Source organism: Micromys minutus, assembly GCF_963924665.1.
Source record: "Micromys minutus genome assembly, chromosome: 12".
In the NCBI taxonomy this organism is placed as follows: Eukaryota; Metazoa; Chordata; class Mammalia; order Rodentia; family Muridae; genus Micromys; species Micromys minutus.
The window spans coordinates 47,507,607-47,579,531 of NC_137981.1; the positions used below are offsets into that span (position 1 = coordinate 47,507,607).

Here is a 71,925-nt window from a genome sequence, read left to right on the forward strand (position 1 = left end):
ACCAGGCCTCACCCAGCACTCCAGGACACTTCCAAGGCTACACCTCTGACAGGACCCACAATAGGTGTCCCGTCTTTTATTTCCTCTGACTCACCCTAATGATGGACCCCCAAGAAACCTGTACACATCTGAGACTCTGGTTCTTAAAAAGAAAACTTCTTTTCCTTCTAACAAAATTTTCTCTTCATACTCCACCAGGACCACGAACACTGGCTGCCTAGGGCACAGAGAGCACCAGCCCCTATAGTCAGGCCTCTGGTGTTGTAATTTAGGAAATGACTTTGTCATCCCTCTGGCCAAGCTTTCTCGGCCTTGTCAGAGGTTCCTTATCTATGAGAGGGAGGTCATATGTGTCTTGCCAGATTTTCTCTCTCTCATTCCTCTCCACCACACTCTGCCACAGAGGGCATCCATGATGGCCCTTTGTGTTCACACAACCCCTGTTCAACCTCGGACTCCTACCAACAGCCCCCCTTTGCTTATCCTCCCTCTGCTCCACCTCCTTCGCTCTCTCTAACTGTCCCCATCCCTACCCAGGTGAACTGTCTCGGTCACCCACCCACTGGGAAACTTCATACAGGAAATGCAGAAAATAAATAAAAGCTTCCCCTCTTCCCAGGAAAAACATCTTTCTGCTTTACAAGATGGCTAACTTTGTCCTACTCAGAGTACCCCCTTCCCTGTGAGTAACCTGATCCAAGGACAAACCTGACTGACTAGGGTCGCTAAGCCAGGATCTGCCACCTTCATTAGAGAGTTCCAAAAGGCTACTGTGGCTTTGATAACCTTCTGACCGATGGCTACATGCCTATGCGAAAGAGGAAAAGTCTCCCAAATCTGTTTTTTCAGGCACACCAGGAAAATTAGGCTCACACTCCTAACCCACACAGCCTGCTCAGGTTTTGTTGCTATGCTTTTGAATAGAACGATGGCCAGTCCTATCAGATCCCTGGTGTGAGGAATGGGTGGGAAAAGGTTTGCAGAAGCCATGTCACTATATTCTAACTCTCTAGCCTGCTAACTACTGAGTGATGAGATACCGTGCGAGGTATCCTCTGAAAACCCTGCACTGTTTCAGTGTAGAGCAGAGGAGAGCACAGTACACTCAGCAGAGGCCAGGGCTCAAGCCCACCTGCCTGTACATTTTATAAGCTAAGTAGTGTCTTCGGATAGTAGACAAGGGCTTCAAAAACCAGACCAGAGACTCCAGGTTCCTTTATTAAACATGGCTTCTAAGATCTTTAATAGCTAGGAAGGGATCTGAGTCTTTAATAATGAGGACAGGATTGAGGAACAGAAAAGTCAACCCTGTGGAAGAAAGGGGGAAAGGGCAAGTGACATGAGGGGCGGTGGCAACTGCTTCCGCCTTGGTCATCTCCCCAGTCACTCCCCAGTCACCATCCAGTTCAGCCTAAGAAAACCAGCCCAGCGCTGAGTAAAAAGGGACTCTTTTCTGCTCACATTGTGATCAACTAGGACACTTGTCCTGGCTAATTTTATGTTAACTTGACCACAAGCTCGAGTTAGCTGAAAGGAGGGAACCTCAATTGAGAAGATGCCTCCACTAAATCTGGCTCTAAGGTATTTCTTAATTAGTGATAACTGGGGGAGGGCCCAGCCCATTGTGATGGTGCTGTCCCTGGGCTGGTGGACCCCAGGAAGAAAGTCCTCAGAAAACTGAAACTAAAACTGAAAGCAGGAAGACTGCTCAGATTCCCTGGCTTTACCCAGTTCTCCCCTTCACTTTGGCTGGCTGCTTCTTCCTCTCTGTCTCCCCCACATCCCACACCCCACTCCACACACACCTTCTCCTCTTTCTTTTCTTTCCATTTCCCTTTTTTTTTTTTTTTTTTTTTTTGAGGAGCTTTGGCCTGACATGCTGACATTAGTCGAAGTTTTGCCTTATCAGATTGCATTTCTTTACCAGAACTACAGTCTCCCTGTCCTTGCCCTGCCTGCTCACTTTCTGTTTGCTTGTCTCTCTTCTGCTGCTTCTCTGTAACTCATCACAAGGATGCTCTTACCCTGCCTCACTTTCATGCATTATCAGTTCACACAGTACAGCGTTCCTACACTTCCTGGCATTCTGGAAGAGTGTTTTATTTGATTATAGCATGTTCTCATAGTGGGCCTACCCACTGAGCAAGTCTGGCTTTGCGCACAGTATTCAGCTGTAGGGAAGTACTAGGAATTGAGCCTGGTGCCTCCAACCTAAGTCTAGCAGAGGAAAATGACACTTTAAGTCTAATATAACCTAGTTATTCACATTTCTACAGAAAGAGTAAGATGGGTGACTTACAAAATTCAGCCAGTGGATTAACTTCAGATATACAAGAAATGTGAAAAACTAAGGTAATACAACTCTCCAAAAAATGACTATTTTAATAGGAATATTTTGATATTCCTGTGCCAGAAAATCATATAAAATCCCAGAGAAACAATTCAAATGACTATAAGAACTCAAAGAACTCAGAAGAAACACAAATCCCAGAAGTAACACCACAACATAAACAAACAGACCAAAGAAGTAAGTCAATAAAAGGCATAAAACTGGAATCCAATGAATAGAAATTCAGGGATGGGGAGCCAACTACAATGCTGGAAATGATTTCAATAAAGCAAATTAAAACACCAATGGGAAGCCTCGCCAATAAAAGAAGGCAGAATATTAAGTCTTAAAGACAAGGCAGAGGAACTGCAGCAGTACCACAGTGACAACTATACATTAGTAAGGGAGTTAGAGGAAAGGCTGGAGGTATGGCTCTGGGGTCAACAGCGCTGGCTGTTCAGATGATCCAGTTTCAATTCTCAGCACCCACATAGCAGCTCACAGCTATCTGTAACTCCAGTCCCACGGGAGCTGATACCCATTCTGGTCCCTTTGTGCCAAGCAGAGACATGAGCACAGACATACCTGAAGGTAAAACACTCATGTACATAAAATAAAATAACTTGTTTTGCTTTGTTTTCTTTGGTTTTTCAAGACAGGGTTTCTCTTTGTAGCCCTGGCTGTATTGGGACTTTGTAGACTAGGCTGGCCTCAAACTTGGAGATCAACCTGCCTCTGTCTCCAGACTACTGGGATTAAAGATGTCTACTACCAATACCCAGCAAACATTTTTAAAAGAAAAAAAAAAGCTGTAAATAAAATAATCACAGACAATTTCCCACATTTAGGCAAAGAGATATCCAATTAGGTGCAGGATACACTTAGAATATCAAGTAGACAAGGCCAGAGAAGAACCTACCAAGGTAAAATTATATTCAAAACATCAAACCTACACAAAGAGCTATAGGCGACGGAGGAAAGTGGGAGCAGGAGAGGTGGCCTTCTCTAGGGGAGAACACACCGGTTGGTTGTCCAGTGCCAAATGACCATCCAACACAATACAGGTGGCATTGTACAGACTGAACAGACTGGCTGTGTTTATGTATATATGAAAACATATGTGTTTGTGTTAAATATTAGTGAAAATGTCATGAATTTGAAGGAGAGCAGGGAGAAGCATATGGGAGGATTTGGAAGACAGGAAAGGGAAAGAGAAATTGAATATAGTCTCAAAAACTTTAAAAAACATCATGGGGACACAAAATAGGACCTTCAATAGTCAGAGTAACACAGAACAAAAAGAATAAGAACAACACTAGAAGGATCACCATAGAGACTATAAAGCCACAGTAGCAAGGCCAAAATTGGATTAGCATAATACCAGATGTGTGGATCAATGGAAAGCAATGAGAAATGTAAACCCACACAACTACAGTCACCCGATTGTGTCCAGATTCCAAAATTAAATGTTGGAGGGGGTGGGGGGAAACTTCCACAAATACTGATGGCAAAAACGGATGCTGCACAGAAAAGAATGAAACTAGATCCTAATCTTTCACCATGTCCAAGGACCAACTCCAAATGGACCAAAGTCCAATAAGGCCTGAAATTCCGAGACTATGTCTTAGTTAGGCTTTCTATTGTTAGGATGAAGCACTGCAACCAAAATGAAAGTTGGGGACTGTCTTAGTCAGGGTTTCTATTCCTGAACAAACATGACCAAGAAGCAAGTTGGGGAGAAAAGGGTTTATTCAGCTCACACTTCCACACTGCTGTTCATCACCAGAGGAAGTCAGGACTGGAACTCAAGCAGGACAGGAAGCAGGAGCTGATGCAGAGGCCATGGAGGGATGTCACTTACTGGCTTGCTTCCCCTGGCTTGCTCAGCCTGCTTTCTTATAGAACCCAGGTCTACCAGCCCAGGGATGGCACCACCCACAATGGGCTGGGCCAGGGATGGCTCCACCCACAATGGGCTGGGTCAGGGATGGCTCCACCCACAATAGGCTGGGCCCTCCCCCCTTGATCACTACTTGAGAAAATGCCTTACAGCTGGATCTCATGGAGGCATTTCCTCAACTGAGGCTCCTTTCTCTGTGATGACTCCAGCTTGTGTCAAGTTGACACAAAACCAGCCAGTACAGGGAGGAAAGGGCTTATTTGGCTTATACTTCCATATCACTGAAGTAGAAACTTAAGGGTTCTTTGGGAAGTCAGTTGTGTTGGATGGTGTTTTGCTGGGGCAAACCCATGAAGGAACATTTTGTTAAAGTGAACACAGGTGAAAGGCTAAGGCAGACTTGTGAAGGGACATTTCACTGAAGTAGACACAGGAAAAAGGGTGTTCTGCTAAAACCAAGAATGTGAAAGGACACATGATGGAGGATTCTTCAATAACTACATACATGTATTGGTCCACCTTACATTGCGTAGTGAGCTCCATTTGTTGGAATGCCTTAGAGAAAAACCTCGCCAAAAAAACTTCTGGTGGTGTGCTGCAGCTTCCCACTTCAGCTAAGATGGACTCATGTGCAAGACACATGCTGAGGCAAGATCTGTGGAGGACACGAGATGTCTGTAGGAAGTATAACTAGGACTCAACAGACAGTGAAGGAGGCTGAGCTGGGCTTGCTTATAGAACTACATGTGTAGCGCTTGTGGGTCTTTGCTGATCTTTGCTTCACAGAAAGAGGCACAGCCAAGAACTTCTCCTGGAGTCCCTCCTGCTGACTTGTGTCAAGGCTGAGGCCTGGTTGTCTCCTCTAGTCAGTGCCACCATTGCCGATTCTTGTTTGCTTTCCCACTGTACCAAACTAGTGTATCCATAAAGTGTTTGCAATGGAATGAAGCTGCTGCTGCTGACCTGTGAACTGAACTGTCAATTTCCAGACAACACAAACGGGAGTGGCTAGAAAAAACCATTTCTAAACAGGTCCAATTCCCTGTATCCTTTCTTTTCTACTACCTCTAGTGGGTGGTAGGCTAAGAGGGAGGTTAAAGTGTTTAAGATCCATCTGTGATGGTTTGCATATGCTTGGCGCAGGGAGTGGCACTATTAGCAGGTGTGACCTTGTTGAAGGAAGTGTGTCACCCTGGGGGGGAGGGGCTTGGAGACACTCCTCCTAGCTGCCTGAGGATGCTCAGTCTGCTCCTGGCTTCCTTCAGATGAAGATGTAGAACTAACTCTCAGCTCCCCTTGCACCATGACTGCCTGGATGCTGCCATGTTCCCGCCTTGATGACAATGGACTGAACCTTTGAACCTGTATCCCAGCTCCAATTAAATGTCCTTTCTAAAACTTGCATTGGTCATGGTATCTGTTCAGCTATACAACCCTAACTAAGACACAATCATTAAAAATAAAGTTTGAAAAAAATGAAAGTTACAACTGTTCATCATCGAAGGAAGTCAGGAAAGGAGCTCAAACAGAGCAGGAACCTGGAGGCAGAGCTGATGCAGAGGCCATGAGGAGTGCTGCTCACTGACTTGTTCCATGACTTGCTCAGCCTGCTTTCTTATAGAACCCAGGACCACCAGCCCAGGGATGGCCCCACTCACAATAGCCCTTGCTGAGTTTGCAGCACCATCTCTCCTCAAGCTAATCCCCTCCCTGATAACTATACCTACTGTTGTGCTGTATCCAGATGCTCACCCTTATAGTTTATGCATTTCTCGCCTGCTTGCTCAAATCATAAACAGAAACATGGTCTAATCTTTCTAGTTGTTGGAGATTCCATGTTGAAACATGTGGTGGTTCTACAAACCTATTTATGCCCATGAAAAAAAAGAACTGGTTAATATGTCTGTACAACATGGAGATTCTCCTGTGTCAGGTATTCCACAGTTAGACGTGATGGAAAAGAGGAGGTCCTGGGTACATAAGACCCCAATGGCAACAGCCCATCCTAACAAAAAATATAAGTCAAGCCCAGTCCTTGGGCTGGCCTTTCTGTTTCCAGTCTATGGAAGACAACAAAACATTTCCCGTTGCCTAGACACCAACCTATGTTTCTAAATGTTCTCCTTCTACAACCACAATTCTGATATTCTGGGGTGAGAATCATATGATAAATAAGATAGGTACACTATACTATTCCTGTCAACCTATGTGGGTGTCTGTGTCACTGTTTACTGCTGTGAAGAGACACCATGACCAAGACAACTCTTACACAGTCATAGCCCATTATCCTCATGGCAGGCAGCATGATGGTAAGCATGGTGCTTAGAGCAGTAGCTGGAGCTACATCCTAATCCTCCACACACAGAGAGTTGGGGGAGGGAGACAGAAAGACAGAGAAGGAGAGAGGAGGAGAGGGAGAAATAAAGAGAGGGAGGGAGAGGTTAATGAAATCTGTGTATCTGGGTCAATACCTATGGAAAGGTAGAAAGAAAGAAAAAACCTCTCTCAAAATAAATCAAAACAAACACACCAAGAGCCTAAACTAGAGTGTAGGGCAGAGTTCTTGGTGGGACAGCTTCTAGACATTTGTCAAAATAGGTTTAGAATGACTTAACTTATATTGGCCCGCCTCTCTCTCTCTCTCTCTCTCTCTCTCTCTCTCTCTCTCTCTCTCTCTCTCTCTCTCTCTCTCTCCTTTAACTGTACTCTGTATCTCTGGCTTCTATTTTCTAAACCTGTCACAATTGGTATCTTATGGGTTGTGATTACAGGGCATTAAACTCCAAACGATATTACTTCAAGGATGTCAGTAATCAACACCATTGTCTCAGGAATAGCAAGCTCAGCAGCATTGTCTCAGGAATGTCAGTCACAGCACCAACACCTGTATTTCCCACCACTGAGGACATCTCAGCCCCCAGAGTGTGTCACAGTCCAGCCTTCAACCTCCTACAATAACTGTTATCTTCCCGCTCTCCAAAATATGGCTCGAGCCTTTTGCCTGATGTTCTATGACCCAAGAACAGATCATCAATGCTAGTTAGCATCCCATCACCCTTTTTCAACTTTGAAGAAGTTCCAGAATTGAAACAAAGGCTAATTCCTGATAAACCCATGACATCTTACTTTAAAAGACCAGTCTCAGAATAGACAAGGGTATATAATTTACTAACAGCATAGACAGTTAAACAACTCTTTTCTATTAAAATCTGTCCCCACACAAATGGCCCACCAATATAAGACAAGGTAAATGTGCTATTCTAATAGGATCCTTTGTCCCTCAGGGAAGCAATTCATTCTCCCTCCCCCCCTTCCTCCCTACCTCCCTCTCCTCCTTCCTCCACATCCTCTCCCCTCAACTTTCTGTATTTCTGTCCACAGCATATATATTTAAATAAAACCTTTGTGCCAATTCCAGCCTGATAATCCTTTTACCCTTCCACCTTGGGTTCACTGTTCCCAGCACACTTCTTGTCTCTAAAGAGAAGAGTACAAGGAGAATGGTGAAGGAAATGAGAAAATTGGTGGTGATTTCTTGAGAAGGAGCTGTGTGTTCGGCATTGCTAAGAGCTGTTGTATCCAGGACAAAGGGTGAGCTACCCTGGAGAGGGTTGGGAATCTAGAACAAGGTGCGTTGGACGGACAGGCAAGGTCAAAAAAATCCCTTGAGTGTAGGAATGAACTAGAACCAAGTAACAGGGAAGAGCAGAGGAAAAAAAAGGAGGAATAGAGAGGACTAGGAACACCCCTACCGAGGGCATCTTGAGAATCTGGACATGAGGCTTAGGCTAAAATGGAGGGCAGAGGAATGTACAGTAACAGCTGAGATTGTGGTCCCACTGCATTGTCACAGCTCCAGTCTCTCCTGTAGGATGATCTGAATGGTTGTCAGAACTGTGTGACCTCTTCCCAGGAGACAAGTTCCTGCCCTGGTTGGCTCTAGAGCTACTTCTTTTCCTTCTTCTGGCATGAGAGTTCAGGATAAGTTCCAATTTCTGTGGTGTTCATAATTTGAATAGTTTGATAGCCAAAGGAAAGGGCATAAATGTCTCATTAGAATGTCTTAATTCTTTCCAAGGGTGAAAACCTAGTCAGTAAAATCAATGGCTGCACAAAGCCTAGTGGCCCAAAATCCATCTCTGGCACCTATGTGAAAGATGTGGCAATACAAGTCTGTGACCCCAGACGTTCTATGGCAAGATGGGGGACAGACAGAAGAACTGCCAGAGGTCACAGGAAAGCTAGCCTGGAGCACATGGTTCAGAAAGACAAACAACAGAGATTCGAGTTAAGTGAAAGATCTTTGACCTACACACATGCATGCATACACACACATGCACACACATGCACTGAGTCATCTTCATCCTTCCAGGATACTTTGAGGGTTGCATCTTCTTGCTGGAAGTAAACTTTATTCCCATAGCTACTTTAGAAGGGCTGGGGAAGCCTAGAAAGGCTTATGGTGTCATAGAACTATGGAGACAAGCACAGGAGGCCAACAAGGAGACACAACGTAGAAGCCCACAAGAAACAATGGTCCTGGGCAGATGAGAAGGGCTGTGTGTCCCATGCTACCTTACTTAATGCCAAGGAAATTTCCCTTTCCTCCATCGCTACAGGGAAGTCGCAGAGACCTAGACTTGACAGAGGTTGTTTCTGGTGCTTGTGACAGGTTAATGTCAGAATTCAAGATCATGGGTATTTTTACTGACCAGAACAGTTCTCACAGAGAATAAAAGTGAACAGCCAATGAATACTTGAAAAGGTGCTCCAACACTCTTAGCTGTCTGGAAAATTGCTTTGAGATTATGTTTCACCCTAGTCAGACACTATCTTTGAGAAACCCAATGACAGGATTGTAGCAAGAACGTGGGGAAATAGAAATGCTTGTGCATTACCAGCGAGAATGGAAACCCGTGCAGTCTCTTTGTAAATCAGCATGATTCACAAATCACAAGATAGAATGACCATGTGACCGTATCCTTATTTACTGTCATAGCAACAGTGACTGCAGAGATGAGGTGTAGAGTTGAGAACTTCTCCTTTTAACATAACTGTAGATATTTTGTATTCAGTCTCCAGTTTGCTCAGAAGGTGAAATTAAGTTCAGGTTCTCAGATTTCACTTCCCAGATGTAATTATCCATCGGTGACATGGAAGAATGCCACTAATAAGCCAAAAAGTCATGGTGGTATTACTTATGCTCTGTTATCTCAGTGCTCTGAAATTGCCTGCTTACTACCAACCACCTCCCTCTTACCTCAGGACCAATCAGCTTAAAGGTTATACTCTGCCTAGCCAGCAAAAACGTTGGATTGCTCTCCTCCTTGTCTTTTAAACTTTTGAACCTGGTTTTTCCCTATAAAAAAGCCTGCTTTCAGGACAGAAAGGTGCCATATTTCAGCTCTGGAGTTCTTTTTTGTGGTCCTGGACATTAAGTCTTGGGGTTCGCATTCAGTAAACTATCCTTGCTTAACTGAGATGGGTTTGTGTGGAGATTCTTGAACCTCACCGTGTAGTAGCATTCCTTCCTTTTTACCACGTGGAGCACACCAGAGCCATTAGTGTTAGCTTAGAGATCTGGTGGAACTAAGTACCGAGTCCGTCCAGGAGATTGCTATGTGGAGACTCCAACAGCACCAGTCTTACTGCTTGTGAGAATTGCTTAAGTTGTTTCCCTGATTCAAAACAAAACTGTACTGTTGGGTTTGGTTTTTCTGTCTGTTTCCTTTTTGTTAATTTCTGTCCCTTTCCTCTTTTAGTTATTTATTTTTCTTGTTTGTTGTTGTTGTTGTTTTATGGCCGTGGGGGGTGGTGGTCATGATTTCTCTGTGTAACTCTGGCTGTCCTGGAACTCGGAGATCCGCCTTCCTGTCAGTGCTGGTATTGAAAGTGTACATGCGCCACCTCTGCCCAGCAGTTTATATCCTTTCTTTATCTGTTGCTTTGGAGTTTGCTTTTTCTAAAACCTTGAGTTGCATAATTAGAATTTTTTTTAAAGCCTCCTTGATTCCATAGTTGATCCCATGGGTCATTTAGGAGAATATTGTGTGGGGCCAGAGAGACACCCCAGCAGGTAAGAACTTGGGCAGCTCTTTCAGAGGACCCAGGTTCAACACCTTCTAGTGGCTCACAACTGCTGTAACTCCAGTTCCACTAGATCCAATACCCTCTTCTGGCCTCTGTGGTCACCAGGAACACATGTAATACACATGTATATGTGCAGGCAAAACATTCACACACAGAAAATAGAAACAGAAGTAAATAAACTTTATATTTTAAAAAGAGTGTATTGCTCAATCCCCCAGTGTCTACAACTTTCTGTAGTGTTGTTGTTATGACCAGGAACAAGGAACTGTTTCAAGGGGCTTTTCTGCATTAGTCAGCACTTGCTACATGGTCTAACTTGTGCTGTGTTTTAGAGAACGCTCTATAGACTGAAAGTTCCAAAGCTGCTAGACGTCCTGTAGATGTCGCCCGTGCTGCAGATTAACTCTGAAGTTTCCTTATTTGCTTTCAGTCGGAATGACCTACTGTTGACAAGGGTAGGATGCTGATGCAGCTACTATTACTGTATCAGGACCTTTCCTTTGATGTCGTTGGTGTTTTGCTTTGTTTTGTTTTCCAATGAAACCAGGTACCCTACCATTTAATGAACAAAAATTTACACTTGTGTATTCTTGATGGATAAAGAAGGTGGTAGCCTTCTTTACCTTATATATTTCCAATTTTAAAACCACTTTATTATTAGAACTGCCAAGTCATCTTCTTTTCAGTGTCCGCCTGCTTTCTGAACTGAAAGGGAGTATCTCTACCAGTGAAGTATTACAGATGGTTGTGAGCCACCATGTGGTTGCTGGGGATTGAACTCAGTGCCTTTGGTAGAGCAGTCAGTGCTCTTATCCACTGAGCCATCTCTCCAGCCCCAGGTGTAATGATTCTTAAACAACTGGAAACTGAGGGACAGGGTCACAGCACAGCACAGTCCTAATGGCCCAGGTGCATGCTGGGTGTTCTCATCTTGGAAACAATGTAGTAACTGCACAATGGTAGTTCTAGATTAGTGCTTGAGTTGCAAAGAAAGTTTAAAGAAGTTATTAAAAAATGAATTACAGCTCTCTTCCTTTTCTGCCACCCCCATGCCATTCAGACTGAGGAAGACTCAGAAACTCCAGGGCCACGTGAGCCACGGCCATGGTCGCATCGGTAAGCAAGTACCCAAGAGGCTACGACAATGCTGGAGGCATGCATCACCACAGGAGCAACTGTGACAAATATCATCCAGGTTACTTCGGGAAAGTTGGTATGACGCATTACCATCTGAAGAGGAACCAGAGCTTCTGCTCAATTAAATGTTGTTCTTTATAAGAGTTGCCTTGTTCATGGTGTCTCTTCACAGCAATGGAAACACTAAGACAATTACTTAGGTTAAAAAATAAGTATACACTTAGAAATACATGTGGAAATATAAAAACTAATATTTTAACGCGTCTGAAAGCGGGATTAAGTGTTCTTGGGGGGCTTTATACTATTGAATTTCTAAAATTATGCACACATTAGTAAAAATAAATCAATACTTTTAAAATAAGTCCACTCATCCAAAGATTTAAGAAGTCAAACTGGTTACATATTTTCTTCCCATATTTCCGTTTTAATTGGTGTGTATTTTTATCTAGTATAATTTGTTTTTCTCTAAACTATGAATTTATCCTAGCGGAACTTATTAATTAGTCTCATTTACTTCTCCAAATCATCTTTGAGTACTTTTAAATCAGTCGCGTATATGGGTTGTTCCTACACAAACTATCCACCAGGCGACCCCTGATTTCTGAGACAACATTCACAGAAATAAGCAAGGCGCAGGCCGGTTCCCGTACAGCTTGAAGGTTCGTGCGGAATTAACGTCACTTCCGGCCTCAGCCAACCGCTATGGCCGCTACCGCGGAGCCGAGGCGGCGGCCGGGAGTTGGTGTCGGCGTGGTGGTGCTGAGCTGTGAGCATCCTCGCTGCGTCCTTCTGGGGAAAAGGAAAGGGTCGTTTGGAGCCGGCAGTTTCCAGCTTCCTGGGGGCCATTTGGAATTCGGGTAAGCGGGACGTCCTGGGGAAGCGGAAGTTTGGGGAATATCATTAGTCCTTACCACATTATCGGTCCGTGTGACGCGCGTCAGTGCGCAGTTGAGTTCCGTGCGTTCTCTATGGTCCCGGTGTCCGCAAGGATCCCGCCAGAAGAGGCCGCTGTTCCAGGACCCGGGCCCCATAAATCCTCGCTCTGCCCTCTGCTGGCTGCAGGTGGAAGTCGTTTGTATTTCTTAGTGCCTACTGAAAAGGTGGATGTTTATGAAAAACTAGGACTCTTCCCTTTTGCCCCATGAGATTTAGATGTATCAGAGTTTTGTGAGACCGGCCTCGCTGGTTCTGCGCCGTGGATGTATCAGTCCCACAGAGGGCGAAGAGTAGCTAAGTCAGTTTCTATGCAATCGTGAAGAAATCCTGGCTGTGCTCAAAAAATGTGTTTTAATCCGAGTGTGTGGCCTAAAATAAAGCATCTAACTCACCCAGATCAGTGTGGTTTCCTTTAGTAATGTATAGTAATATAAAATAATGTCGTGTTATAAAACACTTGGAAAGTCAAGCTTCAAGCCTTCCCACACCTTATCTAACAAGTACCATACTTGAGTTTATAGACTATTTAAAAGGAAATCCTAGACTTCCTATTTTCCGTAATTATCTGGGTCACTATTATGTGATAGAGTCATTTATTTATAAGAGACAGAGATCTACCTGCCTCAGCTTCCTGAGTGTTGGTTATGGCATGACTGAGTCACTGGAGGTGCCTCTCACTGGCTGTCCGTTATAGGGAAGGGAAACATTACCAATCTGACAACTTCCTTCCTCTTGAAGGTAATCTGTACTTCCTATGTGGCCTGGAAGCACAAACTCCCCAAGCCCCTTGACACTAATCGCATCCTTCTCTGCTGCCTAATGGCCTCAATTTTGAGGCTTAAACTGGAATTTTGAAGTACGAGGAAGGCATTTGATGCACTTTCAAAGCACAACAACCCTGTAAGAAAGTTAATGTTCCTCTTTTCCATGGGGACAGTTGACTTGAAAGCCTGGGTTTTGCTGGTGGTGATAATGGGTTGTTTTTCTGTTATTTGTTTGTTTGTTTTTTAGGGGTGGGGAAGGGTTGAGACAGGGTTTCTCTATATAGTCTCAGATATCCTGGAATTCTCTCTGTAGACCAGTCTGGCCTCAAACTCACAGAGATCCACCATCCTCTGCCTCCAAAATACTGGGATTAAAGGCTTGTCCTTCCAGCACTCAGAGAAAGCCTGGGTTCTTACCTGACACGCTAAACTACCCTCTCTGTCTAAGTGTATCTCCAGGCCTGGGAACTAATGCTGGTGATTAAACGTAAGTTTTGTCTAACAGAAAGCTCTTTGGGTCTTCAAATCACTAAATATAGAGTATGTATAATGTCAAGATGGAAGGGTTTTTTAGATCGTTTTAAAGCATAAGCTAATTACTGTTGATTTTACTTTATACCATAACTTGCCAACATACCAGGAATCTCACCTCACGCACACACTGAGCAGGCTGTGTTTCTTTTTCCAGTGAGACCTGGGAGGAATGCGCTCAGAGGGAAACCTGGGAAGAGGCTGGGCTCCACCTGAAAAACGTGCGCTTTGCTTCTGTGGTAAATTCTTTTGTTGAGAAAGAGAATTACCATTATGTCACCGTATTAATGAAGGGAGAGGTGGACATGGCTCACGATTCGGAGCCAAGGAATATGGAACCCGAGAAGAATGAAAGTAAGAGAATCAGACAAAATAATGTGTTTATTCTCCAGAGAAGCATAGTTAGAGCACCACTGCCATATGAAGAGAATTGGATTCTCTTTGTGTCTGTGCCCTCAAAAACCCCTGTGCTGGAGCTGAGCGTGGTGACTTTAATCCCAGCCCTGTGGGGTAGGGAGGAAAGACCTCTGGGAGTTTGAGGCCACCCTGGTTTATGTAGACAGTTCCAGGCTGGCTACATACAGAGACACAATCACAAAGAGAGACAAAACAAAGTCCATGTTGAAAGTCTGATCTTGGGTGATGGTGACAGGAGGGAGGACCTTTGGGATTTGGAGGACAGAGTTTAGACTGCACCGTTGTGACAAAATGTCCAGAATTAGCAGCACAAGGAGGAGGAGATCCCTTCAACTCTGATTTCCTAAGATCTAGCCCATGCCATGGGCCTGCGCTTTGTTGGTTCTGGGACCTTGGCGAGATGAAATGTCCTAGAGGAGCCATAAGAAGGGCTCATCTCCTTACCTCACAGCAGGTCTGAGGCAGAGTGAGAAGGCCCGGGGAGTCTTCCGAGGCACTGATGCTGTGCACAGTCCACACACCCTGAGGTTCCCATCACCTCCCAGAACAGCAGCCACAGCTAGGATCCACTGGTCGCAAGACTGCATTGAGCGCTGCATATTCAAGCATGAGAGCTCACAAATGGCATTAGTGCTCACATGAGAGACCCCAGAGAGATCCTCATCACTTCCTCCACCTGAGAGAGTACGAGAGCCAGGAAACGGGCCATTGCCAGACACCAAGTCTTGCATCGTGATCTTAGACTTCCAACCTGCAGAACTGTGTGAAAGGAATGTCTGCAAGCTGTCCTGTTACAGCAGAGAAGAGACATGTAAAGATGTGGAAATGCATAGATCCCAAGGGATGTAAGATGCAGACTTCCTGTGTTCCCGTAATGGTTCTGCATTGTCCTTGTGACTGAGGGCACAGTGAAACCACCAAACTGGACCACTCCATGTTAGAAAAAGACTTAATCTGGAGAAACTGAAAGATGCTATGGCTATGGGGGGGGGGGGGCACAGACTCGAAACACACAACACAGAATGGTGAAAGACGGGGAAAGCCTCGACAGTTTTAAAGAATTAGTCAGTGATGGGAGGAAGCCTGTAAGCTAAAACCTCCAGGAAGTTTATAGAGTGGGGGTGGGTTATAGGACTTTGATATATTAATAGGTAGCTAGATGCTGCATTTGCTGAGCTGTAGACATAAGGCAAATAAACGGGGGGGCTCTTCCTGGCAGAAACCCAATTCTCAAGTTTTGGAGGAATGATGATTTTAGGCTTGCATTTGTCTACCAGCAATCCTTTTGTATTCCTGATGGGAATCCAGCCTGTAATGTAATTTAGACATAGTCAGTGGCCCCATTTAGGGTAGGGGAAAGTTTGGATCTAACAGTTCTCTGTGACCTTGGCCAAGTTTCCTAATGGTGGGCCATTTTTCTCATCTGTGAATGGTAGACACCTCAGATGAGTTCAGGTAAGGACTGGATGCTTTGATCCTTGAGACCCTGTCTCAAACAAACAAACGAGGAACAGTCCAGTGTTTCCCCATCGCCTTTCCCTTCTCGGGCTCTTCATTCTGTGGTAGAGCTATCCATTCATTTATTTGTACAGCCAAGGTAGCGCAGACATCGCTATTAGATTGAATAGTGAGAAGGCACTTGTAAATTCAGCTAACGTTTTTCTGAATATATATTTAGTTCAACAAATGCAAAGCCCTTGCTTTCTGGCATCTGTGTGTACTGACTGTCTCTTTCTCTTCTAGGCTGGGAGTGGATCCCTTGGGAAGAATTTCCTCCATTAGATCAGCTCTTCTGGGCTCTCCGTTGTCTAAAAGAGCAAGGCTATGATCCATTTAAAGAGGACCTGAACCACCTGGAAGGGTACAAAGGAAAGCACCTTGAAAGGACCATGAAGATCCCTTGATTTAAAAAAAAGAAAAAAAAAATCTTCAGTTAATGAAAAATTCAGTGTTTCAGGACAACTCGATTTTATCTATAAGCCGTGTGGTCACCAGTTGATTTGCAGTCTCCTGATGTAATTCAGGAACCTTAAGAAACTCTTCCTGGGATGTGTTGCTGAATTGTCCTTGAGACATAAAAGGTGTGTAAGGAGCTTGTGGCTCATTATGTGCACCACTGTGTAGTGACTGTTGTCAGCTGTGCGGAGGTGATCGTGATAGCTCACCTTGTTCTAGTTCAAATAGAGGTCGGAACCCAAATACGGCCATTCAGGTTCCAAAGCAGTGTGCCAAACTGCAACATCCATCATGTCATGCTAGATGGTTTTCCTTTTCACTTCTAGCTGCTAGAAAAGATTCTTAAATGACAGTTCGTGGAACTAGAGAGCTTACAGAAAGCAGTAGGCTGTAGTCCCCTGAGAGAATCCATGATAAATATGGGACTAAGCTGTGGATCCCAGGACTAGCAACCAGGTCCTCTGCATCTTCCTTTGACAGTTCGTATGTTGGGATGACACAGGGCAGTGCCTTGAATCACCTACTGTGGGTCTTCTCCCAGAGGTCAAGAACTTTCCAGAGCATCACAGCCCAGGATCGATTGGCTGCTTTCCCCCAACTAGATTGTAAAATTTTACTGTAAGACATTGAACAATGAAATGTCTCACAGATAAACACTGCAGAACTCCATGTTGGCTGCTGTGAAAGCTGAGGGTGATTTGGTTTTTAACCTGCTTCTGGCTTGAGAGGGGACTTTGGGTTTAAAAGAATCATGTTCTTGACCTAAGGACCACATCAGGCTTAGCTAACATTAACAGCTAAAGCTCCTGACCAGCCCATTCATCCTGATCTGCGTCCAGGCTAGGATTGCATGTGCCTTTATCTTTCTTTGGTCAGGCATAGCATAGTTTTCTGGCTGATGTAGTTTCTGTTCCTGGGCAGTCACTGGCCTTTCTGCTGAGCTCTTCATGTGAGGTGGCTTCTCACCACTGCCATCTCTCTGTCCTGTACAGTGCCACATGAACCCTTTATTCTTACTTGTGGGTCCTGTTCTTTAACCAGTGTTCTTATTCCACATGGGTTAATCTTTGATCAAGGCAAACCCAATGAAGACGATTGGGGAGTGCTGGCCACACCCCCAATGCACAACCCAGGCAGGTGGCTGAAGAGATCTGTGCCTGCACAGCCCAGAGTTCCTTTTATAATGGTCAGATATCACTAATTTATTAAGTCTCATATATCTCAGGATGGCTTCCAGCTCACTTTGTAGCTGAGGATAACCTTGAACTTCCAATCCTGCCTTGGCTGCCCTGATGCTAATTCAAGCTACACACCCCTCTTTTAAGTGTGCACAGTAGTTCCCCAAGTGGCTGGTGCATCATTAGTTTCCTGGGTTGTTTTGTTACTGGAGGTTGAATATGGGGCAACACGACAGGCAAGTGCCCCGTAACAGACCAAATGCAAAGGCAGTGTCAGCGTCCTTCTGTCAGGTCAGACATTGAAGAGATTAGCCAAAATCTAAAATGACTTTCAATAGTTTATAAAAACTACATTAACATGTATTTGATTTTTATTATATGATCAATAAACTTGTCTCACCTCATCTTTTTGTAATACAAAAATTACAAGACTAGAAAAAAAAATGGCACCCAACGAGGTCCTGAGTGCACTAGCCTACAGATCCTTTTAGACGCTTGCTTCTGTGAACTGACCTCTTGACATTTGTAGTTTGCTCTTTTAAAATACTGAATAATTGGGATGTTTGCTGAACTTTTCACCATTATTCTTCAAAATTACAATGTGCTGTATATATAAATCTCTTACTTATACATATGTATTTGTCAAAATGTTTGTGTTCAGGCATGATAAATGTATGGCGCATAAGCTTCTGGATCTAGGGAGGTGGTTCATGGGTTAAGAGTGCTTGCTGCTTGTCCTAGAACCCAGCATCAACATCAGCTGGCCTAGTTCTCTTAAGACATCTGCCTGCCTCTGCCGCACGGGTACTGGGGCATGTGCTCCGGTGCCTGGAACATGTGGGTTTTAGCAAGAATCTATTTCAAAATGTTAACTGGTGCTGAATAAAAAGCCAAGTTCATTTATGTTTTATGCTGTTTCTTAAATGTTCTGTGACAGTCATTACATAATTATGTAAAACTGTTAATTAAAACTGGTAATTATATAAACATCTTAGACACAGATGTTGACTACTAGGTAGCTAAAAAGTTAAAAGTAACTGTTTTTGAGAAACTACAGTAAGAGGCAAAGGCAGGTCCTACAAGTCCCAGGCTAGCCTTTGTACCTTATATAAGCAGGGAGACCCAGTCCCGAAAAATATGAGAGCCATCACAAGGAGACAAGGTGATAGCAATGACATAGTGGCCTTCTATTCTAAACTCTTCCATACCCTATGTGCATGTATCTGTGTAGAATGGGATTATAATAAATGTTTTCAGTTTCAGTGTAATGATCTCAGAGACTTAGTTGTGCATGCTAGTTTTATCACGTATATTCTCACATATACCAGAATCTTATTTGACTATTATAAAATACATCTGGATTTTCTTTTCTAGACAGGGTTTCTCTTTCTGGAAGAGAACTCACTTTGTAGACAAAACTGGCCTCAAACTCAGATTTGCCTGCCTCGGCCTCCTGAGAGCTGGATTAAAGGCATGCGCCACCACTTAAATTCAACTGGATTTAAATGTTTCATTCCTACACTGAAGGTGTACCTAAATTTAAAATATATATTCTTTAAAAATTGGAAAAACTAAAGAATACAAACAAAACCAAGTTTATTTACACAATTTACAGTATTCACCATATAAATATCGACAGTCCTGCCGCCGTGACAGCACTTTTTGGACGTCACACATACAGCTCCACGGCCTCTATTCTTTGCTGTCACTCGATGGCTCAGCTTATTATGTGGCTGAAGGCGGCCCGGCGCTCGCAGCAATCCCTCAGCCTCCCAGATGCTGGGACTAAGGTCCGAGCCACCACACCTGGCTCAGGGCCCTTGCCAAGTACTCTCCATGAGTATGTGAGTTCTCCTTCAGTCTCATCCTATAGCTGCTATGCACAACCAAACATCTGGAATTCCGATTAATCCTCAAACATCTGTGTAAGAGAGAAAACCGGGGTTCGCACTATAGGAAGAAAACCCACTTTGATCTTAACGGGCTCCTTAGGGGTCTGTGCGGCACTGGAGTCTGCATGACACCCTTCTCAGTCAGAGTCGCTGCTGCTGCTTGAAGAATCTGTTGACATGACCTCAACATCATCTTCATTTTCTTTGTTGTGCCCAGGAGGCTCCAACAGAAAGTCACTACTGTGATTGGGTGGCAGCATGTTCACAGACATGTCATTTGACTGCCACGGGTACTGTGGAGCAAGGACATCTGAGGAAAAGAAACACATGGGACTAGTTCTACTTGTGATCAATCCACTCAACCCCCTCCCTTAATGCTATCTCCCTACCCACCGACCTTGCAGTACCAAAGATCTGACAAGACCAGGATCCCAAATCCACACTTTAACACAGAAGTGAGCTAAAGTGGGCTTCAGAACGCACAGTCCCCACTTATGCCCTCCCCTTACAACGTTCTTTCACACTAAAACATGGCACCTACAAAATGAGCTTACTCTGCTTGGGGAACACGCCTCCCAACTACAGAAATGCTCCTCAGAGTGGTCACAATAGGGGGAGGCCAGGTCTGGGGAGGGTGGCAGGAGATGCACATGAGGGACAGAGGGGCTTAGGTCAGTGTCCTATGCACCACTGCAGGATCTTTGGATGAAGCAAGAACAGAACAATAAACTGGCAGGGAACCAGAGTAACAGGTCTTGATGCCCAATGCTAGACAGTGCCTCATGGGCACCTCTGAAAACACCCGTCCAGTTAGCATTACCTGGCAGTCTGCCTGCTGCAAGGGCATCCCCCGGGAGGTGACCATTCACAGCACTGGTGGAAGGATTATTCATCTGACCCAACAATCCACTTCTCATCTCCAAGTCAGTTGGGTATGGCCTCCGAGGGTCTCCTAAAACAATAAAGACAGACTTTAACTCGGGCTTTAAAAAAGCATGTGTATGTTCTTGAAGAATTAGCTGTTCTCAGTTCAGAGATGCCACACTGTGTGAGCCTCAAACCTGCAACCCTGCCTCAGCCTCTCAGTACTTGCCTTTGCAATACGTACTGCCCCACCTTGCCCGAAATTACAGTTACAATTTTCAAGCTGGGCACGGTGGCACATACCTTTAAAGCAGAACGGGATCACTGACGTCCCTTCCCAGGCCAGCCTGGTCTCACAGGGAGTTCCAGGACAGCCAGGGCTGCACAGTAAGGGTAAAAGGGTAACAAATGGCATTGCTTATAACACTGAAGACAATGCCTTTGTTAGCAGATGTTGTTTTACATGGAAACATCCTACATTAACTGCTTTTACTCAGATGACTCAGTGCTTTGGAACCCGTACCCATCTGATACAAGAAGTACTGTTACCTGGAACCCAAGTCAGTGGGGCACATACAGCATTGCTGGCACTAATCCTGTGTGCATACTTAATGATCTCTTCAGAGGAGACAGCGCCTGAGTGAGAAAATAGAACAGTTCAGTCCATTAAACACAGGTTTAGAGGAGCATACACCACAGTCACATACCATATTTAATTTCAAGTATCAGGAACTAGGATCATCTCAGCCACCTATCCTCCAAACACCTGCATATACACCAAAACTGTTACAAATACACTTCTAAACTAAAGAACTAAACTGAAAAGTACTCAGTTCTGAATGCCACAGCGAGGGGCAGGAGACCAAGGGGAGAGCTCTTCATTCCAGCAACATCCAAGCTGCTGACCCGACAGTCTGCATCCTCCGAGTGACTGCCAAGGAAGAGGCTCTAAACGCACTGTGCACCAAACAGTGATGGGAAGAGCTTTTCACTCTATCATCCCTCAGAGAGCATTATCTGTTTTCTTGAATGGAACAATCAAAAAGCAGAGAACAAATCCGAGATGGAGAAATGGTTGTAAAGCAGATCCACCAAGTATTAAAGCAGAACAACTGCCATTTCCCTCTCGGTATTCACGGTGCACTAGCTGACAGTGCTCCCTTCTCTGTCCAGCTGTGTGGTTCCCACCACTGTCTCTGCCTTGCCTTCAAGATCCAACTGAAATCCCGCTTCTCTTCTCTCTCAGTCTGCACTGTTGAGGAATCTCTCAACAGTTCTGTAAACCACATCTTCACTATCCATGTAAGGAGAAAGCCCAAATCCCCTCCTACTATTGGACATAAAGTAAAGGAGGATGGTAAGATGCGTCTACTCTCTTCAGGACGCCAACTACAATGCAAGAACACATCACACTACAGCGAGCAGCTACTGGGCACCTTCCAACAGCCTGACTGTAGTAGTCTTACCAACAAACTGAACTTTTGTTTTATTATGCATGTGAAAGCATGTGTGTGGGCACATAAACAGTTCTATATGGTTCTAGGGATCACATACACAGCTTTTCACCCACTGGACATCTCCCCAGTCCTTATCAGATACGAGCTTGCATTTCAGTCAGGCAGCCTTCCCGTGGTACCAACCTTTTCTTGCTTTCTCTATTGACTTCAGTTTCTCTTTAGCCTGGTAAACAGCCGTTGCCTAATTTGAACAAATTTAAAATACAAATTATTCTTAACTATAACAAGCACAGTTTTTAGATACACAAGGTCACTCCTACAGAAACAATGGAAATCCCTGAAACTTCCCAGTGACCTTCTGAAGCACCATTTATGTCATCTATATCGCATTAAGTATCAATTACAGTCAATGACAGAAATGTATTCACAACTCAGTCTTGCACTGATAAATAGCTGTTAGAAATACATCAAAGTGCAAGAAGGAAATACTGGGGGTGGAAGGTTTCCATGGGGACTAGGGAGGAGAGAAGATGAGGCACTACAAGTAGAAAGTATGCTTGGAAGTAGAACACAGAAGTCCTGCCTACACAGACAAGACCAAATGTGGACTGTGCCACTGTTGGAGCTACGAGATAAATGCAAATTTTCCTTTTTCCACTCTTCTGTATTTTCTGGTAAGTAACTAGTACTTTCACTAGAAAAAAATAATTAACTTTTAAAAGAGTTTACTTAAAAATCAAAACAAAAACCCCAAAGCATTCACCTGTGACAGTTCCTTCTTATGGGCAAAACACATGCACATAAAATATTTTATCTTATAAATGGAAATAAATGTTTTAAATAGTAGAGAACAAAGAAAACACCTAATATAGAGCTTTGATTGATAACTCACCAACTTAAGATGGAAAAGCAAACAGATTAATAAAAATTTTAAAACTTAAGTGAAACTAGTACATGTTTACTGATCCAAAATATTTCATAAACTAGGTATTTTGATTACTAATATCAAACCTTAATTAGACCAAAACTCCCTATTTTTGTAATTTAAAACATTTAAATAAAAACATATAGCTCAAAAGTAATATAGGCTATCTGAAAATAAACGGGGAGTCACTGAACCATGGCTAAGATGTCGCTTTAAAACTTGTCTGGGTCTGGTGATTCACACTAGCAATCCCAGCACTAAGAAAGCTGAGGCAGGAGGATAGCCACCAAGTTTGAGGTCACAGTTGCTTATAGACTAAAGCCCTATCTTGTCAACTGAAAGAAGTGGGGGGCTAGAAAAATAGTTCAGCGGTTAAGAGCTTTGGCTTCTTCAGGACCCAGGTTTGATTCCCAGCAGTCACATTGTGGCTCAAAAACCATCTGTAACTCCAGTTCCAGGGGATCTGATACCCTCTTCTGCTCTCTACATGCACCAGGCATACATGTGATAAAGATGAGTACATTTAGGCAAAACACTGGTACACATACCGTAAAATAAACGACAATCTTAAAAATGGCCGCTTTCCCCCTTCACACTATGACACCAGGCCTTTCGGAGGAAGTGAAGCAGCTCCCACTCTTCAGGACCAGCCATCAACTCACCAGGATTTGTTCTGCCTCTTTCAGCTGTTTCTGCAGCTGCTGAATGTCACTGTCTCTCTTCTCTACTTCTTTCTCTAAAGCCTGCATTTCATGGTGGACTTTTCCCTGATTAAGTGCTAACTTCATTAGTTCTTGAAAGTCCCCATCTCGGTGAATTAGCAACTCCAAGACCTGTCAAGTAACAGTGATTCCATCAGACAACAGGGTCATCAAGGCTAACACCAGGAGATAAAGAAGCTATACTTGAATTTGGGCTAGGTTTATACGTTTTAACACCTTGAAATATTCTTAATCAGCATTCTACTTGTGGTAATTTTGGGAAACAGTCTTAATATCAAGAACTGCTGTTCATTCTGCTCCTCTTCCATGAAGAACTCTTTCAGGTTTACTCATCTTCCAAGGATAAAATGTTTATATTTATCCTTAAACATAAAATGGAATTTAAAACAGCTAAATGAATAGATGGTATGCAGACATGGTAAAAGGCTACAAAGACTGGTATGCAACAGAAGTGTGCAGTTTGCAGCCTTCATCTGCAGCAGTACAACCCAGGAAAAAATCACTACCCTCCTATTTTCTCCTCTCAAAAGACTCACTAACAACACCATTTACTATGTGGTGTCGTTCCATGCCAGGCTGTACTGAAGACTCGTGATATAATGCAGGTCATAGCACCAAGGAGCTCAGCAGGCCAGGCATGGTGATCACACCTGTAGTTCCAGCACTGAGGGAAAGGCGGGAGAACCAGTAAGTTAGAGGCAAGCCTGGGCTACATGAAAACCCATCAGGAGAAAAGAAAAGGAGCTGGGTGGTGGTGCACACCTCCCCCTTTTAATTTAAATCCACTTATCTTTCATAGGTTTTAATAACTATACATTACTGTTAACATAAAGATGGTAAAATCTTAAGGATAAGGAGACAATTTATAAGAACTCTTCTATTCATTGTTTGGCATGGAGGTTTCCAAAGGGTGCAGGAGTGAGATGTAACACTGGAAAACACACGTGAAACTTGTTTCACTGAACTTGGACTAGGCACAGCACAACAGAGAACTGTACAGTCTTTGAAGTAGACGCTATATTTTACATCCTTACTAAACAAGCACATCACTCAACAGTCTCACAGTGAGAATCTCAACACCGTTTCTCTAGCTTCTTCATACTCACACATCATTATTGTAAAAAATGATTTATTGATTGTGAGTTTCACAGTATGCAGCCCAGTCCTGCTCATCTCCCTGTTCCCTCAATGTCTGCCCTTTGCCCTTGCAACCTCCAACCAAAATTCTAAAAACACAACAAACAAATAGCAACAAAAACGAAGAACAGAAAACATCCCACATGGAAGATGCAGTGTGTCAGTGTGTCCCAGAGTCTGTCCCTCTGTCCACACACTGCACATGTTCATAGCACTGAGTCACTGGCCTGGTTCGAGAACTCTAGCTTCTGTGACACCATCAATATTGGATCCTCATCGGGACTCCTCCCAGTTATCCCACTGTTGCCCTGTGTCGTGGAGATCCTGCAGCTTTGGAATAGCAGGCCTGGCCCTTTTACATATCCCAAAGGTTCACAGATGATATGTATTTTGGGGTGGGCCAAGTCAGACACTGGCTCTGGGACTGGGTGGTAGCTGGGCTGCTCTCCAGCTATCACACCCTCAAGGCTGGCTTACTCACACCTTCACCATTAGGGCCAGCTCCAGCCCGGGCGGTGCAGGTCCACTCTCCTGAGTGCCACTGCTGGTGAGTGTATTCATGCCCTTGGGGCTGCTCTCTGGACTACCACAGAAAGCAAGGGGGTGGGGGTCACCCCTGCACCCACACCACCTCACTACAGACATGGGGCAGGGCCAGTCCTGTCAGCCTCTGTGGGTGGTAAGAAGCAAAGGGAGGAGGACATCCCCCACACCCACGACACCTCTGGGCAGACGAACGGCAGGGCCAGCTCAAGGCTGGCTCCCTCATGCCCAGCAGTACTTCGCTGTCCTGGTGAGGTGCAAGGCCCATCCTCCTGAACGCTGTAGCCACTGAGGAGCAGGGCCAGCTTACCCATTCGCATGACCCTGTGGTGACCAAAGTAAGTCTCACGATAGCCAATGCTACATACACAGAGAAACCTTGTCTTGAAAACTATCCCCCACTCCAAATAAATAAAATAAAATGCACCTAAGTACTGGAGAATGAATGAACAGTCTAGGTAGCTCCTAAGAGTGATATGGTCTTTGATTTCCATTCATTTCAAGTTTCACTGAGAGAAAGAGCAACACACAGGTGTTTGTAATTACTTCCAACATACTGTTTTTGTCTCCTTTTTGTAAAGTTTTATTGGTTAACTCAAAGGTAAAAGAATAAATTCATATCTAGAACTTGAAGAACCTCAGCTCACAGAGATGTGCCTACCTGGGACACTCCAGTGCTGGGTTTAAGGTCACTATGTATGGCCAGAAAGTTCCATGGGCACAATGTTACACAAATGCTGTAAAGAAAACTATCAATGTGCCCTGCACAGTGACACAGGCCTTTAATCCCAACATCGGGAGGCAGAGGCAGGCCAATGACTGACCATAAGTTTGAGACCAGTAAGGTCTACAGAGTGACTTTCAGAACAGGAAGTGAGACACTCTCAGGGAAAACTCCAAAGTAAAATAAAACAATGCTTTAAAAAAATGTATCAATTTAAAGATTTCAAAAAGCATTCTGTTCTCACACAAATAAACATTAACCTTCAAAAGATTAACTTGTCTTTTTCTTTTTGAGATAGGGTTTATCTGTGCTGGCTGTCCTAGAACTCCCTCTGTAGACCAATCTGGCCTTGAAGTCAGAGATCTGCCTGCCTCTTCCCCTTAAGTGCTGGGATTAAAGGTGAGCCATCACTACCTGGCATTAATACCCTTTTAAGTTAAAAACAAAAACAAACAACAACAACAAAAAAAAAAAAAAACTATTTACCTGGTTTTCCTCTTCCAGTTGTAACAGCTTCTGATTTCTTGAAATTGCAAGCATTTCTATAAGTTCCCTAAAAGAAAAACAACCATCAGGGTATGGTGATACTTGTCTGTAAGCTCGGTATTTGGGAGGCCTCAGGCCAGCCCAGGATATCAGTGAAACCTTTTCATAACACAATAAAAATGTGTAAAAGTAAATACAAAAAAAAAGTTTTAATTGCTCCCTGCCCCAACTGATTCTTGGGTTCCTGGTCCTCTCAACACGCTGGACTCTCATAGTGACTGTAAACACTTCAGCACTCACCGGCCTTGCACATGGTCATCAAGGACTCAGTTATGATTTACGAGAAACCTCCTGACTGGACTGTGGGTCTGCAGGCCAATAGAGCTGCCATCTGTGTAAATTATGTTTTCTTGTCAGACGGTACTGATTACCATGGCTGCCTTCCCTTGATAGATTTGTGACTATCAAGACAAAGTGGAGTATGACATCCAATTTAATCTATCTCGGTCACACATCAGCCACCTCGCCGTGTCCTGCATGACGTTTCCAGGCTTTTTCAGACGACGGACGCTTGACCAGTCTAATGATTTTACAAGCAGCCATTTCTTGGGGAAGCTTGCCCTGCTACCGTCAGAATAGAAACCCCATCCGTGGACTGCAGAAGGCTGCGGCTCAACCCTCATAAATCTGGTCCATAGCATTTTTACACATCTGTCTCCCTCGTCTCCCTGGACTCCTTCGTGTTGGCACCCAGTCTCCCCTTGACTACACTATTCCAGCACTGCATCCCAGTGGGGACCGTGCTTTAAATGTCTGTTGAGTGTCCAGGTAAGGGGGCTCGGATCTGGCCCTCTTACCGGCTACTACAGTTTTGACTGTCTTGGGGTTCCAGGTCGTTGTGACTGAGATGTGTCCTTGGTGGGGAAACGCCGACCAAAGCCCCGGAAGGCAGTAGACCCCACGGGCGCTCCGTAGACTCCCCAGCCCACCTACCCCAGTCAGCGCCCACAACCGAGCCGGCCGGAGCAGGCTGCCAGGCCGCGGTTACCTTGACAAGACCTCCAGATCTTCCAGCGCGGACAGAAGCCGCTCTCGCGTACTGCCAAGGCCTGCCATTCCCGAAACGCCTCCTAGCCGCTCCTTTTCCTTCTCACCACTTGAAGAAGCCGCCATCGTCCCGGTGACCACCAGCCCTCGCATGCGCAGTGTGAGCAAACCGCAGGAGGGGCGGAACCGGAAGAAGTAATAGAGGTCAGGACGGAGTGGTCTCGCTAGAGCGCCGCCTATGCTCCCGGAGGTGCATTACTGTTCTAGCGCCATCTACAGGGCAAAGGAGAGCTTGTGGCGAGTTCCAATCCGACATGCTCCAGCTGGACCCAAGATGAGAAATACAGTTCCCAGTCTCCAGGGTATTCTGTTTCCACTGCATCAGTGGAGGGCTTCAAACAAAAGAATTTTAAGAAACTGAGGAAATTGAATAATTATTAATTTATAGTTTGTCCGTATTCCGGTGGTAATATCCCAGCCATCAAGTTTGGTCTCTCATGAGGTTGTAGTAAACTTGGGGCAGGAAGTTTATCCTTTTTTCCCTTCCTCCTCCTTTGTTTGGTAGCAAAATACATATACTTACCCAATAGACTAGGCTAGCCTCGAACTCAGAGATTTGCCTCCCTCTTGAATGCTGGGATTAAAGGGGTGTACCTCCATACCCGGCTACTAAAATTCAGTATCTCGACCATTGTATGTATAGGGTTAGCTGGCATTAAATTTCTGTTAAATAAGGCAGTTGTGACACATATCTTTAATCCCAACAGTACAGGAGGCAGAGGCAGGAGGATCTCCCGAGTTAGAGGCCAGCCTGGTCACAGAGCAAGTTCTAGGACAGCCAGGGCTACACAGAGAAACCCCAGCTCAAAACAAAACAAATTATGGTTAACTAACATCCCCCAAACTCTTCATCTTGTAAAATGTAGACTCCTGAAAGACTGGCTTCCCATTCCTGGAAACCACATTGTGCTTTCTGCTTCTATCTTATTCTTCTAAACATTTTGTCTGAGTGGAGTCACATAGACTGTTCTAGTTTTTTTTTTTTTTTTTTTTTTTTTTCTGGTTTGTTTGTATTTTTATTTTGTTTTGTGTTTTTAGGGGGGATTTTGACATTGTTTTTTCTTTCTTTTCTTTCTTTCTTTCTTTCTTTCTTTCTTTCTTTCTTTCTTGTTTTCAATAGAGAACCACAAAATTGTAGCTTTATTTTTAAAGTCAGGTGATAAGTGGGTATAAGGACAAATATTTAGAATGTAGTTTTGTACCATGCTGGTTTAGTGATGTGGCAGTTGCTGTAGGTTCTGAACCAGGACCCATGATTTTACTAGCCCTGGGTAGCTGACTATGTCTCCAGTACTAGGCATGATTTTCTCCTTGTTGAGCAGCCTTATGTCCAATGAGACAACTGCTGGTTACTGCCAAGGTATGTGTGTCACTATTGCATCCTGAGGGTTATTGTGCCATGATGACTGCTGTTGTGGTTCATAAGTATCATAGCTGAGGAGGACCACTGGTTGCTTCCCTGCTTTAGAAACTTGCATGCTGTGGAGCAGGAGATATACATACATACATACATACATACATACATACATACATACACACACATACACACATACATACATACACACATACACACGCATACATACATACACACATACATACATACACACATATATATGTATATGCAGATGACAATGTGCTTTGGAGACAATGACAGGATTCCTTAGGCACAGCTGACTCTGCCTTCCTCACCTGTTCTCAGCAGATTCTGATGTCATTTCTTGTACGTACCCTGGGTCCGGCTGGTCCTTGGGAACCTCCATCTTGCCATGACCTTCACCCTCCAACCTCTTTCTTTCTTCCTTTCTTTCTTCCTTTTTCTTTCTTTCTTTCTTTCTTTCTTTTCAGACAGAATCTTGCTGTGTAAGTTGGTCCTAAACTAAGAAGGAACTCAGCCTCTCGTCACAGCCTACTGAATGCTGAGCCACCATACCCGGCAGGTTCACTTAGCATAGTGGCATCATGGTTCACCCACACTGGAATAGGTGACAGAATACCCCTCCTTTGAAGTCTGAATGATGCTCCCCTTACACGCTCCCCATACCCGCTCTATGGGCACTCAGCTGGGTTACTTTCTAGGTTTTTAGAACTCATCCTTAGGCCTGTGTATCTTCCAGCAAAATGCTCTGGTCACTATTCAAGGTGATCAATAGTGTAAACAGTAGTTCAAGCAAACAGTGCATATTCCAAGGCAGGCCGGGTGTCAACACTGAAGCTGTACCCTTCCCATTCCTGCAGAAATCAACACAGTAGGGAACTTTCCCTACCCGGAAAAGCCAGCTACTGGCTGTGGGGACTCCGTGCTGAGTCCTGTTGCTGTTATCAAAAATGAGGTAAAGATGTCACCCACAGCCAGGCACTGGAGTGGGACGGTGGTCATGACTGTGTTGTCTTCATTTCAGGTCTCGTCCTGCCCTCCGTCCTGTGGAGTCCAACTCCTGAACTCCAGACCTGACAATCCCCCCGGGAGAGTCATGTTTGTAAATCCACTCATAAGCACAGCTGTGTAATTTGGAATGTAAATTCATTCACTTAACAATGAAAAAGAATGGCGCCGAGCACATTTCCCCATAAACAAATCTACAGGCAAGTCCAGGATCGAAATAGTTGTTTGGTGAACTCGAGTTAAAACAAATGAGAGGCTACACCCTTAACGATGCAGCCACAAGACCGTGTGTCTTCAGAGCATGGGGATATCTGTGCTGGAGATCAAAACGTCTGTACACACGAGGCACAAGCCTGGGTGCCTTCTTCCCAAAACAGTGCAAGGGGCACACAGGCTGCATTTGTTTTCTGCCCTTCCCTGTCTCTATGATCCCTTCCTGTGAGCACATCAACCATCAGACATGATTTTAATTTATACACATGAAAACATACAAAAAGATTGAACCAGCATCAGCTCCAGAGTCTCACATCCTATCACGTGCCGCTCCATGGAGCCAACGGCTTTCGGTGTTTTCCATTACGACTTTCACTGCTTGCCCCCAATTTTAAGATGCTATACATATGCTTTACTGAACTCCTTTACAAATATGTTTCCTTGCAACATTGATGAATCAAGACTCTATGACTCACCAACGCCTCTTTCCTTTTCCTCTGTCCCAGTTTAGGATAACATATTTGCACATCAGCACAAACGGTTATTTGCACACCGAAGTGGGGTATCATTCGCATCAGGCGTCCAATAGAAAGCTCTGCAGGGATCTGTAAAGGGAAGACTTTCAAAAGACAAGATGCGTAGTTCTGCTCTATGAAAACTTGTCTCGGTTATGAATTTCCTTTGTAGAACAGGTTGAGCCATCCCTCTGCCTCTGCCTGCCATGTGCTGGTATTAAAAGTGTGCCCCGCCATGCTCTGCTCTATTATGAATGTCTTACTGTGGGTAAGAAGTGTGAAAGTTTGAAGACAGGTCCTTTAAAGAGGTGATTAAGTTAATTGAGGGCTATTAGGGTGGGGCCCTGTCTAATCGGACTGGTACCCAAGGAGAATCAGAGATGTGCCAGAGATATGAGAAGAAGCCCTGGAGGACACAGTGAGGTCGCTTTCTGGAATCCTAAAAGGGAAGTCAGGTTGGCCTGCTCCAGGCTCCCTGGATTGAGCTGCTGATCTCCAAAACAGTGGAACTGTGGGAGCAGCCCCAGAGGCTCACGTGGAGGGCTTGCATGTCAGTAAGCATCTGCAGAGCTCAGGGCGTTCCAGTGTCTTCCATATGCATGTGATCTCTTCCTCTCCACTTGTCTTTCTTTGGTACAGCTCACTGAAGCCAGGGGTCTCCTCACTATCAGACAGGTACTCACCACTGAGCTACATTCCCAGGCTTGGTATGTGTTGCTGTCTTGTCAAGACCTCCAGCTGGGATAAGCCCAGCTTTGGCTGTCATAATCACTCTCTCTCTGTCCCTGTTCTAAATCCTCCCCACAGCCTCCCCACATTCCTGTGTAAGGGTGATGTCAAGGTGATACATGATTGGACAGCAGAGAGTGGGCGGGGACAGTGTTCTGGTAAGCAGGAGGAGAAAAGCGGAAATTCAGGGGGAGGCAACCAAGCAGCCTACGGTAGCTCCTTTGCCCTCGCCTTGAAATTTTGGATCTCGCTTCACTCCGTGCGCTAAGAAAGGAGGCAAAATCAGAAGAAACAGCTTCCATAGTCTGTCTCCATTGTGTGTGACCACCCATCTGCCCACTCACATCACACAAACACACACCGGCTGCCTAGCACACGAGCACCGGGCAACGGTGTGGAGAACTGAACCTTTTAGGTGAGAGAGAGAGACCTTGTGAATGAATTAACGCGGTTATTTCTAGGGAATGAGTGAGTTACTGGACAGTGCCCCCTTCCCTTGGGCAGGTGCGCCTTTCTACTCTTTTGTCATGGGATAATGTGGCAAGAAGGTCCTCACCACACAAAACCCCTGTGGTTCCAGCCTTTTCTGCCTCAAAAACCAGGAGACAAAACACAGCTTTCAGGAGTTGGTTTTCTCCTCCCATTATGTGGCTTCTGGGGACTGAACTCAGGCCTTCGGGCTTGGCAGCCAACACCTTCCTCATCCAAACAACTTTCTATTCTGTATACATTACCCAGTGCCAGATTTCTGTTGTAGGAGCGTAGCATGGCCCAAGACACTCTCAACAGCCCCTCAGCCTAGCCATTAGCACATCCGTACACCAATGTTGTACTCAGAAATTCTGCTTTTTTTTCCTACTCCACTGTGTGGGACTACTGCACAATGAGGTAGCGAGCAAACTGGGCACTAATAAATATTGGATTTACTATTGATAGGGATGCTGAAATCACCAAAGAACGGATACAAAGGGAAATTAAAGAAACTAAAAACAATACAAAACAGCTTGCCTGTAAGTAAGAAAGTAAGTAAAAAGCTAGTTTTCAGTATTTTACCCTCACATATTTCTCACCATACGTTAAAAACAGATCCTAAAAATGTGAAGCATCCTCAACTGAAGATGGAGTGTCTCAGTTTCGTTGCTGGGCGTTGCTGTGGAAACTGTGGACACTGGTCCATCATCTGCTCTGCTCTGGAACGCTCCTTCCCCTAGCCATTTCCCAAATGAAGTTTACAGGCTCCTTCCTGTTCAAGATCAAGAGTGAGGTGGAGGAGCACAATTAGACAATCTTCTTCCTAGGTATTGAGGGAAGGAAGCCAGGTCCACCACATTTGTTAACCATTCTCCAAGAAACAAAAGGCTCTGACTCTCTGTCTGAATACATGGGCCTCAGAGCCTCTAATCTTTGGGGGAAATATATCTACCTTAACATCAAGCTTCAGTCTGTGCTCACCCAGGGATGACCCCCTGTAGTCAGAATGGCTGGACTGCTTCTATGTAAACACCAGGCCCACAAAAGCATCTCCTGCAGGGCCGAGGACTGCCTGAGAGAGCAAGGATTGCTGGTGAAGACAACACCAGCCAATCAGGATCTGCTGTTTAGAAAAGATGCTTTCTTGGGACCAGTGGGGGTGAAGGGTATTAAAGGGTCTTGCTGCAGCATTTCTCACCTGCTCTGGAAGTCTGTGTCTTTGACTCTGTGCCAACTTACCCCCAACCCCCAAGGGCAGGTAAGGTCAGACTTCGAGCAGTCCAGGGCACAGGCAACGACCCCCAAAAAGCCATCTTCCCAGGGGATAACTCAGGGATAACTCAGCCAGGGACAGATCCCACCACCACTGGCCTTTCTGTTTGTCTTTCAGATAAGATCTTGCTGTACAGCCCTGCTGGCCGGTACTGACAACCACGTAAATCCAGCTGGCAGCAGGCCCGTGGTAACTCTGTACCTTCAAATGTGGGAGTCATCAACTTCTTCATTTAAATGTGTAACAAGAAGGTCCTTGACAGATGTGACTCCTGGGTCTTGGCCTTCCCAGCTTCGAGGCCGTGGCATTTCTGTTGATTGTGGCGATCCAGCCTGAGGTATTCTACGACAGTAGCACAGAATGACTGGAGATGGTCCCAACTGACTCAGTGTTTCAAGAACTTTCTGAATTTAAGGACCCACGGTAGAGGCTGATCAGTCAACAAATGAATGCCGTTAACGTCAATGAACTAGTACCCATTGCAGCCAAGCACCATCTGAATTGGCTTGGCCAGACTCTTAATTCACGGATACAATCATTGTTTCTGCTCTTTTCTTCCTAATGTTTCTTAGACACCGAAGGATGAGGAAGAAGAGAAAAAGAAGGAAGAGGAAAAGGAGGAAGGAACAGAAGGAGGATGGAAGAGGAGTTGCAAAGGAAATGGAATGGAAAATGATATCTAAGGAGAAAGAAAATAAAGAAAAATTACCCCAGTATGACTAACTCTGACTTGCGAGGCTGAGCAAGAAGACTGGAAGTTTAAGAACTATCTAAGCTCTGTACTCTAAGGCCTATCTATAGCAAGTTCATGCCTGCTTGGGAGAATTAATGAGACCCTCAAGGAAAGAGGTTGTGGGGTACTGGTGGGGCAGCTTGGTGGTACTGTGCATGCCCAGTACACGTAAGATTCTGGCTCTAACCCTCAGCACCACAAAAGAAGTTTATACAGAGTTTGTTTTTCTCAGACTAAGATGTTTACATCGATCTTTCTGTGTGACACCCAGGTCCTTTAACCTTTGTACAGTTTGTCCTACACCTAAGGACGTGCCTAGCATTTCTTGTCATCACAGGACTCATCTTCTGTGAAGGTCAGTTTTACATTCATTTCAACCTTTGTTTTCTTCCTGAACAAAATATTTGCTTTGGCTGTGCCATGCGTGAGTTCCCAGAAGTTTCCTTCAGCTGTTCGTTAAGTCCGAGAGCTTCCTGCCTTTCACTCTGGGAAGACAATTCAGAAAAGATTGGCTGTAATCTCTTTGTTTTCAGTTTCCTTGCATTTCAAACTGGTTTGCTTTTGCCCGTTAGCCCTCACGTGATAGACAGATGCTTGATAAATGCATAGTAACTTGATTTAATTTCTAAAATATTTGATGAGCTAAACAATGTAGTTATATTGGCACAGTTTGCCTCAGACTTCCTTAACCTTGGGTCTGAATGTTTATCACAATCCAGAGAGAACTATATGGCCCCGTGCACGAATGAGTCACTGTACTCTATCCACAAAGGCTTAGAGATAAACATAGCTTAGTGCCAGCAAGTGCAGAATTGTATCCACCCCAAACCCCCACATTGCGGTCCATTTTGTCTTCCTGGTAGACACACTGTGATCCCAATCTTTCCATTAACTGTCAGATGCACCCAAAGGTGTACTTTCTGCTTCCAAGCCTGCCCAGATTTGTATCATTAAAGGCACAAAGGTGAATTTACTGCTAAATATTTGAGTAAACGCAACAGGGTTAAAGGAGGCTTCTTGGTACTTGTTTCAGGGGAACAGTGAGCTCTTTGTACTTTTAGAGTCTCTGGGGCTTGGCCCCCGGCCTCTTCTTGGATAACATGTTGCTCTTCGTCTTGTTGGGCAACCGCCAGGTCTAGTTCTCACCCCCCTCCCCCAACAAGTTATTCCCTTTGGGCAGCCCCAGTGCAGACATGTATAAAGTGACTCCCTGTCCTCAGAAGTCAGGCTTCCAGAACATTCCCTGCCCGTTTTGTGAATCTAATACCTGATATAAAATTTCTAATTACAGGCGCTCAGTTCTCTCTCCTAGGAGATCTGAGGCTTCAAAGGCTGCTCTTTGTCAGACCTTTTCTTCTCCCTGGAAAGCCCTTTGCCAAATGGCCACATTTCACTCTGTCTGATCCAGGCTTTTTATCTGTTTTCAAGCAGACAAGCACAAAATGCTTTATTTGCCGGCTGCCCGGGCAGTCCACTTCCAGGATCTGCCTGTGCACACTTCTGCCAGGCTAGGGTCTTGTGCAAATCACCGCAGAGGTATTTCTCAGGCTCTGGCAAAACCACCGAGATGTTTCTCAAAAAAAAAAAAAAAAAAAAAAAAAAAAAAAAAGCTTACTATTTCAGAGTGTCTGCACAAGTGAATTTTAGAAGTGTCAGCGGCTTTTCTCTATGGATTTATACAAGGTTCAAGATGTGAAGGGGTAAAGTTATGAGCTGCAAATATCATTTGACAAGAGAGAATTTCTGACAGATGCATATTTAAATGTTTGCAAAAATAAGCTTTTGGCTTATGTGCTGTTCTAGAGTGCGGGTCAGAAACGTTAGATTCCCAGAAGAAAAGAGCCTGGCCAGCCTCTCTCATCAAGGGCTATGAAATGGCCAAAATCCAAAGATTTAAAAACTCTAACCTATCCTGTCTATTCTGGGTAATAATGGATATACTTTGAGTTTCTGTATGGTATGTCTCACCAGAACCTTAAGTAGGTTCAAGGTGGCCCCAGGAAACGCAAAACAAGAAAGGCAGCCATCAGAGCAGCTTCGGCCTGAATCATCAGCAGAAAGGGTCAAAGTCAGAGGTAGAAAGAAGGATCCTGGGAAAACTGCTGGGCGGGGCGAGCAAACCACTCTGGAGTCTCTGTTGATAGACTGTTTGGCTGGATAATCTCCTTGGGAAACTGTAAACAGCAGTGAGGTAGATGTATAGAGCAAGATCGTAAGCCGGAACATTCAGACAGAATGAAATCGTAGACACAGATCTGAGCACAGGCCTTTCTGCTCGCTTAATCCTCCAGCATGCTCAGGGTGTAGCTGAGGACACCGCCAGAAACTGCTGACACAATGGGAGATGACCCAAATGATCCCCATCCTCTACAGCTGACTTTCCAATGGGGAGGCGGAGCTTTAACAAGCCAGTAGGAAAGACAGTCTTGGTGTACCGTAAATACTATAAAGGAGCGAGGGCCTCCTCAAATGGGCAGCACAGCATCCGCCACTAAGGAGGACAAAGCTTGGGCTACAAACCAAGGGATGCAAACAAGTACTCACAAAGGCTCTGAGACACAGAAGACTAGAATGTCTCTGAGGTCTTGGACAAAACTTTTTATGGGGAGACGCTACACACACACACACACACACACACACACACACACACACACACACACAAATACACACCCACACATCTACTCACTGTTGGGTTCGGGGTGGAAGCCAAGAAAACTCACTTCAGTTCCGGAAGGTTAAAAATGAAAGTTTATTTTCTGAGTGCTCAGGGAGGTTGCCAGTACAGGATCTGAACCGTGTTCCTAAAGGAGATTGTACAGCATTTTCTTTTTTTTTTTTTAAACTTATATTTATTTTATGTATATGAGTACACTGTTGCTGTCTTCAGACACCAGAAGATGGCACCAGATCCTATTACAGATGGTTGTGAGCCACCATGTGGTTGCTGGGAATTGAACTCAGGACCTCTGGAAGAACAGTCAGTGCTCTGAACCATTGAGCCATCTCTCCAGCCCCCTGTACAGCATTTTCAAAGGATACGAACACAAGGCGAGAGGGGACCTGGGGGGAGCCAGGAGGAGCTGCTGTGTTATCCACTTCTGTTTTGACATTATGGGTTAGGTAAGGGAGCACCCGTTGGAGACTGGGTCATATCTAGGGCACCTGGCTTCAAGGTCCTTAATTAGTTCTCCGAGACATTGGGCCTAGAGCTCAGAGTGATAAGGGGACAAAGGAACAGGCCAGTGGCATTCAGTTAATTAGGGAATAACAGACAAATGGTAATATGTTTTTTTTACAACTTACGAACCTTGGTTTATATAACAGCAATGTCTGTATTCTTTACTGGTTAACAGATAATTAAGAAAACATTTGGAGAAGTGGGATAGGTGTTCGTTCCTAGGCCTGGGAACATGGACTTGTTTGACACACCAGCAAAATGAGGAAGTTATCCTTGAGATGTCTGGACTCGGACAACTGTTCACAGCAGAAGCTGTTCGGCTATAGGGAAGTCCCCAGCTCCCATTTTGTTTCTTCCCATGATTACATTCAGTCTGAAAATGAGATGATAGTAATTAGAATAAGCTTCTTTTGCTTGTTCCCAACACTCACCCCACGGGAACCATGACAGTCCAAAGTACAGTTGATACGTTTTGTAATGCGGCAGGCCCATGATGAAGCATTCCCCCATCCCAAATTGGTTATCTATTACCAAATCATGTACATACAAGCAACACTAAACAGACTCAGCAGGTTGTATTTATATACTTACACACACACACACACACACACACACACACACACACACGAGAGGCCACGGATTTGAGAGGGGATGCGATGAGGACATAGAGGGACTGGAGGGAGAGAACACAGGCGAGAGTGGATGGGGAATGGGAAGCAGCGGAAAGTGTAATTTGTATTTGAATTAATTTTTTTTAGAAACTTGGAGGAAATTCATATAAATAGAATTCAAGGTAAAACAAGAAATATAAGCTGTAAATGATCGTGGATGTCTACTGTGAGTGAAATAAACACTCTTCAAGATGGAAACCCCTCTGCAGTATAAAAGGACAGGTGTCCCTCTGCCTGCCCTTGCTTCCCTCTGCCTGCCCTTGCTTCCCTATGCCTGCCCTTGCCTTCCTATGCCTGTCCTTGCCTCCCTATGCCTGCCCTTGCTTCCCTATGCCTGCCCTTGCATCCCTCTGCCTGTCCTTGCCTCCCTCTGCCTGTCCTTACCTCCCTCTGCCTGCCCTTGCTTTCCTATGCCTGCCCTTGCCTTCCTATGCCTGTCCTTGCCTCCCTATGCCTGTCCTTGCTTCCCTATGCCTGTCCTTGCTTCCCTATACCTGCCCTTGCTTCCCTATGCCTGTCCTTGCTTCCCTATGCCTGCCCTTGCTTCCCTATGCCTGCCCTTGCTTCCCTATGCCTGTCCTTGCTTCCCTATGCCTGAGTAATGGCATAGAAACATATCACATTTATTCAAAGTGTCAAAGTACAATTCCTGGATGGCTCCTGAGTTATTCTAACCTGACTGTGCTGGCCTGACTTCCTAGCCACATGGCTGTTACCTGTCTGTCACATTAGTCTCGACTGGCAGCCTGAGATGGCCACCACTCTCCTCTCGGGGCACAGAAGTCCCTCCTTTTCCTTTCCTGCCCAGGCATAGACTAGTCAGCCCTTCATTTAACCAGTCAGGAGGTGATGGAGAACAATGGTTTACAAAATACTGAGGCATAGTCAAATCCAGATGGCAACCAGATCGCTGGGCACAGAAACCAGCAAATGAATGCACAGTGCACAGAACTATCTCCCAGAAATGCAGATATAAAAGTGTCTTGGGGGCCAGTGAGATGGCTCAATGGGTAAGGAAATCATAACAGCAGAAGAAACACACTCCCACAAGTATCCTTTGACCTTTCACACCTACACCATGGCTATGTGCCCCCCCCATAAATGTAATAAAAAAAATTTAACTGGCTTAGGAAACTAATGAACTAAAAGCATTGAGTGGCTAACCATCCTGTCTTACAAAGTCACCTCTGTGCAATCTCTTCCTTAGGGAATGCTGAGCCACAAGGAACCACCAGGGGCGGCAGAACACAAACCAGGAGGCCTGTGACCTAAGAACCAAAGGCAAGTCACTGTCTTGGCTAAGAACTGCTCCATTCCAGGAGACTTCAGTTACACAACCAAAGAGGACTAGAATGTGGATGGGAACACTGAGTGGTTCTTCATGGTACTGTACATCAGTGGGTGGAAGGGTAGGAGATGGGGTTGAGTTTGGTTGGATGGAGCACAGTCCAGGGTCTGCTCTAGGTTCTCCAGGATTTATGCCCCAGTGAGAAGCACACAGGCCAAAAAGAACAAAAGGAAGGAAGAAAAGAAGAGAAGAAAGAAAATTTAAACTTCACAGTTCAAATGAACATACAATCTGATGCTTTTCATTGATGTTGTAAATATAGGCCAACCCTTGTTTCCCATATCTTCCCCTCCCCCATCCCTTCACCTTGCTATTGCTGGTCCTGTTTCTGACCCCAAATGATCATCCCTCTGATTTCATATCATATGGATCCTTTACCCTCTGTTTCTCCTCCTCTCCTCTCTTCTTTTAAGATCCCTCTCCTAGTTCCATGACCTAGACACACATACATAATTTAAATGTAGATTCCACAGATGAGAGAACAGACGTGCTTCTGAGCCTGGTTTGATTGGCTTAACATAATGATCTATGCAGTTCCATCCATTTCTCTGTAACTATTGTGATTTTAATTTTATTAATGAAAAAAAATCCCATTGTGTTTGTACATTTTCTTTATCTCTTCTTTTTTATGCCAGAGTCTATGCTGGTTCCATTTCCTGCTTATTCTGAGAGTAAAGTTGTGACAAATGTTTATATATAGAGTCTTTGTGGTATATGTCCAGGAATTACCGGTGTAGTTTAGTCAAATAAATATCTCAAATAAGTTTTGGGGTGGACCAATTCAGAGCCCCGGATCTGGGCCTGTTGGGGTGGGGGTTGTAGTTGGACTGCTCAGCCTGCAGCTCCCCCTTTTCTGCACCACCAGGGTGAGTTTACCCAGCACTTCTCCAGCTAAGCCACCCAATGCTGTCATCATCAGGTGTCAGGGTCACTTTTCTTTGTTTGTTTGTTTTTTAAGATTTATTTATTATATATAAGTACACTGTAGCTGTCTTCAGGCACACCAGAAGAGGGCATCAGATCTCATTACAGATGATTGTGAGCCACCATGTGGCTGCTGGAATTTGAACTCAGGACCTCTGGAAGAGCAGTCAGTGCTCTTAACCGCTGAGCCATCTCTCCAGCCCCCCCCCCCCCCCCCCCCCGTCAGTTTTCTGCTCTCAAGCCCTTGGGGCAACTGACCCACCTGCTCCCACACCTCTGTGTATTGGCTAACCGAGCCATGGGGCCCATTCTCCCAAGAACTGCAGCTTGTGGAGGGGCTGAGTTACCTCTCCAGCTTTATTACTCCCAGAGATGGTTCACCTATCCTTTCTCCATCTGGACCAGCTCCACTCTGTTGCCCAGTTAAGGGGCAGACCCCACTCCCCCTGAGCCCTGTAGTTGATGAGGGGCAGGGCCAGCTCACCCTCTCTCATGACCCAGGACCAGTTCTTCTGACTGTGCAGGTGGTGAGGGTTAGTGCCAGTTCTTCAGAGCACTGCAGCCAGCCCCAGAACAGCCATGTGGTCTCTAGTGGCTGCCCAAACCAGGGACATCCCCATGGCCTCTAGTGGTAATATGAGACATCAGTACAGACAGACACTGACCCCTATTACTGCATGGCTATGGACCCAGGCTATGGCCCTCAGTGGCAGCTGGCCCTGGGACTTCACCATAGCCTCAGGGGACTGGGCTGGCTCTTCGCAACCTGGCTCCCAATCCTCGTGTCTCTAGTTCTCTCTCTTCATAATGCTCAAACTGTTCTCTCCCATCTGTCGCCACATGCTTGTGCATTGTAGTGGCTCTCCCACTGCGGGCAGACCACATGGCTGGTGGGCCTCTGGGTGATCTCCTCTGTCCACACACACTGCATGACATGGTGGTGGACAGGTCTCTGGTGTCTTCCTCCTTCTGTAGTGTGTTACATGTTGGCAGGCAGGCCTCTAAACAGATAGATAGATAGATAGATAGATAGATAGATAGATAGATAGATGATAGATAGATAAGTAGACAGGTAGATGGGTAGATAGATAGATAGATAGATAGATGGATGGATGGATGGATGGATGGGTGGGTGGGTGGGTGGGTGGGTGGGTGGGTGGGTGGATGGATGGATAGGTAGGTAGGTAGATAGATAGATAGATAGATAGATAGATAGATAGATAGATAGCTGATTTTTATCTATTTTTAATTTTTTACTACATTTGTTCTTTTTTCCCCCTCTTGCTAGAAGCTTTGTCTTGAATACGTAAGACCATTTGGCATGCATTGAAATTCTTATATTCCTCTGCTAATTCAGCCAGTGTTTTCAAAGCTCTGCCCAAGATCTACACAGCTCTGGGTGCTGCTATAGGATCTTTGTTGCCATAGGTACCTGTTGTGGCATAGAATTCCCATGGAAGGTGCTTCCAAAAGGCAATCACTCCCACTACAAACTCTTCAGAAATTACATATGGAACCATCAGGCCAGAATGAATAGGACATCACCTATGCAAGAGCTGTCCTGTTCAAGAGAACACTCACTCATACCTCCTCACTGTAGAAAACAGTGGGTATTCATCCAGGGCTGGGCTGTCAATATTCAGCACTTCCGATTTAGAACCTGATAAATATAAATATTGTGCATCTCGAAGATCGAACAGCATAATTTGCCTCTTTCATGACACTTGTATTAAAATGTTATCCATTTTGCCACAGTGAGTCCAGAGTTGAAATCCAGGTGAACTCATTAGAAAAACACTGGAAAAGAATTGCTTCTCTTCAAAGAGTATGGAAAACTTAATATCTCCCCCTAATGATGGAATCTGCTGTCTGATATCTACAACATCCTCCTTTGGGTCTTCTCCAAGTGATGGTAAAAAGTATTTCTCATTCCCTGAAATAAATTCTTCATGTGCTTCCTCAGTCGCTCTCTGGGCCAACTCGTTGAAAGGTAAAGTTTAACGAAGTTCATCTGTGCAGCTGCAGGAGTGTGGATTTTCATTTCTTTCGTCTGTCCTGTTCAGGCAACCCACTGTTCAATTGCTTACACAAGATACCAAGTGGAGTCCTTCCAACACAAGAGATTCTCTGTAGGCAGACAAGCTCTGTCCTTCTGTTTCTTGTTCTCTCCCTCTCCTTCTCCCTCTCCCTCTCCCTCCCTCCCTCTCCCTCCCTCCCTCCCCCTCCCTGCTCTCTCTCTCTCTCTCTCTCTCTCTCTCTCTCTCTCTCTCTCTCTCTCTCTCTCTTAAATTTTATAATTCACTTAAAAAAAAGATGTATAGGGTTGTTTTACCTGCACGTATGTATGCACGCATTTGTGCCCGGCACCCTCAGAAGCCAGAAAAGGATGCGGGATCCTCTGGAATTAGAGTTACACATGTCTGTGAGCTACCATGTGGGGTTCCTCTGCAATAAACAACAAGTGATCTAAACCCCCGAGGCATCTCTTTAGTTTTCCTTCTAAAAATATCCACTTTTATTTTATGTGTGTGAGTCTTTTGCTGTGTGTATACCTGTGCATTGCACACATGCCCACAGAGAAGACTTCAGATCCTCTGGAACTAGAGCTACAAGCAGTTGTGAGCTGCCATGCGAATGGTAAGGAATCAAACCCAGATTCTCTCAAAGAGCAGCCAGCCAGTGTTCTTAACTCCCGAACTCTCTCTAGCTCCTATACGTCCGATTAAAAAACAAACAAATAAACCAACAAAAAACAAAAAGAAAACTCATTGTTTGACCCTACTGGTTTGCTACTAATTGTGTAGGCCAGGCTGGCCTTGAACTGACAGAGATCTGCTTGTCTCTGCCTCCCACTTGATGAGAGGGAAGGTATGTACCACCACACCTTGTTTTGCTTTCTTGATGTTAGCCATTTTGCTTGGGGTGAGATGAACTTTTAGAGCAGTTTTAAGTTGCATTTGCCTGATGGCTGAGGGTGTTGAACATTTTAAAATATTAATTGACCATTTGGACTTCTTTTGAAGGATTACAACTTAGCCTATTGGCCTATTTATTGATTTGACCATTTATTCCTTTGATAGTCCATTTTTGTTGTTTATATAGTTGAAATATTAATCCCAGCACTGATGTATAGTTGGCAGAAATTTTACCCCATAGGTAAAGTTCTGTAGACTGTTTCTCCACTCTGGTGGGTGTTCCCTTCACTGTGCAGAGCTTTTTAAATTTCATATTATCCCGTTTGTCGATTCTTGGGGTTATTTTCTGTGCTATTAGAGTCCTTTCAGAAAGATACTCTTGCCTAAACTTGTACCTTGAAGTTTTGTTCTCTGTTGGTTGCAAAGTTTCAGGATTATATTAAGATTCTTGATCTATTTTTAATTCATTTTTGTATCAGAAAAGAAATACAGGTATGGTTTTATTCTTTTTTATATGTGTTTGTGTACTTGTTCGTTTGAAACAGCATGTGTAGACAATGCTGTCCTCTACCTAACTTAGCTGAGGCTGGCTGTGAACTCCTGCCCTTCCTATCTCTGCTTCCCTAGTGTTGGTATTTAAGGCACGTATTACTCTACCTAGTTTAATTTCAGCTATTAAATGTGAATATCAGTTTTTCAAAAATGAGTTGATGAAGAAGTGCCTTTTTTAATGTTTATTTCCGACACTTCTATTGAAAATTAGGTGATTTAATTGTATGGGTTTGTTTCTGGTTCCTCTATTCTATTGTATTGGTCTGTGAGTCTCTTTTTGTAAAGTACTATGTGATTTTTATCACTATGGCTCTATAACTTAATATTAGATTAAGTATTATGTTTCCTCTCCCATTAGTCTTTCTGCTTGGGACTTCTTAGGCTACTGTGTTCACCCATACATCCACATGAACTTTAGGTCTTGTTTTCTTTCATATCTTTGAGAAGAATATTATCAGAATCTTGATGAAGACTGCTCTGAATCTTGAGATCATTTTTTCAAAATATAGTTATTTTTCTCCAGTATTAAATCTACCAATCCATGGAAGTCTTTTAATCTTTTAACATGTTACTCAAATTGTTTCCTCCGTGTTTTAAAAAGATCTTTTACTTTCTCCGTTATGTTAACTGCTAAACATATTTAAAGCTATTGTGAATGTGTTTTTTGTTTCCTATTTCCCCCATAAGTTCAAGTCCTAGAATGGCCCATTAAATTCTGTTTATAACATTTAGCTATTTTTCTAATCCAATGTCACCAAATCTTCTATATTCCTCAAAAAAGAAACATGGTCTGATTCTACATAGCAACGTCCCACTCCTGGTCCCACATCCTGTATCATCTACCTTTTGTTGCTGTGATAAAACACCATGAACACAACCAACTTATGAGAGTTTAGTATGGCTTACAGAGAGAAAGTCTCTAATGGTGAGGGAGTAATGGTAACAGACAACTAGAGCAGGAGGCTGAGGGATCATGTCTTCAGCCTCAAGGGTGAAGCAGACAGAGTGAAGTAGAAATGGAATGAAGCCATGAATTTTCCAAGTCTTCCATCAGTAATGTGCTTCTTTCAGCAAGACTAGATATTGTACGGGTTTCATAGCATTCTCCAAACAGTGCCACCAACTGGTGACCAAGAGTGCAAATATCTGGGTCTATGGGGGCCATTTCTCTCTCAAACCATCTCACTTAGCACAAAGAACAACTACTGTCATTTGTTAATTTTTTGTTGTTCTTCTTTTCTAAAATGTTTGCTCCAGTCTAAGAGTTTTCTTGTGGATTCTTCATTAAAAAAAAAAATCATACCATCTACAAATAGTTAGACTTTTCCCATTCCTATTTGTAGCCCTCTTTTTCTTTTTTTCTTGTCTTATTTCTATAGCTAAGGTTTTGAGCACTATATGGAATAAAGGTAGTAAGGGTGGGTACCCTTGTATGATTCCACAGTTTAGACAACAAAAGAGCATCTTATTTTCATTTTCCCCCATTGGTCATGTTGTCCATGGTTTATCATTGAAACCTTTATTGTGCTGTGTCGAGATATGTTTCTTTAAAAATAGAGTATCTTTTATTTATTCTTCAATGGTTTCATACATGTTCATAATGAATCCTAGTCACAACTACCACAACCGTCCTTCCCTCCCTTACTTCCCACATTCTCAACATGTCCCATTCCTTTTACTTGTAGTTTCTTTAGAAATTTTATCAAGACAGGATGATGACACCCATACAGAAAGTTATCTGTATCTATTGAGAACCTGTGCTATCTATCCTTCAGTCACATTGTCCATCATATTGTATTTCTTGACTTATATATGCTGAGCTGGCTTTTTATTCTTGGATGAAACCAACTTGCTTATGGTGCATGATCTTCTTGTTGTGTGTTAAGTTCAATGAACAAGTATTTTATTGAGACTTTATTTCTGTGTTCATCAGGATAACTGATCTGTTGTTTCTTTCTTTTATTCATATGCAATGATGGTATGACAGTAATATTGGCTGCATAGAAAGAGCTTGGTAGTGTGGCTTTTCTTAGTATTTTGTATAACAGTTTGAAGAGCATTGCTGTCAGTTGATTAAGTGTCTTAGGGAGGAGGTGTTTCCCAAGTGTATTGACAAGTGTGAGAAGGCAGCTAAAACCCTGACTGAGATTGTACATGTGTAGAATTACTCCACACTTAACAGATGGCCAAAGTACAGATCAGCCAGCTGGAGGGATGTCCTTCAAACTCCGAGGCAATGAAGAGCGGACAGGTGGCTCCAGCATTTCATCCATCTGCTGACCTCAGGCTCAGGACTCTCCAACTCCAGGGCTCTTAGTTAATGAGATCTGCTCTTGGCCCTTGGAGGGAGGGGAAGTGTTTTATCACTACTTGAGCTAAGCAAGCCTTCTGCATGAGCTTTTCAGCTGGCCACTTCATGTTCTTCAAAGCTGCAGTCCAGGGCTGTCTTCTCCTGGAGCTACGGGAAGTTGAATCCAGGTTCTTAGCCTTGTAGCTGTCCTTTGTTCTCAGGTCCCCAAGGTAGGCCAGACTTCCAAGTCACACAGAGTAACAGAATGGTATTCCCCTCTGTAGATGACCTTTCCAACAGAAGAATCTCTCCACTCATTCCTAATCACCCTCTCCTCCCCATTGCCTTGGCATTCCCCTACATTGGGAAAACATGCCCTCCCTGGGCCAAAAGCCTCTTCTCACATTGATGCCAGACACTGCTATCTTTAGCTACATATGCAACTGGATAGTTGCTCAATGTGTGCTCAATGGTTAGTGTTTTAGTACATGGGAGTTTCGGAGCGTTTGGTTGGTTGATAATGTTGTTCTTCCCATGAGGTTGCAAACCCTTTCAGCTCCTTCAGTCCTTTCTTTAGCACCTTCATTGGGGTCCCTGTGCTGAACAGCACTTCTATCATGGAGGTTGTGCTGAGGTCTGGGGGCCTACTAAGGCCTGGGGGCGTACTAAGGTCTGGAGGTCTATTATAAAAACTTCCACTTGGCTTTATGAAAAACCACTATAGAAGCTGATTTGCTACAGCTTTGTTTTGAGGCTGAGATTAAACCCAGGACTTTGAGCAAACAAGTTGGGAGAATTAAGGTAAGCTTAGCCATGTGCTTAAGTTTGGGGGTAAAAATAGCCAACCAAGTTGGAAAGCCAAGACAGAGGCTGGCTGGGTGTGGTGGAAAATATCTGTCCTGCCAGCACTGACAAAGCAGAGATGGAGAAACTGCTGCAAACTCAAGGCTAACCTGTCTACCCAGGAGAGTTTCAACCCTGCTAAGGCTACTTAGCGAGACCTTGCCCAGAAAAACAAAGGACAATGATGACTGGGTTGCCTATAGAAGGGATACTACCAATGCTCACTAAAGAAAGCAACAGTGAGTCAGGAAAAGCAGATGGAGACCACATCGTTCAAGTTCAAGGATAGTTTATCAACAATGGCTCCTATATGGGAGAAGGACCAGGACCCAAGGGGAATAGAGATGGAGAAGGGCTTTCAAGAGACCCCACAGCCCAAGAAGGAGCTTGACTTTAACAAGGCAGCCAAAGGGTGACAGGCCCAAAATGGTGTCAGTACTTTCTGAGTCCTTACACAACCTACAGTCGTCCAATTAATTTTACCCTCTGAGTTGTCAGTGGGCGTGTCTCCACACTCATTTGGATAATTGCTATCCCAGACAAAGAGATGAAGGGACTCTTATCTACAGCAGATACAAAACTGGAGCCTTGCCCTTCACTGTTACACCTCAGGATTAAAGGGCTTTGCTTATCTGAGGAGTTTAAGTCAGTGTTGATGGTGATGATTTAGAAAGCCCTGAGGCTGCTATCTGATGGCACCTTGGCGCTGACTTCAAATGACTTAGCTTTTCCTACTCCTAGGGAAAGTGGGGGGGGGGGGGTGCACGGACATGGAAGAAACAAGCCCCGAATGGACAAGATTGCTCTCATCAATGATCTTTCTTCCTTTTTGTCCTTTCTCCCTTCCCTCCTTCCCACCATACACCTCGCTCCCCATACATGAGAACTCTCCAGGATCTCACAGAGCCCAGCCTTGCTTTAATCTCACTGTGGAATGAACTGCCCTTCCTGCTTCAATGTGCTGAATCACACATGCCTACCTGTCCCCATTCATCTATGATTTTTTTTCCTAATGTGTAAAATGGTTGTTATGAGTTCTTCACTCATTCAACCAATGTTTTGTAAGCATCTACTATGCGGTAGATACTATTCTGCCCAATGTGTGTGTGTGTGTTATTTTGAAAATTCAGTCAAAAAGTATAGGTGGAAATACTTCCTACAGTGTTTAGAATCAATTATGTGTTGTGTTAGCTTTTCTACCCAAGAGGCTTTGTGACTAGAACAAGATGGATAGTTGAGCCATTATTGGGTCAGGCCTACAAGGGCTCAAAGCAGTCATAGTTTTTGTGGTATTAGGATGTTCCACAAAAGGAAATAATCAATTGATTAAATTGGGGTATTCAAGAATAAAAAGGCCTTCGATTTTAAGTTTTTTGAAACGTTGGGATGAAAGGCAAGAGATTGCCCAGGGAAGTAAAGCAGGCTCATGTCAAGATTGTTCTGAAGTCTTCAGAGGGTACAGTGAAACAGAAGGACTGCTATGGTTAATGCACATTAGAAACACATGTGTGTTACTGTGTCTAGAACATCAGAAATACCAGTGCACTACTGCTTCTAGAACATTGGAAACATGGGTGTGCTACTGTGTCCAGAAAGAAAACTCACCCAAGAAAGTGGGCACTGGGAAGAAAAAAAAACCTTGAACCACCTTTTTTCAAAAGTCTTCTAACCAATTATTATCCTAAGAATTCATCTATACCTCAAGTAGAGGAAGCTGCTACCTAATAAACAAAATTACCTTATAGAGCTCAAGAATAAGAGACCAACTAGGAACGGGGTTGGAGAAGATAATAATAGTGTACATGTGTGAGGGACACAAACAAATTGTGTGTGTGTGTGTGTGTGTGTGTGTGTGTGTGTGTGTGTGTGTGAGAGAGAGAGAGAGAGAGAGAGAGAGAGAGAGAGTGTGTGTGTGTGAGTGTGTGTGTGTGTGTGTGTGTGTGTTAAAAATAGTAGTAAATGAAACTCATTTCTTTGTATGCCAATAGCAACCACTGAAAGTTAAGAAAAAAAAAAGAAAAGAGAGCAGCTTTATAAAAACAGTTTACACATGCTCTGAGAAGGACAGAGGCTTGGGTACCCCATTCTTGTCCTTGGGATAGCAGCCTTGAAAAGGCAAGGGTTTGGGATTGGAGAGAAGGCTGGGAGGGTCAAGAGCATTTTCTGCTCTTGCAGAAGGTCACAGGTTCTACTTTCAGCATGAACATCAGAGATCTGACACCCTCCTCTGACTTTCATGAGCAGCTGCACACATGTGGCACATGCTCATGAAAATACACACACACACACACACACACACACACACACACACACACACACAATATTTGGAAAAATAAAAAAACAGGTAAACTAACCACCTTCCTGAGGAGTCAGGGTTTTGCATTTCTTGGGCTACTGTTCAACACTGTAATGACAGTGGAATTAGCAAGGGCTTGTTTGCAGACTTCAGGGGAGCTCAGGGCTTGATCTGCTCAGCAGCCATGAGGCACCAGGAGGGTACACCCCGAGGACACCACCTTTGAAACTGATAAGAAACAGGCAAAGTTCCCTCCCAAGAGGCAGAGGCTGCTGAGGAAGAGAGGGTACACCCAGGAACCACTTGTTAATCTGCAGAGCAGTCAGGAGCAGAAAGCACTGGTTTGGGACAGAACAGAACTTCCCTTCCCTAAGCAACGTTGACCCAGGAGCCTTCAGGCAGTGATTGTGTTTGGCCTTGAGAGCTTAAGAATTCAGACGGGCTCTCAATCAAATGCTTGGAAAAACAGCTGCAGGGGCATCCGTCTCCTGGTACATGATTACATTGGCACATCAGACTCCGAGTTTGTCGTTCCTATTCTTGCCAAAGTGGAGCACTGGATGGAGAAGCCAACTTACTACAGTTTGCAGAGGCGTATTCCACCATAGATGCCTCTAAGTGTTAAGAAAGTGGCACAAAATGCCGTGTAAACTTCATGGGCCCCTGAGACAGCTTAGAATAAAGGCGTCGGCCACTAAGTGTGATGACCTGAATTTGATATCTGGTTCTCACCTGAAAGAACTGACTCCCATAAACTGCCCTCTGATTTCTCTACATGCGGCAACATGCACACCCAGAGAGACGCAAAACAAAGGCGCAAGGGAATGTTTTCAAAGTGTGACTTCCAGACTCACATGCCAGAGTTCTAATTGTGACTCAGCTTCTTTTTATCCCCGGACTTTGAGTGGGTTTCTTTACTCCTCTAAGACTCTGTCTCACTGTGTCTAGAGCTTGTGGCTCAACGTGTTCCCATCTTGCCAGTGCAGAGAACAGAAATTAGACTGCGTCAGGGACTGGAACATAACTTTCTTTGTTTTATTTGCAACAGGATCTCACTGTTGTAGCCCTGATGCCTGGAACTCACTGGGTAGACCAAGCTGGCTTCAAACTTGGAGTTCTGTCTGCTTCTGAGTGCTGGGATCAAAGTGTATATCATTACCTGGGCAGGACTGTAACATTCAAAAGTCCAGCCCTAGGTCCTAAGCCTCCTGTACATATGTACATGTACAGCTTGGTCTTCATGTGGGTCCCGAACAACTGGAGCAGGGGCTGTCCCAAAAGCTGTTGCCTGTACATGGGATGTGTCCTTCTAGCTGGTCTGCCTTGTCTGGCCTCAGTGGGAGAGGAAGTGTCTGGCCTCACAGAGACTTGATGTGCCAGGGTGGGCAGATACCCAGGGGGCCCCCACCCCCTCAGAGGAGAAGTGGGAGGATCGGGGGAAGGGTTTTAGGAAGGGATGACAAGGAGGAGGGCAGTGAGTGGGATGTAAAATGAATGAGTAAAAGAGATTGTAATAATTTTTTTTAATTGGAAAACAGTCCAGCCTTACTGCCTTACTTCTTCTAGTATACTTTACTTCATATGTTTCATTCTTTTAAAGTTTATGAATTTTTCTGAGCCTTACATAGTGGGAGGCTGATATAGATGATCCTACCCTAGGCTGATCACTCAGATTTATGTATCAGTTTCCTGCCTCCTGAACCAGCAGCATACCCCGGTGGAGACCAGTGTGCAGACACAGAAGCCTGTGAGGGACTTATCCCACTCAAACCATAGCAGTGTCCCATAACATGAATGCACAACAGGAACATTGGGGCAGGTTTACATTGGCCTGTGAAAATTTTAGTTCATGAGGGCGTGGGAAGAGCTGCTTATGGCCTAGCAGGCCAAGGCATCAGGGTTCTTTTAGAGATGAACAACACTGTAGCATACAGGAAACAGAGCACCAGGCCAGAAACAGGAGGACAGGCTATATACCTTTCAAAACAGCCTACCCCTAGGGCTAGGTCAATAGCTCTCTCATCAAAATTTGTGCCTTGCAAACACAAGAACCCGAGTCTGATCCTTAGAACACACACGCACGCACACACACACACACACACACACACACACATCATCATCATCATCATCATCATATCATCATCATCATCATAACTGCAGCAGTTAGGTGGCCATCACTTATAATCCTATTGTTGGAGAGAGCAGAGACAATTGAACTTCTGGGCCAACCCTACTTAGGAAGTTTCAGTCAGTGGGGTGGGGGGAGGGAGGGAGGAAGGGAGAGGAAAGAAGAAGAAGAAGAAGGAGGAGGAGGAGGAGGAGGAGGAGGAGGAGGAGGAGGAGGAGGAAGAAGAAGAAGAAGAAGAAGAAGAAGAGGAAGAAGAAGAAGAAGAAGAAGAAGAAGAAGAAGAAGAAGAAGAAGAAGAAGAAATAAAAAAGAAAGACAGGTGAATGATGGGAGTAACACCTAAGGTTGTCCTTTGACCTACACACACACAACATACCCCTAGTTACCCACTTCCGCAGTACAGTCTCACCTCTCAATGGCTCCACACCCACACAAAGTAACAACACCTGCAGCAGGGCCAAGGGTTCAAATGCCCCTAGAAACAATAACAGGGCTCCACTGAGGACATTCTTTCCAACATTTTTGGTGCCCATGTAAACTGTTATCCTGGAACTATTTGAAGGGTGTGTACTTGGCACGACTGAGGAAACTAGTTGGCTAATAGGAGGCAAAGATGTGTTTTAAACATATTTATTAGAGTATTGGTGAGTAAAAATGTTAAGTGCCCGTGAATTTCACAGATAAATCTGAATTGGTGCTGAACTAAGTAGTCTTGGCAGCCATACAACAGCAGAGGATAAGCCAGCCTCCCAGGGATTCTCTGGCTTTCTGTCTCAAGTTGCAAAGTGTCTTCCTTCCACAATTCCATAGATAATGACACCCCAAGACAGAAAACTTGAACACCAGGGCAGTGAGCCTTCCTCTCCCCCCATTCTGGTTCACAGAGAAGAAGACATCTGAAGGCACTGAGCACACTGCTCATGTGCCCTGTGATGGGACCACAGGGCACTGAGAAAGGACACTGTGGTTGGAGGTAGGCACAGGAAAGGGGTTAGGAGGGAAATCAAATAATGGGGTTCCACTAAAGGCTATGGAGAAAATAAGATAGGTGTAACTCAGACCCAACACCTATATTTAGCAGGGACAGGTCCAAGGTTGATTCTCCCCTGGTGGGTGGGGAACAAACAGAAAAGGGTAAGTAGGTGAGAAGCCAAGACCAAAACCCAACCAAACCATCTCAAGTCGCTCCAGGCCTATGAGGAAACTGGTCAAAGTTTCTGGCAAGTTCTTTTTCTTTCATTTACAACTGCAGCATAGATTCTTTCCTCTGTGTGTGTGTGTGTGTGTGTCTGTATATGTATGTATTCTATTCTATGCAAACACCATAGTAGGACGTTAAGTGTCCTGCTTTATCTCGCACTGCCTAGAGTCAGGGCCTCCAGCTGAACCTGGAGCTAGGCTGCTGGCCCGTAGCCTCTTACAATCCTCCTGTCTTGACCTCCCACAGCACTGGGTTTGTAGATATGCATGAAAACACCCAGCTTTCTGTGTGGGTCTAGGGATGTTTGCTCGTGTACCTAATGTTCTTACCCGCTGAGCTACACCCACACAACTTCTATAATCTCTTTTATTGTTTTAAATCAAGAAAAGAAAATCGTCTACACAGTAGGGCTATCATTCAAGTGTGACTGGAGTTTAAATAAGAGACTTGTGGCTTTTTATCCCTGGTTTTTTTTTTTTTTTTTTAAAGATTAACTCACAGGCAGTAAGAGTTTAGGGCAGCAGGAGGCTCCAGTATCATCATCCTAGGTCTTGAGAAAACATTTTCTTTTCTTTTCTTTCTTCCTTTCTTTCTTTTTCTTTTTCTTTTTCTTTTTTTTTTTTTTGAGACAAGAGCTATATGAAGTCCAGACTTGCCTTACATTTTTTTACTTCCTTCATAGACATCAAAGAGCTAAAATTATAAACATATGCTATTTCCAAATGAGGATTAACAAAGTATCTTATGATTCTAATGACATAAACTGTATTATTATGCAGACGGGCCACTAGGCATAATTACTAAGGAGTCATGTACATAGCTGGTGTTACTTTTATATACGAGAACCATATATTTATACCTTCTATCATCTCACTCTGAGACTATACAATATTATCATAGTAGTAAAGGATGAGGAAGGTTAGGTTAGAAGTACCCAGCAGAGCAGAAGGCACCTGAAAATGAGTCTTGGTGAAGGAACAGGATAAGGAAAAAAAAAAAAAAATATATATATATATATATATATATATATATGAGAGAGAGAGAGAGAGAGAGAGAGAGAGAGAGAGAGAGAGAGAGTTTTTAAACACACAGATAGGCAGACCTAAGCTTTAGCATGAGAGAAAATTTAATCGAAAGACTGTGGATATGATTCCCAGTATAGGGTAGTGGGTGTGTGCTCATGACTGGACAGACTCACAGAACACTTAAATCCAAGACTGGGGCTCACACCTGTCATCCCAACACCATGAAGACTAAGACAAGAATATTACCACAAGTTCGAGACCAGCCTAAACCAAAAGGTGAGACCCTATATTAAAGAAAAATTAATTAATAAGAAACTGAAGCACACAAGCAGATTTCCTGAGATGTTTTAAAAGGTACTGAAATGTTTCCTCTTTCTGTCCCCTGCTTTCCCTAAACCCTTCCAAGACTTGTCTGTTACCTGACGTTCCTTAACTAGGAAGGAAGGTCTCTACCTTATAACTAATGACTAACATTCAGCCTTTGTTGTCTTTATAGGACAAGAAGTCCCAGCATGAAGCCTTCCAGAAGAAACAGCGGGGTGGGAGTCCACAAGGATAGTGACAACATGGAGCAAGCTGAGGCAGGAGGATTGCCCTAAACCCAAGGTTGGCCTGGGTTATATAATGAAGTCCAGTCCAGCCGGGGTTACGGAGCACGATCTTGTCTCATAACAAGTAAATTCGTAAATAAATGAGAACAAAACCAAACCAAAACCCGTGTGTATTGCGCATGCGTGTGTTGGGTTCTAAGGCTTGGCCTCGGTCGGTTTCTGAGGCATCTGCTCTTGGGCAGGCATTTTACCGATCTCCTTACTAATGGGGAAAGAGGGTCACAGTGAGGTGAGGTCATAAGCCTATTTTGTCATAGCAGTTAGGACCAAGGTCTGAAATTTTCTAGCACAAGAGTTCACATGTTTGTGGCCATTCTCTGAAAGAAAGTTGGCTCAGGGAGAAGGTGGCTCAGGCCACCTACCCTTATATGGACGGTATGGCCTGCAGTCAGCCCCTTCTCTGAGCCAAGGATAAGATTTTCTCTGGATAGGCACTATCCATCACACAGCTTTGGGAGCCTTCCACTTAACGGGAGTCTCCATGTTTAGCTCTGCGGAACGTTTTTGGTACCGTGGGTTACAAAGGCATCATGTTGCTGCCCGGATTGGTTATTTGAGTCCTGGGTGCCTCTCGTGTATGGTTGGAAGCTGGGTTGTTTCCACTTGACAGCGCTCTGCGCTGGAGGAATGCAGGACGGACTAACGGTTGGCATCACACAAAGAGCTTCGCGCCTTGAGCCAGAACTGACTGACCTTTCAGAGAACGCGGCCTTTGGCTGTGGCATGTAAATGTACAGGGTTAGCAGAACGCTCTTTCCCCTGCCTTTTTTTTTCCTAAAGATATTCTTGATCTAAATGCTAGATCTTCCGAGCACAGCAGCAGGTGGCCCTACTATGACCGTCCACAATTTTTTTCCAGACATGGTGCTCAACTCCAGGGAAGGACAGCTGTCTGGTAGAATTAGGAGAAGCCAATATCGTCTGGGATTTCTCAGACATTCAGAGATAAGTATTCTTAATTCAGAGGAAGGGCCTTTGAGCCAAGATCTTGAAAGCGGTGTCTTTATTTTTAAAAACTGATTAAAAGAACTGGGGCCTCTCCAACAAAACCTTTAACCTAATAGCAAGTACCAAGCCTTAGTATTCGATTCCACTGATAGAGGTCTAACCGATAACATGAGGGCAAAGCCAAGCGCCCCTTCTTTTTAAACATAATGATTGACAAGGGGAAGCAAGAGGACATCTGGGGGAGTCTCAGCTGAAGATATAATGAACGACCAGTCAGTGACCATTGGAAGAAAGGCAGTATTTTCACAAAGGGGGGTGTCTGGTCAATCTGTGCCATGTGTGTCATGGAATTTCCTTTCATGTTTTCAAGCATGGGGCTAGGGGTTATCAGTCTATGTCTTCGAGTCAAACCAGTAAAAACCAGGAGAGTGGTCAAAGTCACTCAGCTCTGTGAAGTTCAAAGTTCTAGGCACAGGATCAGAACCAGCAGGGCATACTTCCCTAAGCATGAGAGGCAGCAAGGTCTGTGGGTGCACGTGGAAAAAGTGAGTAGGAGCCGAGGTGGATTCAGGATCATCAAGATCATTGCAGAATGGATGAGAGCCATTTACAGAAAGGGCTGAGAGGGGAAGGGAAGAACTAGATGAGGGCAGGAAATGTGGCAGGTGATCTAACAGGGGTCCCTGACCAGTTTCAACAAAATCCAAATTTCTAATAGATACCACCATACCCAGCTCTAACAGTGGGAATCCTCCTACCCACCCTAAGTAGAGTCTCCCTACACAGCTCTGGCCTTGAACTCACCAGACAGCCACCTGCCTTTGTCTCCTGAGTGCTGGGATTGTCTTAAAACTGTTTGTGTTTTGATGCTAATTCCACTTCTCCAAGAAGTGTTGCCTAGTCATGTGCTCAGGACTTCATCGGAACCTTCCCATTTTAATTATTAAAATAAAGGTGAGAGATGGTGATTGGGCAGGGTAAGGAGGTGGAGAGATAGAGGGTCAGAGGTCAGAGGATGGGAGAGGACCAAGAGAGGGTTCCAAAATGGAGGTCCAGAAAGATGAATTAGATCCAGGTGGGCTTTATTGGCCTTAAGTAGCCACGAACATTTAAGGATTTTACAGGTCTAATATCTCATATAGAAGGGCAGTTTGTATCTTCGTCTATTTGATGTAATCTTATTGTGTAGAGGGTTTGTGGATTGAGAGTTTGACATATAAACCTGCATGAAAAGCTATCGGGTTTTAGAGTTGTGTTTGTGTTGGAATTTGGGGTAAAGAAACACCCCGGGACAGAGGCAGAGAACAGGCGAAGTAAAACTGCCAAAGAAGGGAGTCGTGTGGATGGAGGGAGACCGTGGTGGCGGCTCAGATGGAGGGATAGAGTCCACGCATGCGGTTTCATGCTAGAAGTGGGCCGGAAGAGTGAAACTTTGGGGCCAATAAAGAGATAAGATATTTTTCTTATTTAATATTTACTGCAAAAGAGCCCTGTCTTCTTTCTTAAAAAATATTCTTGAAAAGTTTTATACCTGTATATAATCTGTATTTATATGTATGTATATAATGTATGTATGTATATAGTCATAACCTGTATACAGTATATTCTGCTCATATAATCTCAGCTCTATTATCCCCTCCCCCCAACCCCATCCCTCAACCCCGAATAAGTCTGCTTCCCACTGCCATGTCTTTTTGCTTCTGCTTTTGGCAAGTTCTCTTTTGTTTTAATTTTTTGTTTAGAGATTTCTAGATTTATTTACTTCATTTTTATGTGTATGAATGAACATATTTCTTTTGTGTTTTCAAAGTTGGTTTCTCTATGTAACTCCGACTGTTCTGGGACTCACACTGTAGACCAGGCTGACCTTGAACTCACAGAGATCTGCCTGCTTCTGCCTCCTGAGTGGGCCACTACTGCACAGTCATGTGTATGAATGTTTTGTCTGCATGGATGTGTGTGTACCATGTTCATGCCTGTGCTCACAGAGGTCAGAAGAGGGCATTGGATCCCCCAGAAGTAGAGTTATAGATGATTGTGAGCTGCCATGTGGTGTAGGAATCGAACCCAGGTCCTCTGAAAGAGCAGCAGGTGTTTTTAACTGCTGAGCTTGCCAGCTGCCTTGACAAGGAGTCACCTCCCGTCTTTTCATATGGATGTGTTTGTGAGAACAATAGCTATGGGAATGGTGCTCTAAGTCATCTGGGCCAGCCTTTATTTACAAGAGTGAAGGATAGCTTCCTCATTCATATTTCTAAGACTGGCCCACCCAGTCCTAGGTTCAATAGAAGGAAGGGTGGAGTAAGTGCACTGAGCTTTGCCAATGTGCCAGTTCTCTGCACCCTAAATATTAAATATGACCGTTGAGCAATGCTTTAGAAACACCAGGTCTCAGTTAGGCAGAGGAAATGGGTATGGGAACTTCTTCTACCCCGTCTGGAAGGCTGTGTGCACTGTGAAAAGCAGCAACGCAGTAACAGGAGCCCATGGCCTCTTTAAGCTGATCGGATGATACAGCTTTGAGGAGAGCACTTCGGGCAACTTCCACGCAGGCATCCTGGAGCCCCAGCTTGGAAAGGCGATTCTTCTCATCTGATTCTGATTCTTCTGCTACCTCCACACCCCACTTCCTGAGTTGAGCCTCTCCCGGTTGTCCCAGCCCACCGCCCTTCTTTGTTCTTTGGTCTCCTACAGCCACACACTGGTAATTGGGCTGGGAACATCTGCTCGTCCCTGCGGCTCCTCCCTCCCAGCCTTGTGCACACGCTCCAGCTTGGATAACATATGTGTACATCCAGGCTGAGTTGTGGTAGAGCAGTGGAGGCCTGCCTGTCTCAATCAATGTCTGCATTATTTTTAAGCTTGCATGAGAAGGTTTCCATGGCTACCCCTCTTCCAATGAGGTTAACTCCTTAAGGCACTAGCGCTCAACCTTCCCGATGCTGTTCCTTTAATACAGTTCCTCATGTTGTGGTGACCTCCAACCATAAAATTCTTTTCACCACTACTTTGTAACAGTGATTTTGCTACTATTTTTGAATCAGAATGTAAATACACGTTTTCTGACTTCTGACGGTCTTAGGTGACCTAGTGAAAGGGTCATTCTAGTAGTTAGTCCCCAAAGGGGTCCTACCCACAGGCTGAAAAACACTGTCATAAGGTGTGATTGATTTTTTGAGTATCGTAGATCTCACCGTGAAACACCAGGAACGGCAATAAGAAGTAACTAGGAGTAACTAACCAAGGAGAAGGAGAGGACGTCTGTGTGTGACCCTAAACTCACACTGCTGTGAAGAAACCACCTGCCTTGCTTCAAGTTCCCTGGCACTTAACAATGAAACATCTGAGGGCAGCATCTCTGAAGAGTCTGACAACAGGAAGGTGGTCACTGAACATCCTGGATGGGCAAATCTGTTTAAAGTAACGGCCCTCGGCCTCCGTCTGGCCAAGGATATCCCACTATTTAATGACAAGTGCCAAGTGCAGCCCATTGTGCCAAGTGTCAAGCAGGGACCCTGGCTTGATTAAACTCTCCCAACTTTGGAAACTGTCTCTGGCTTAGGAGGACAAACGGTCAAGGGAAAAGGCTTTTAGCAGAGTTCTCACAAAGACTAAAAGGAATATTCCGAACTGGAAATGGTGACCTTTCTGGCATTATTCCCAAAAGGAAAAGCCGAAGGCGCAGCCTCAGGAAAGCAAGTGGTCAGCACGCACAGGAACCCTGACTTCCAGGGACACTCCATCCAGGCCTCCTAAGCACACAGCGTGAGCATCTGTTTTGATCATGTTCCATGCAACTGATCAGCTTGAGCCCTGCTGAGCAGCACTGACAGGGGGAGCCTATGGGTGCAGTCTGGAGGTTAAAGTATGAAGCGAAAGGAAACCACCAGGAATGTCCAACACATCTCACATCAGAACTGGGGAGATGACTCAGTGGATAAACGTACTTGTTGCCAAATCTGACAAGCTGAATTTGAGCCCCTGCACCTGCCTGGTAGAAGGAGGGACACCCCATCCCACCACACACATACATGCTTGCATAAGCACACACACACACACACATTCATGCATGCACACATGAGAACACGCACTAACAAATAAAATGGAATTGTAAAGAAATGAAACGAAAGTCTCCGATCCTTTTGAAAAACCAGACGGGCCTGACACAAACACAACCATAAGCAAAACTCATCATTAGCAAAAGGCACGCAGCAACCAGTTATGGTTCTGGATACCAGGCCGTGATAAAGATCTTTTTCCCATAGTGAAACAATAGGATAAATTCCAGAGTTTGAATCTGCATAATGTGTTTACACAAGAACCGAGGACAAAAGAGGCCTTCTTGCAGGAGCGGGTTCTCTACTTCTGTGCTTCTCTCTGTCATTCAGGCTTCTCTACGACTAGGTGTCTGTGTCCAAAGGTAGGTATGTGTGTAGCCACGTCCAAGAGCAGCTAGGGAACCTGCCTACGAAGGAAATTGAGGAGACTCGGTGCAGACATAGATTTTACCACCAGAGGGTATGCTTCCCGCTCCTGAATTACAGGCAGATTTGTGTAGCCAAGACTAGTCTCCAATCAGCCCCAGTGGAAAAGCCCAGGCCAGACCTCAGCAAGACAGGTTCCCATTATTCCCACCATTTTCTTCTTGCCCTTCTATTTTAGAGTGTTATTTTCTTTCGGTTAAAACACGCTGGCAGCAACCCAACCTACACAAGCTGTGGAAAACAGATCCCCCCTCCCCCCTCCCCCCACCCCCTCCCCCATGATTAAATTGAGAGGATGAACTTAGAAGAAGTTGGTTTGGTGAGCTAGCTAGCTATGAGACCATTGAAGAAGTTGGTCCGGGTAGCCTGCTATTTCTGACCATCTCCAGGGGGACAAGGGTTTTAGGTGACTGAGAACTTGGCAGGCCAGAGAGAAAGGTCAGAAAGGATTCAGAGCCAGGGAAGCTGTCTGCTTGATTTTGCTGGAAACCGATTTACAGCTGAAAAGTGTTGATGAAGCCTCCTGAGAAAGCAGAAAAGTCTAGAAGTTACCCGAGCTCTGACAGCTTCCAGAGTCAGCCTGGGAGTCTGTCCCAGCCCATTAATATACCAAGTTTAGAAAGCCAGGCCCTGGAAAGGTGCCCTGGGGAGATGCCCCAGGGAGCTGGCTTGAATTGGCCAAATGCTTTCTCTTGAAAAAAAGGAGACTTTGTTCCAGGAGAAAGCGGTGAGGTTGAGAAATTTGGGATATTAGGTCACTTGCCCAACAAATGCAGACTCCAAGTCAGTGAGTAGTTCTCTCTCTCTCTCTCTCTCTCTCTCTCTCTCTCTCTCTCTCACACACACACACACACACACACACACTCTCTCTCTCTCTCTCTCTTTCTCTCTCTCTCTCTCTCTCTCTCTCTCTCTCTCTCTCTCTCTCTCTCTAAATGTATCTGTTTGTATTTATTTATGTATCGGCAGTACTGCAGAGTAAACTAGGGGCTCTGTGTAAAACAGGCAAACACTCAACCCTAAGCTACATCTTTTTAATTTTCTTTTTAACTTTGAAATTGTCTTGCTAAGTCACACAGGACTCTGCAGTTCCTGCCTCGGTCTCCTTAAAGGCCTGTACCACAGCCCTGGCATCTGAACTGTGTGTGTGAGTGAGTGTAGGTAGGAGAGTGCCACGGTGCACACACTGGAGGTCAGAAGACGACTGCCTGGGTCAGTATGGTCAGTATATATTTTCTTTTCACCTTGTTTGAGACAGGAGCTCTCCAGCTTCCAAGGGACTCAACTGTTTCCACTTCCCATTTCCTGTGGGAACACCAGGATGTCAACTGCTCCTACTACCTGTCTGGCCTTTAACATGGGTGCAGGGGATTTGAACTTGGACTTCCAGGCTTGCATCATGAACATTTCTACCCACTCAGCCATCTCTTTGGCCCAGATTTGTTTGTTTGTTTTTGTTGTTTTAAATTCACTTATATTACATTTTAATTGTTTTTAATTTTATAAGCACGGGTATTTTGCTTACATATATGTTTGTGCATTATGTGTGTCTGGGTTTCCTATACCTGCGTTATAGACAGTTGTGCAACACACTGTGGGTTCTAGGAATTGAACTTGGGCGTGTTAGCAAGAAGAGCTACTGTCATTCCAGCCCTCAGCAGGCTAAGGATGAAGAACCTTAGGTTGGAGGCTAGCCTGAGCTACTTAGTGAGATCCTGTCTCAAAAACACACCAACAGCTCAAATTTTAAAAGCAAAAACAAAATTGTAATAATTTTAAGAAGAGCTGAGACGTTGTCCTTCTAAGCTTGCTTTTCTGGGTTTACTCTACAACTTTGCCAGATGTTAAAATTCATGGCAAACGTCCAGCATACCTCCTCTGTATTTTTTCCGAAAAGCTTCTGGGTCAGTGTGTACTCTTCCCATCCAGAGAGCCACAGGCTGTTGAATTATTCTCGTTAACATCTGGTGTGATTGTCCAGAGAAAGCCACTTCATTGCTGCATGAAATCCAACAGCACATTTAATATATATATATATATATGTATATATATATATATATGTATATATATATATATATATATAATATATATATGACAGGCAACAACAGCAACAAATCTCCGGGTTACCCCCCACCCCCAGTAGTTGGGTACAAAGTCTCAGGTTTCATGTGGATAGTCATTTTTCTCTGTCCCCGTTCACCTCATTGTCCTCATCCACGCCCTCCTGCCGACCTGGAGACTTTTCATTTTTAAGCAGCTTTAATTAGCAGGTCTTTTTCTTATTAACATCTTCAAAGTGCTCTGAGCTCCTCCCCAGATGAAAGGACCCGTGCAGAGACAAATTATTATTATGGTCACAAAATGTGCACACTGAATGTAGGAAAAGTGGGAAGGGCTTCATTTCCCAGCCCGCAATGCTAGGAATACTTTGATCTGCCAATGCAGACATCAATTATTCCATACCCTTACTCTCTACATGCAGGCATCAAAGCGTCCTCGGAGATACACCTTGTAAATCTAGCTGTTTATTCTGAAATGCTTCCCCTAAATTAACTCTGCTTCCTTTTCCTTTGTTGGAACTGCTGATTCAGCTCCTCCAGTTCCCTGCTGGGGACAAGGTATCTACCACTGTGGACTTGGAAAGGAGAAATAAACCTTTTTCTTTCTCTACAAGGATGAAGATATAAAAATAAATTATCTCTTGGTAACCTGGGGAACGTGTATAATACTACAAAAATGTCCAGAGTATTATCAAAATTGTAGTATACAAACAGTTCCTGATAACTAAATATAACCATGCCTCGTCATTCCAACAAATTTATCTTTCATGATATAACTTTAAAACTCATATATGTACACATATGCATACACATACACCGTACAGCATACGGCACACAACATATATATATATATATTACACATATATCATACAACATATGTGTATATATCACACATACACATTACACATATACACATATATCATACATCATACAACATACAATACATACACATACATATACTCTGTGTGTATGTGCATGTGCATGTACGTGACATTTCCATCACATGGGTTCCTGTCATTGAACTTGGGCCTTCAGGTTTTGCTACAACACCTTTATGTGCAGAACCATCTCACCAGCTCCACGTGATACTCTTTAGTCTTCTCCGAGATGACTGTTACTGAGACTCAGAAAAGTCAGGTGATCAGGCCACAGTCACACGGCCTTCGTGGTGGACCTGATCAGCTCTGCCTGGCACTGACCCCAACGTCTACTCTGTTAGCAGTGGTTATCCTCTCGTACATAGATTTAAAGTGATAACCAACCCCTCCTGCTGTTAAACACACACACACACACATTAAAATAAACAAAACCAAATAGCAACCATGTGGGTTAAACACAAGAGAGAGGGCTCAGAAGCCCTTTTACTTCTGCGTGTGATGACGAGATAAACAATGGTAACATGTCATTAAGTTCTGGGTTCTCTGGGCCATCTCCCTTATCTTTAAAATAAGGGGTTGAGCCCAAAGACCTCAAAGGTACCCTTGGGGGTCTTACACCAGTTCTTTAGTTCCTGATTTTGCTTCAGAGACATCATTTATCTTTGGTAGCAAGTTAGTTCTAGGTCCTAAATCTGCTCAAAGAGCTCTGCTAAGTAGCAAAGAAAGAACAACAATCCACATCACTGACACTGGCTCTTGTTAATGATGGATATTGAGGGAACACTAATTCAAGTCAAAGTATCACACAAAGTATTACATAATAAGCACACAGAATCACTGTGAATAGGGCTTTGGGAAGTTACATCTTTATATAAGTATCAGGCGGTCAGCACGGTATTTTGATACACAGTTAATAAAGGCAGCAGCATTTATTCCAGTACCCACATGTTGATAGGCAGAGTCCCTGAAGTCTACTTTTAGCAAAGATCTTCTGTATGGGCTGATATTAAGTCTATCCTCTGTGGTGTCATAGACTCAGATACAGAGTTGCTCATTCGATAACCTTCCACTTTGTATCTTCCCCTACCAGCCCTTACTTGCTATATTCTCTTAACTCTAGCAGGTTGCATTGAAATTCAGGGCAAGTTCTCTAGGCGAGGTTCGGTTTGGACATGTCTGGAATGTGAACAGAGAAGCCCCAGTGGGCGTTTCCAGCCCAGAAGAGCATCTGATCTTTTCTTGGAAAATAAGTACCTGTGCTATAAAGGAAGTGGGCTCATGCACAGAAGAGGGCTCCTCCCCAGAAGGTGTGTGGCCCCAGCTGTGAAGACAGAACAGCTCTCTGCAGGGCTGTAAATATCAAGGCGTCTGGGAGATACGGGCATTTTTATTCTGGGCTGTACTGAGCACCTGGTCTATTTTTTTTTTTTTTTTTTTTACTTCAGTTTCTAAGGGTGGACTCATCTTTATTTGGAACTAGTTCGCTTTCAGGCTTGTATTTTTCCACACAGAGATGTTTCATGGTTCAGCACACAATAGGTGTCCAGTAAATATTAGCTTATTGAAAAAAAAAAGCAAATTAAGTTTTAAATTAACTTTTTAGGTTTGCATACAAAGTAATAGGTCTCGTTGTGGCCTCCTTGGTCTGTATGTGTCTTGTCTTATGCTCTAACCAGAAGTTCGTTTTATCTGAAAGCTGTAGCTTAGGAGCAGATGCTTTTCTTTGAATAATTTCATTTTCCTTGGGCCTTAAAAAAATCTTCAAATAAACCACCACTGTTTAAAAGCTTTCCAACCACATGGATCAAAGATTCAAAGATAAAATATGAAATGTTTAGTATAACAATATGAAATACTAGTTCATTAGAAAATAGTTCATGAATAATTTATTTACAGCCTTGAAGTAGGGAAAACCCTTTCCCCTACTACCAGATCTCCAGAAGTAATGTAATATTACACACACACACACACACACACACACACACACACACACACACACACACGTCACTGAAGTACACTTTAGGTACAACTGATTACATGTATATCAAAGAAAGCTGCTACCTCTTTTAAATACTATTAATGAATCTTCTAAGTTGTTCCTTTGTTGTTGTTTGTTTGTTTTAGGTGAAATTCTTCAGTTCAAACCGAGGTTACTGAGTCTCCCTGACACATCCTTTCAGACTGCCTAGAGTAAACTTTGCTCAGTAAAATGTTAAACCCTCCACTGCAAAGCCTTTGGCTTTGCCATCTGTCCATTGAAATGTGCCATATGCCTGGAACTGAGCATGCTCAGAAACACCCTCCCACGCACACCTTATGCCTTCCTTTGAGAATCTGAACCAACTCCCCAGCTAATCCCAAAGCTTTCATTAAGGAGAACACTGCTTTGCAATTCCTCCCAGTGAACTTCCTCCCAGCTGCAGGCAACACAGCGTATCTTTCCCAGGAGTATCTTTCCCAGGAGCCCGTGGAGTTCAATTGCAGGAGAAAGGAAGACTTGCAAGACTTACTGAGATAACAAGACTGAGCTACCAATATGTGAAATGTACCTGGCAATCAATAAGAACAGGACAGTTCGTGCTCTGAAAAGAGCAAACAAAACAAACTGAGAGTTCACAGAAAAGGAGATAGAGCTCTTAAGCCCAAGATGCCCCCGGGGAACTCAGGCGTGGTGGTGGTGATCGCCTTTCCCAGACTGCTCTGCTCTGTACAAATCTACAAGGTGATAGATAGCTCGCTGTGTCATCAAGACCTTGGGAAGAGAAGATAGCGTCAAGGATAGGATGCCCTCTTTTGGAACCAACTTAGAAATATCTATCAACACAGACATACTAGAAAAGAAGTGAGATTTAGCTTCAGACCCTGAAGTGTAAGATTTGAGGCCCCCATCTGTGAAAAAAAAAATCATTTTCAAGACTCTGAAAGACACCCAACAGTGTTTTTCAACAATTTTGTTTTTAATCTTGCAAAATAAATCATTTCAATCATATCTGGCTGACGGTGCTTCCTGTTGAGATTTGGTCAGCTGCTGTGTGTGTTATAATGTTAAATTCTGCTGTGTGTGATATAATGTTAAATTCTGTACCGGAAGGCCTAGGCCTAGGAGTCAGTTCTCACGTTTACTGGCGATTGCGCAAAACTTATTCCTTAATTTAAAACGGTTGGTTAAATAAAAAACTGGAGGAGGTAGAGGTAGGTGGGTTTTGAGTTCCCTGGTTGTGGGTTGAAGAACAAAAGAAGGGGACACAGAGAGAAGAAGAAGCTGAACCATGAGCACATGACCAGAAGAAACAGAGTATCTGGGGTTCAGGACTGGGGAAGTAGCCAGGCCAGCAGTTAGAAAAGCAGGTTGGGCTCCTCCTTCCCCTCCCCCCAGTAATTGTCAAAGCCAAATAAAATAACCATAGCCTGACACTCATTCATCTGTAAGCTAGACAGGGATAAGTTTAAATGATTAACTACAACTATCCCCTTTCCACTTGCCTGTCCGTCCACCCATCCCCCTCTCCCTTGCAGCCTGTCATCACAGGGGCACTGACATTTTTGTACTTGGAGATAAATTAAGTTTGGGTTTATTTGGGTGTATTTATGTTGTGCGCTGTCGTTGCCTGCACAGCTAGGCTGTTGCTCAGTGTACCCGTGGGTGTTGCATTGGTATTGCCAACCAACCACCTGCTGTTCTGACCAGAAGGTACAGAGCCAGAGGGCACATTGAAAGATGAACATTCCCCGTGGTGTTTCAACTGTACACATAGCAGGAAGGAACGAAGGCTTGAAGCACAGAGAAGGCTGTCTTTGGAAAGCCTTTAAAATATTAGCCATGCAAAATTACAAGCAAAATGTTTAATTTTTACAAAGATCTCATCAAAATAGATCCTCTAGCCTGCCAAGAGGGACTAGTTACAAATGCACCATACATTTCTCATTTTAATGAGAATTATATAAAATACAACTCCCCAGAATTTGGAAGTTGTAGGACATCAACTTCAAAAAAGTAACTATGTCAGTTTTCAAAGAAGAGAAGATTTCACTCGACTTGAGTTTTAAAGAGATAGCGACTGTCATGGCTGGGGCCTTGGGTTGGGTTGGTCATCCTGTGTCCTCAGTAAAGAAGCAGAGCCAAACGAACACTAATACTTACCAGTCTGTCTCCTTGTACCACCCGTGTTTATGGTGGGTCTCCTCTCCACAGTTAAAGCTCTCCAGAACCAACATCAGACACACACACACACACACACACACACACACACACACACAGACATGTATCTCCCAGAGAATTCTAAACTAGGTCATATTAACAGTGAAGAACCATTACAAGTTTACCACTTGTGAATTTGACTCTCCAACACATCACATGAAGACATAATGCCCCGGCCCTGGCCTGCACAGACCCACAGCCATCATAGTGAAAACTATACTTAGCTCATGCTCATGAAGCAGAAATTTCCAGTTTCTGTGGAAACTCAGTTGTATCACACGCTGTTTTTCCGGAAGCTGTCTCGTGAGAGGATGTTTTGCTGAAGCAGATGCTTGAGACGGTGTATGGTGTTTAGAAAGAATAAAAATACAACCCCAGAGACAGTGAGAATCCTCTCTTGCATTGCTATGAAGCTCCATGTAATGCTTCACGGGTTTTTGCTGGTCTGGTCTTCACTTTGTGGAGAGAAATGAACCAAAGAACTTCTTGTGATATTTTAACTGATTCTTGCTGCATCGGCTGACTCATGGCAATTCTGTGAAGCCCTGTGGTCTCTGCTAGATTAAGTCGCTGCTATTGATTCATGTTTGGTGTTTGATATTCTACTGGACTGCTGGTATCCTGACAACAGAGACTGGAGTCGCCTGATTATGCAGCTAGGCAGGTCCAGCCTATCATTAGATGAGAAGATAGAGAGTCAGAGGAAGAGGTAGAAGGGGAAGGAGCTGGAAGCCGACATGGTGGCAGATGTAAATATTCTCTGTACCTAATTACAGGTTGTTAGGAGTACTTTGGTGTGTTCATTAATGTGGCAACTGAATTGGGTGAAAGAAAGTGTACTGGTGGGATGCACAAAGCCCTCCACAAAACTGGGATGTATGTGTGCCAGGCATGGTAACAACCCGCCAAGGAAAAGCGAGTGAAAGCACCACCTGGATCAGAAGCATCCAGGGCTGGTGGAGCAGATCACCGGGGTCAAAGGAACCTGGGGTCTGCAAGTACTTGGGGGCAGCGTGGAGCCACTGAGATAAAGATACCCTGCAATGCTATATGGCTTGTCTGTGCTGCCACTAGTGTGGGATAAAAGGTTACTACATGTTTTTATTTACCGCAACAGGTGGTGAACCAATGTGTTAGGCAAAAATCCACTAGAAGTCTAAGATTATTATTAGCCTGAGAGAGTGTTATTTTCTAAGTAGAGTGGGCCAATGTGATGTCTCAAGCACAGGAACCTTAAACAAAACAAAACAAACAAACAAACAACAAAACACATACACACACACACACACACACACACACACACACACAGAAGCGGCGTAGTCTTGCAGGTTGTAAGTCCCCTACTATGATAAGTACCGGCATCTCAGAGAGTTAGAGATTAGAAGCTGCTTGCTTCTTCAGCAAAAGTTTTTTAGAAAATAATTTAACTTAGGTTTGGTTTAATTGCTTTAAAGTTAGTAGAAAGATTTAATGCTCTATTAGGTCTTTCAGGATACTCATATACTTTGTACATGGGCTCCACAGGAATTTTGGGTTTAAATCTTAGTTTAACAAGCTGCCTGCTTCTTAATGACAGGTATTAAAGGAAATGTGATTAAGCTTGTTTTTATAGTTAGAAGAGGAGGGTACAGAGTTTACCCAAATCAAGTGGGGATTTTCACACGTGGTTGGGAACTATGTTAGGGAAAATTAGTCACTGATTTCAGGTAGAGAGTGGTGATATTTGCAAGTTAATAATGTTATTAAAAATAGAAGTCGGTAGCACCAGGCAGAGTGCATAACAGATGTGTATTATAGAAGTGGTTGGTGAGTGGAGGTCTGAAGGTCCAGATAGAGAGTTTGACAGATCGATATATTTTGGGCTAAAGTCCTGGTTTGATAAGTTGCTTTCGTCTTATAGATATTAAAATTGATAAAAGGTGTTTAATTTGTTTTATAAATCACCATGCTAATTGCCATATGGCTCGTTGATGCTGGCTATCGAGGGTTTGTGGTTATTTTTAAATTATCACAGCAGGAGACTCACATTCTCTTAAAGTGGGCTGCATGACAATTTTGGGTTGATTTCCTGATGAGACAGATAATTAGAGGCCTAAGAATAGGATCATACAGTGTTTTAATTTATTCATTTCTTTTATATTGTTTTAATTTTCAAAATGGGTGTGATGTTGAGTTTTGTGGTTATATTATTTCTCTGGGAGACAATACAAGATACAAGCTTTTCTGCTTGCCGACTTGAAGGACATGCTAGTTTTGGAGAAAGGTTTTGTCTTTGTGTTTTAAAAGAATTGATTAGGCTCTGGATGCCTTTCAGAGTTATATGGATTGGATTTGATAGAAAGAGAACACCTGAAAAACCAGATTCAAGAGAATCAAACAAAAAGATATCTTGATGCTAAAATGTTGTTTTGAGATTTGTATATTGCAGAATGTATAGCTTCGGTGAAGCTCATCATAAGAATGCTGAACTGGCCTGCTTGGATTCCTGATCTCAGGGACTTTCAGCCAGATCCAGTCAAGACAGACATCGGAAGTCACAGTAATCTTTGGGTGGCCTTCTCAAGGCCATTCACAACTCACCCATTTTCCCTACACCCCAAGGATATCTCAGTGCCCATATACTACTTGATGAAGCCAATGAAGAGTCATCACCCTGATTCTCTGGACTTTGGGGGGCTGAAGGTGGTTATTCTAAGGTTGCTTTTATGAGGAATTTAGAAATAGCCATAATTTAAAGGGGAGGAATTAGCTAGGTTGATTTGTACAGCCATAATCTTATTTGGTAACTAAGCTAAAGTCATATCTTTACATTGGTATAGAACTTATTTGTTACAAAATTTTAAAAATACAAGGTTTGGACCCAGCCCTTCTATTGATACCATTGCAAACTTCTGAGTTGATTAAACATAGGAACTGGGGATCAAATAACAAATTCAGGGCTCCAAGTTCACCATTAGAGCATTTAAAAATATTTTCATCAGAGCCAGCTGAGAATAGTTAATGTGCAACAGTCCTGATTACCTTATAGAGTTAGATGGTTTTCAAAAATGTCAGAAACCCACAAATTATGACATCTGATGTTATTTATCTTTTGTTGAGACATATCTGCTCCTAACAGTTCCTCTTTGCTAAATTTAATGAAGATCTTGATCATCTCTACCTCCAGGTGAGGTTATACATTGTGGCTAGACAGCCACTGGGCAGAAAGTGCCTGTTTCACCTATAGACTACTGCTGTCCAAAAAGGGACACATTGCAGAATAGTTGACTGATATTTTTTGCCGAGCCAGAATTATAAGCCCTTCAAGATTTCTGTACTTTAAAGGTCTGTTAGTTGATTCTAGACCAAAAGGCTGAAGACTTGGTCTCACATATTGCTAACAGGGACTGTACTAGTGGAGATTTGTCTCTACAACTGGTCTCAGTTCTGGAAGCTGTGTTAGGCTTCCTATGTTGATAAATATTTTGTCCTTCTCAGATTTCTGATGGAGTTGAATACTAATTTAGCCTTATAGCCTACCCAAGCTAATTCACTTTGAGAAAACATCGTCATTTAGATGATTTTTCAAATGGTAATAGTTGTGCACAGCTTACATTTGAGAGAATAGTTTTTTTTTTTTTTAAATTAAACAGAAAGGGTGATATGTAGGATGATATCATTATGCAGCTAGGAGGGTCCAGGGCATCATTGGATGAGAAGGAAGACTAGGCAGAGCGGGTGGAAGGCTAGGAAAGAGAGAAAGAGGAGAAGCAGGAGATGACCCATCTCTACTCAGCTCCAGGTAGCCATAGTTAAGTATACTTTCTTAGGGATGGATTTCTATAGGTCAATTTATCTTATGTAGGTGGGCAGCTTATATCTTTGTCAACTAGTTGTAAACTTATTGTGTGAATGGATTATGGATTGAGAATTTAACATATAAATCTGATTGATAATTTTTTAAATTGGAATTGCCCCAAAGAACTACTTCCAAACAGATCCATAATCCTCTTTTCCTATAAATCTTTAAATGAAAAACGTATTGTGAGTTCCTTTCAATTTTACCTTTTAAGTATCTTCAGCCAACTTTAAGCTGCAATCTTCTCTTCCTCTCAAGACTATTTATTTAAAAAAATGAACCAGGGGTCTGAATAGATTTTTTTTAAAAGAAGACATGAGGATGGCAAATGTGTCTGAAGAAAACACTCAGTATTGCTGACCATTGGAGGACTTCAAATGAAAGTCTCCAAGTGATCAGAGTTGGCGTTATCAAGTAATAAAGAGCAACTGGTGTTACTACCGATGGGATAAAGAGGAATCCTTATGAACCATGGGCAGGAATGTAGAGCAGTACCGTTGATATGGAAAACAGTACAGAGGTCCCTCAACAACAACAGAAATCAGGAGCCTTCAGAGATGGCTGACAGCATGCATTGCTTCTGCAGAGCATCAGAGTTTAGCTCCCATTATCCATGTTAGGAGGCTCACAGCAGCCTGTACGTTCAACTCCAGGATGATCCAACAGCCTGAAGAACCAATGTATGATCAGGCAATTCCCCTAGTGGGTACATATCCAAAGGAAAAACATTATCATGTGGAAAAGATAAAAGGGACTAGAATTCCCATTTCATCTTATCACCCACACGAAATCTAAGACATGAACTCAACCTAGATGTTTATCAACCGATAGAGCTATAGAGGGCATGATACGAAAATGCATGCACACACAGGTATATGTACGAACACACACAAAGGAATACTAGTCAGCTTCAAAGGACAGTATCCTGCCATCTGGGACAAATGAACGAACCCGGGGGACCTTTCATTAACAAAAACAAGCCAGGCACAGAAACACAAATGCTGTGCTGTCTTCCTCATATGTGAAATCTTAAAAAGATGAACTAATAAAAGGAGAGGCCGGGCATGGCAGCTCACACTCGGAAATTCCAGCATCTGGAAATCTGAGTCAGGAGGACTGACACAAGTATGAACCCTGTCTGGGCTGCAGTGTGAGATCCTGACTCCAAACATAGCGGAAAGGAGCATCGCGACAGCACATGCTGAGAGCCCTCTGGCCTGAATGTGATCCTTGACACCAAATGGGAAAAGGAGAGAACTGATTCCTGTAAGCTTTCTTCTCCCAACCCAAATAAATGATGTGTGTGTGTGTGTGTGTGCTTGTACATTTGTGAGTGTGTATGAGTGTATATGTATTTGAGTGTGAGAGTGTGCATGTGTATATGTATATATGTATGTGTATGTGTAAGGGTTTGCATATGCATGCATACATGCATGTGTGAACATGTCATATGTGTGTATTTGTTTGTGTGAGTGTGCATATATGTTTGCTTGTATGAGTGTGTATGTGTCTATGTGTGTGTGTATGTGTGAGTGTGCATATGCCTGTGTGAGTGTGTATGTATGAGTGTGTGAGTGTGTGTGTGTAAGTGATATGTGTGTGTGTGTGAAGGTGTCTGTGTGTGTGTGTTTAATATAACAAGTAAAATAATAAAATAATTTTAAAGATAAAGAAAATAGCATGGCACCAGAGAAAATGGTGCTCATCAGGGGTTGACAAAAATGGGCTAAAGTTAATCAAAGTACACAAAATTTCCCTTAGACAAGGGATTAAGTTCATGAGATTTACAATCTAGTGACTATAGTTAATAAATGTGTTTTTAGTATTTGAAAATGGTTGGAGAACAAATTCAGTCTTATCACCACAAAAAAAAAACATGTGAGTTAATGTGCATGTTATTTATCTACTCTGCAATTATACAGATTTCACAAACTATAGAAATGATCCCTGAAAGTATAGTCTTATTATACAGATTTCAAACCATGCTGCGTATCATATATACAGAAAAAAATTTACTTATTAAAAGACTGAGCAGGGCTGGTGAGACAGTCTAGCAGCTCAGAGCACCTGCTGCTCTTGCAGATGACGGGTTTCAGGTCTCAGCGCTCAGGTTGGGAGTCTTGGA

General features: G+C 43.9%; 2 protein-coding genes and 1 pseudogene across 3 annotated transcripts; 1 reads left to right on the forward strand and 2 right to left on the reverse strand.

Moving 5' to 3' along the window:
* Positions 1–11,981: 11,981 nt before the first annotated feature.
* NUDT15 (nudix hydrolase 15) lies at positions 11,982–17,642 on the forward strand. The gene is made up of 3 exons (XM_080926415.1): positions 11,982–12,313; positions 13,845–14,041; positions 15,848–17,642. The coding sequence occupies exons 1-3, from the start codon at positions 12,159–12,161 to the stop codon at positions 16,006–16,008; spliced, it is 513 nt and encodes a 170-aa protein (XP_080782541.1). The 5' UTR covers positions 11,982–12,158; the 3' UTR covers positions 16,009–17,642.
* A 1,228-nt stretch (positions 17,643–18,870) lies between these two features.
* On the reverse strand, positions 18,871–27,169 carry MED4 (mediator complex subunit 4). The gene is made up of 7 exons (XM_080926138.1): positions 27,037–27,169; positions 25,989–26,055; positions 23,039–23,209; positions 21,635–21,692; positions 20,544–20,630; positions 19,951–20,082; positions 18,871–19,440 (listed from the first exon to the last, which is right to left on the reverse strand). Exons 1-7 carry the CDS (start codon positions 27,159–27,161, stop codon positions 19,268–19,270), a joined length of 813 nt encoding a protein of 270 aa, XP_080782264.1. The 5' UTR covers positions 27,162–27,169; the 3' UTR covers positions 18,871–19,267.
* A 13,620-nt stretch (positions 27,170–40,789) lies between these two features.
* LOC308428345 (tRNA wybutosine-synthesizing protein 5-like) lies at positions 40,790–42,445 on the reverse strand (annotated as a pseudogene). Its single transcript has 2 exons — positions 42,410–42,445; positions 40,790–41,512 (listed from the first exon to the last, which is right to left on the reverse strand). The product of its transcript is annotated as a tRNA wybutosine-synthesizing protein 5-like (transcript).
* Between the last annotated feature and the right edge of the window lie 29,480 nt (positions 42,446–71,925).

Bases quoted from the DNA above. Each gene is read 5' to 3' on its own strand.
- NUDT15 (XM_080926415.1), top strand. From the start codon at position 12,159: ATGGCCGCTACCGCGGAGCCGAGGCGGCGGCCGGGAGTTGGTGTCGGC. The intron at 12,314-13,844 runs GTAAGCGGGACG...TTCTTTTTCCAG, and splicing joins GGGGGCCATTTGGAATTCGG to TGAGACCTGGGAGGAATGCG. The intron at 14,042-15,847 runs GTAAGAGAATCA...TTTCTCTTCTAG, and splicing joins GGAACCCGAGAAGAATGAAA to GCTGGGAGTGGATCCCTTGG.
- MED4 (XM_080926138.1), bottom strand. From the start codon at position 27,161: ATGGCGGCTTCTTCAAGTGGTGAGAAGGAAAAGGAGCGGCTAGGAGGC. The intron at 20,083-20,543 runs GTAACAGTACTT...TTATTGTTTTAG, and splicing joins CCCACTGACTTGGGTTCCAG to GAGACCCTCGGAGGCCATAC. The intron at 19,441-19,950 runs GTAATGCTAACT...TCTTTTCCTCAG, and splicing joins TGCAGCAGGCAGACTGCCAG to ATGTCCTTGCTCCACAGTAC.